Raw genomic sequence first — 72,089 nt, forward strand, 5'->3', positions numbered from 1 at the left:
ATTATGTTGCCAACGGTGAGAAACACATAAATATTTAATGCTATGCTGAGAAATGTATAATTAGAAAAATGAATTATTAACTCTTTACTAATAGTTAACGCGATTGGAAACGTAAATTTTAAGGAGAAACACATAAACGAATATTGTACGTAAGGAGGTTTGTTGTGCAAGAGAGTTTCGATGATAGATTGGTGGCATAGTTAACAGTGTCGAAGCTTAAGCTAAATTATAAGGGTGACTAAAGTGTTTAGGGGTGACCAGACTTAACACCTATAAAAATTTTTCGGGCACCAACAAAGCTTCGCACTTGATAGTTAATGCGGTTGGAAGAGTAGGTTATGCTTTATTCATGTAAATTGAGTTAAATAATAACACAACATTGATGATGAATAATTAATGATAGTAACAGTTGTATAATAACAAAACTAACCTAACAATAAGTAAAAGCGTCATTGAATACATAATCAAATAGTTATAACTTTATTATTATTAACTGAACATACTTGGAAAGAAAGAAATTATATTCTTAATCTTAGTAATGACATAAGGAGTTATATCAGCAAAAACAATTCATAATTTAAAATTCCTTTCTCTATAAATATTATATATCTTATCATACCAAATTCTCATCTCACACCTTTCAGTCACAGAAAAAAAGAAAAAAAAAACAAACGATTTCCTAGGATTTTTTTTCATCAACATGCAACAACAAAAGATACTCGAAGATCATGGATTCGCTCCGAGCTTCAGTATTTACTGTCTGACAGTATAACATCTAGAGCGATCGCCAAAGTCATCCATGAAGAAGACATGGCTAACCATACTAGGGACGTTAACCAAGAAGAGTTCGAGTTCACGTTAGTGTTAACCAACGAAGACAAATTAGTGAAACATTCATCATCAAGTAAAAGCAAGAAGAGTCGTTCTACTGGATCTGGATCCAAAAGGTGGATATTTTGGTATTTGCTTTGGAGGAGCAAAGGCGAAGCTAAGGAGCCGAAGAAGGTGGATAGTCCAAAAGATAAACGAATCGTTGCTAAGTTTGGTGGCCAGTGGAAGGCGCAAACTCCAGTTCATGAGCAATTTTACGTGCAAAGAAGAGCGGAAAATGAAGTTGGAAAGAAGAGATCATATCTGCCTTATAGGACAGATCTTGTGTTTTGAATGTAAATATATAACATGTTATAGAACAAAGCTTATGAACATGTTTCTATTTTTTAAAGTTGCTATGTTCAGTTTTTTATATCAATACTTTATCACCTGATCACTTTCAAAATGCAATAAAAAAAATGTATTGGTTTTTATTAATCTTAACTATTGTCTTTTGGTCACTGTCGGTCTCAACTAATGAATTGATTACTGACGGTCCCGACTAATGAGTTGGCTACTGATGGTCTACGACTAACAGAATCCCAACGCCGTTAGTTTCAGGTCGTCGGAAAAACGTTTTTGGCCGGAAAAGTCAAATTTGTTGGCGGAAAACACCACCTGAACACCGCAACCACCACCAATTGACTCACCGCCAACCAACTACCACAACTTGAGCACCATCAACCGATTCCAACGATGGTTCTAGGGTTTCCGGCGACCTCAATAATTGGGGCTTTTACTAAAAAAATAATTCCTAAAGGTCCGATACGAAGTTAACAAGATGTTTGGGACGAAAATGTTGAATTTGGGGGAAAAAATTGAGTTTTCCGGTCAAAAACATTTTCCAGCGACCTGAAACTAACGATGTTAGGATTCTGTTAATTGCGAACCGTTAGGTACAAATACGTAAAAAGTTGGGACCATCAGCAGCCAATTCATTAGTTAGAACTAGTAGTGACCAAAAGACGATAGTTATGATTAATAAAAACCAATATACCAATAAGAAAACACTATATGGCATTTATATATATTTTACTATGGTGATCATGTTTAATCTCAATAACAATTTGACTATTTGAGTAAGCTTCTTGTCATGTTAATTTGGGTGGGTTAATAATGTTTATACTTCGAATTTAATAAACTTTAGTCAAGTCGTTGCTCTAGTAATTCAACAAAATGTTTGACTCGATCGTTTGTAGACTTATAAATGTTATTCTCTACAAATACTAAAGCAGGGCTTGACTGTTGTCCGTGAATTGTGTTTGTGGATTGACTGGTCAAACCGGAAGACGAAAATGGTTTCACCAAGCCCCAACACGGCACAACTTTACGGAGCCTAGCAAAAACATAGGCACCATCCATTTAACATGAAAAGAAAATTTATTAACTTTTATTAAATATTATTCTAATTCTACGTGTTATATGTTTTTTGTTAGATGATTATGTCGAAACATGAATTTAAATTTTAAGTTTTAAAATTCAACATAAAAAATAGCCACATAGTTGAACTAGTTATTACATAAAGCACATTTCAACATTAAAATAAATAACAAAATGGATTAATTATTTAATTTAAACACTCAGAAGGTCACTAACATGACCCGTTTTATCTAAATTAACTCGTGTTTAAAGTCCTACCCACAAATTTCATGTTAGATATGTATCATATCAAAAATTCACACCTCTTATCTACCAACCTAATATCTTACCGAAAACAATCGGTCATTTTCCTACAACATTAAAATAAAAACAAATCTAGAAACGTTTATCCGGTCACATAGTTTTCAATGTGGCTTTTCATACTAAAATATCAATTAGTATCCGGACAAAAGAAACAAACTTAATGCAGTAATAGTTTTGTTTGGCCAGTATCACTTCATAGTTTGGTTTATGTATATATCATATCCAACTGTTTTCATTTTTTGTGTATTCGCCGATAATAATCATATATTTAAGAATCACTGTCAATGATCCAACCTTACGACTATTTTTCTCTCAATGGACCTCCGTTAAAAAACAGTTAACGCCGGTAAGTTTTTATCCAAGTTTCAAACTGATGTTTTAGGGCTTTTGATCGAAAAAGGATACGAGTCGACTGATGTAAAACTTATCTCGAAACGGTGATCCAAACGTCAAAACAATATTTCAATTCGGGTGTTTGAATTTCCAATTAACAAAAATCAAGTCGTTTGAATCACCGTTTCGATTTAAGTTTTCCATCAGTCGACTTGCATTCTCCTTCCTATCAAAAGCCCTTAAATATTGGTTTGAAATTCGAAAAAAAAAACAAAATAACCATGTTAATTGTTTTTTTAGCGGAGGTCCATTGAGAGAAAAATAGTCGACAGGTTGGGCCGTTAGCAGTGATTTTTAAAGGTGAGATTATTATCCGCCAATACACTAAAAATGAGATTATTTATTTCCGATTTGGCTTAATAAAAATATTAGGTTGTATTGATAAGAAAACAACACACATAATGTGTAAAATGTGTTTTCAACTTTTTATAACATAAGAGACATCGGGTGGTGGTAGATATTAATATAGTACTGTAGATTATAACGAAATTAAATGATGCACAACGCTTCACAGATCACAATCCGCGTCTATGGATGCATATATGGTTATGTTTTTGTACACGTAATGATGGCATTAGATGGCCCGGTCCATGCCTTCTTACGTTGTCGATATATTATAAGACTTGTGTTACGTTTTTAGTATATAAATTATCAACGACTTTAAAAATGGAAAACAAAAATGCCATGTGTTTATTTCTTATGCTTTCAAATTGAGAAGAGAGTCTTTAGTATATCTCACTTTGGGCTTAAGAAGTCTTGGATTTAAATCTCACAAAAAGACGAGAATTAAAAGAAATTCATCACTCAAGAATACAAAAAAAAAAAAAAAAAAAAAAAGTTTTCCATGGATGACAATCATTAGTTGAAAGATACACTTGCCAATGGTGTTGGTGATCAATTTGAAAGACAAAGCCTTTAATATGAGAGGTGATGCTTTGGCCTCAAATTCCATAGACAACAAGGTTTAAAAAAAATTTAGTTATTAAAAAAAAAGTTTAAAGATACTGTAAATTTATTTCTTGTTGTATGTGTAGTTCTTCAGTACCAGTACCATCTCATCCAGATAAGTGAATTCTTCATTTTTTTTGTTGAAGAAATTGCACAAAAAAAGGGGGATATCCTAGGAAATTCAAGAGTCGTGATAACATTTTCATATCAAAACTAGTTGTGGTTCTCAAATGTTTTGATCATATAAAACTCATACTTAATTAAGCAAGAATCAGGTATGGAATTTTGAGAGAGTTTTTGAAACAGAAGAAATAATCGTATGATCAAGAGATAGTTATTAGGGTCATCTATAATTGGAAATCAGTTATCATACTTTGAATTTCAAATTATACAAAACACCAACCAGGTGCACCCCTTGGACCCGCTACCAGAGGTGCTGCCCAAAGACCCCGCTTGAAACCCCTATTGCCTAGTACTAATAGGATTATTAAACTATAATAAGATCAAATAAATATACACCCCGTATTCGGCTTATTTCGATTCATATCACAATGAACTCGATCATCAAGTTAACCTCCAATTACATAAAAATAGCCAACATTGATAATTTCTTAACCTTTCAATTCTAATTGAACTCCGTCACCAACTTCATGCTCTCTAAAACAGACCTGATGCATGTAATTATAGTACACATAGTATACTAAGTAAGCTAAATTAACAAAAAGTAAGTTTTGTCCAATTATTTAAATAAAGCGTGCGTCATTATCTTTTAGTATATTTGATAAGTTTGGCGTCATAGTTTGGTTTTCTGCGGATTTTGTATTTAAGATTTGTTTTTGGAGCTTATGGACAAGAGTGTTGTGTGGTTAGTTGGCTGGTTTGTTTCAGTTAAGGTTCTAGATCTGTTATTTCCTATTGGTGGGCTTAGCAGTTATCTGATTACAAATCTGATTACAAACTGTTTTATATATAAGAGATATCTTCCACATCTCTTAGTTCATAACTAGATAATAAAATCTGATTACAAACTGTTTTGTTGAACAGATAATTTCGGTGTAGTTTTTAAGTCGTTTTTTCTAATTCATCTTAGACTTTAGTTTCAAATGAACCCGTATTCTCAAATTTTTATAAATACCAGAATTGCCCTGCGCATAATCTAAACACACACATATGGGGTTGTAAACGAGCTCGGCTCATTGGCTTATGAGAGCTCAACTCGTTATATACATAATAAATATCATGTCTCCATAATTAATATCATGTCTCCACCCTTAACAAACATATTTGGCAAGAGAAAAATGTTGCTTTGTGTTAGTTATGATGACATAATGGATTATATCATCAAAAATTAATTCAAGATTTAAAAATGAAAAACAAGACTCACATTCTTGTCACTATAATAGTTAAATACCCCCTCATGCCAATTCACTTCTCACCCCTCACCTCTCTTTCAATCATAAAAAAACCAAAAAATTCCTAATTATTTCATGGAACTCGAAGATCATGATCATGGATTCGCTCCCAGCTTCAGTATTTACTCTTCTGACAGTGTAACATCTAGAGCGGTTGCAAGAGTTGTCCATGAAGAAGAGGCGACTCGATTTCACAAAAGCGAAGATTTTGAGTTCACGTTAGGGCTAACCAATGAATTGGAATGTCCACGTCCGTTATCCAAAAGGTGGATCAACGACGAAGGTAAGGAGGCGAAGAAGGTGGATAATCCGAAACAAAAACAAAAGGCATATGAGCGGTTTTACATGCAAAAAAGAGCAGAAAGTGAGGTGTTAAAGAGGAAGACTTATCTACCTTATAGACAGGATCTTGTAGGGTTGTTTGCAAATGTCAAAGGAATGGTGAAAATGATTCGGTTCTAAAATAATTATCTAACAAATATTTCCTGATTAGAAATAATGTTAAGGCACCTTACTTATGGTAGTCAAAAAAGGTTTGTGACATTGTATATTGAATGCTAGTAAATAGCATGTAATAGAACAAAGCTTATGAATATGTATGTTTCTATTTTTAGAAGTAACTATAATCAGTTTTTATGAGTATTTGGAAAGTTTTAATTGCCCACGGTTTTATTTGAGTGATATTTGGCTATCTCCAACACTATCCGTCGGAGGAGATTGTCATGGCCGACGTGACACCAGACGACAAAATACGCTAAAGATGGAGTTTGACTGTTTGAGAAACGTGAAGCCCGTATCTAAGGATAGTAGGGTGCTTACTATCAGGGAATCTTTGTGTTTTGTAATCGCTTATATATATTTTTATTATATAAAAGAAAGTTTGAATATGAAATAAAGATATAAAAAATAGTGATCATGTAGAAATGTGTGTTTTTGAAGAATGAACGGATTTGATGAGAAAATATGTGTTTTTGAAGAATGAGCAGAATTTGATGTGACAGTTGATTATGCGAGTATATGAGTGTTTTTTTAGCCCTTGATTCCAAAGATAGTTAATTTTGAAGATAGTTTTGGAGAACGGGTTATACTTTGTGAAAGAAGACGGAGTGACTCACGTAGGCTCACACTTAGTAGAACACAATGTCGGGTGAGTGGTGACCAATAAGACAACTCCCTATATGTGTGCTTACGGACATGAAATGTTCTTTTTTCTCCAAAATTATTTCTTTAATTGAACTTTATAAGTATTTAATAAGAAAAGGTTATTAATAATAATTATTAATTGTTTAAAGAAAACCACATCATTTTTCACTCATTAGGTATAACATATGGTGGTTTTGCCTACCAGAAAATAAACTTTTATTTTCCTACAAGAAAAAAAGGAAAACTAACCTTAACCGTTTTTCTAGTTACATAGTTTATATCATAATAGATTTGTTTATGTCTTTTGTTGAATCATTTTTACGACTCAATAGATAATTTAATAATTCAATGATTTCTTTTTCCGTGTTTTAGAATATAGGAAACCAACATGTAACTTAGTTGCATTACTTGTATCATGCGCTCATTTTCACACGAGTTCGCTCCCAAAAATATATTCATCCCTGCCTCCTCACATCAATCCCACAAGCCTCTTATTCATCCTCATTAAATCACTGCGGAGTAGCAAATCAAATGTAAAACTCACATTAGGTTTAGGGATAATTAGGGTCAAACTAGTGACTTCCACCGCACGCTACTGGGTATTAGTGGTTTTGTTGCAAAAGTGATTAGTCTTTTTATGAATAACTAGCAGTCATAAGATATCATTTAATGCCCAAAATTGAAAATTGTCATCACTCTTGTAATAGTAAAGAAAGATATATTTATTAGTTATGTCACGTAGAGATACAAGTTATTTAATACTCCCCCACCTCTTATTTAATACTTAATGCTAAAAACGTTTCTCACGATAAATATGAACATGAGAAAACAACATAAATAATTTGTAAAACATGTTTCTTTAATAACCACGTATTGGAAGCAATCGATAGGTGTGAATTAGATGATTCACAATCAAATGTGACACCCCACGCAATGGCCATCACTCCGTACATGGCCCGATATATCATAAGCAACTGTTACATTTTAATATATAAACGTATCAAGTTAATTAAAAATAATAGAAAAGGGAATGTTATTTTGTTTATTTATATGTGTTGAAATATGATTTAGTTTCTATTATTTAGTATTAGTTGAAAGACACTTTTAATATTGTATATGAACATCAATTTGATTTCATGAGTCATGGTAGTTTTGTTTATATCTTTTCAAACCAACTGCAGAAAACTTACATAGACAGACCCAACGAATATGAAGGCTTAAATCGAAACAAGATTTTGTGTCATTTTCATTACAATTGTTAAAAAAAATTGCTTATTACAAGTTTTGAACTCATAACCTATACTTTAGTAACAAACAAGCCTACCACCACGCCAATACATTAATTTAAGTTTATTTTACCCATTATAATATATGAAATTCATTTAAAAAGTTTTTCTGGACTTGGAGGCATTAATTAAGCGTGGGTCTAAAACCTTAACTTATTTTCGTTGTCCCACAAGCAAATCCTGACAACTTATATACCATTTAATTACTCTACTGATCAAGTTACATTTTCATTATTTATTTTTTTTTGGTTGATGACGAAACATAAACTCTCATCCCATAGAAATGACTTAGCTAACACATTGGTGTTGCTAGACCAAAGACCACTAACTGTAAAATCAATGATATGTTATTACATAATAATATAGGCTTTCACATTATTTATGTAAAATTATTATTATTATTTTATATGAAACTGTATTTTCTCTTAAGCCGATATATTTACACAGTTGTATTTTCCATCCCCCCATTTTCCTTTTCTTTCATCCTCTAAATGAAACTCGGAAACCAAAGTTAAAACTCAAACACCCTAACACCGCCAATTCCTACCAAGTCTTGACTGGTCTTGGCCCATGTCATATCTATGATGGTCTTGGCCCAGGCCCATGTCATATCTATGATCAATATTTGCCAAATATTACGTTATAGAATTACGTTCACCTTAGTTATTGTTTTTCTCACCATTTTATGATATTGATATGAACCTAGTACTAGTATGATTAGTACTCTATGTCTTGCTTTTACTTTATATTTTTATTACTTTTATCTACATTATATCTACACTACTATATTTTATTATTTTAATTAAACTTTTAGAGTCGATGGTCTCAATCGAGAGTGGCCTTTCTATCCCATTAGATAGAAGAAAGGCTCGCGCTCGAACTAAGTCTAAATTTCTGCACATTTCCTACCCTTTTCAGCAATCCTCCGAAGTTTGGATGATGATTTGCGCTGGCCATTTCGAAGTACAGTTTTGTATATTTTCCCTAATTTTTTAACATATTAGTCTATTACTTCAAGCATCGAAAGACATATACCTATTTGTAATATTTAGGACTTCTTATGAAGACAACTTAATTAGAATTATTGTCACATGCATAACAACTTAATCAGAATTATTCATCAAATCACATTCCTTTATTTTGAAAAACATTTTGTGAGAACACTTAACTTATAAAACTAAGGGATCCAAAATATATATAAAATGAATTGAATTATTGTAACCAGTGGATGACCTACACCTTCACCAAAGGTGTAGATGTGAGTGACTGCTGTAAATTTTTTTTAAAAGGTATATATATGTTAAAATCCCGATTGAACCCTATGAAATTTTAACAACGACCCTCATGAAATTTTTTCCACGGTCGGCCCTTATTTTAACCACCCTTAATTTGTCCATAGGATCCGTAACTGTTTTTTGGCCCACAAACATGTATATAATGATATATACAATAAAGATTTTGTATATGCATGTATCAAAGGATGTCAACATACATGTCGAAATAGCATCTAACAAGTTAAATATATTTGTTTGGATTATTTCATATTCGGGATAAAATGATGCCATAGTGTATACATCTATAGTTTCATGGTCCTTGTATAAATCTATCATCTACTCTAAACCATTATGTTACTTTGGGTTTGAGATTTTGCACCCAGTGTTTCTGCAGAACTTGTGCCATTACAAGGCGCCACGATGACGACTCATGCAAATAAGTTTGTATACAGTAGAAGCCTACAATGCATAAGGAACAAATATAATATAAACGGAGTGACATATAGCATATTTGAACACGTATAGTTTCAAAACTTTCTTATGCAAGATAACTGTATCAGGTATTACTATTACTGGTGTGTAATATATATTTAATTTTGCAGTATTCAAGCTCTCTAACTAAATTCTTGTTGATTAATTCAAGACTCAAGATAGGCATGGATCTATATGTCTACTCCGAACAACATTTCGACACCTGAGTGGATCGAAGACGACTAGACGAGCATATATTTCAGTTTAGTTCATTCTTTGATTCTTTTTTAGTATCATTTTTCTGGTTTACTTTTGGTTAGAAGTATGTGAATGAGATGATGTAGATACCTTGTACCACATATTCTAAGGCATCTAGGTAGGATAAGGACATAATAAAGGTAATGGTAAAGAGACCATCAACATACCATCCAATGTAGATAATGAGAGCAACTCATACCACCACCATCTTATCCCTCTATCATCATCCGTTGCCTTTCATCCATTGCATGGCAAAATCCTTAACTAAAACTAAATGGGAACTAATATCATTTCATCAAAATCCTATATTCGGATAAAGTGCAAGCCGATATGGAAACTGAACGATAAGCATGCGCATTATCGATACTTGGCCATGCGATTTGTGTCCTCGTGTGGTTCGTTATTTTAACAAGTAGGGTAAATATGTTGATGAAATAAGAAAAATGTTATACCTCAAATAAAAAGTTATAAAGAATAGTATATTTTTATATATATATTTAATGTTGGTCTCATGGTTTAATATTCAAAATTCAAAAATAATATGCTTCTAGACACTTCGTCCCCAAGGGTCATTTTCTGTTCTTGGCAACCACATATTGACATTCATGGTAAGGTAACATGATTACTCTCACACCTAAGATGTATACATCCTCCATTCATGACCATTCATCCATGATCATGACATAATACCTGCCTAGATTTAGTGAGGTGTATGAACTTGCATTTTGGTTATTTGATTTTGTGTATTAATACCATATTTGAAGAAATTAATAGATTAAAAAATGGAAATTAGTTAGAAACTTAAGAAACATCTTATTATGAAACAAGAATGTAGTCTCAGATTATGTTAAAATAAAAATTTTAATATGTAAAATTATGTTTCATATTTGAGTTGGTGTAACCAATAAAAATTAAAATATGTAAACTTATTATCAGGATATAATTTTCAAAAGCTTATATAATCGTCAGGATATAATTTTGGTTATTTGATTTTTTTTTAACTAGCTAGAAAAGCCTCTATTGTTAACCTTTTCAATTCTTTTAAACCAAATAACTTTTATATTTCAGTATATATTTAAAATTATTATGTAACGTCAAGAACTTTGAGCATTTCTTATTATTTCATTTGCAAACATGACTAATTATTTATATAAGTTGCGGAATTATGACGCATAAATTACGTAATTGTTCATATACGACGCTACATAGTCATATGAACATGTATTGTACTATAAATGCGTGTGCAACATCCCTTGTGACCTTGTATGCGTAGCACATACCGTAAAACCAATTCATACATGAACCAAATTGGCTATGTCTAGTATCTCAGAACACGAATATATATACAAATATGTGATTGATTTCATGATTTTAAAATAACTTAAAATTAACTTTCACTTGTTCATATATAGTTTATTATTTAGATCTATAAAAGTATAAAACTCCATCTTCATATCACTTGATCATGACTAATTAAGGATATATATAATATAATATATAATACAGGGGAACATTCATATACAAAATAATCTTAATATGAGAACGTAGAAAACAACACCGATTTATTAAAAATGAGAACATAAAACAATACCAATTATAATACCAATCTACATAAGCAATGCTTTATAATAACAAAGAAAAAACCTTAATAATAACAAAAAAAGAATCAAAATTAGCAACAAAATAATAACAATAAATACTTATAACAGCATAAGAAAAAAAACATAATAATAACAACAAAATATAAATTAACTAATACTTATAACGTCTCATAATCGAAAATCAGCAAATATGAACAAAATATAACAGCAAACAGTTATCAAAGCAAACATAATAATAACAACAAATTAGTTCTCAACGTTTTCATACTAAGAATGATTTGTATTTGATCCTGAAACGTATAATATATGCTTACGTATACGTATAGCACCATGCAAGATATCCGTTGCGGCCAGTAACGGCATGGGCCCTAAGCTTTTTAATTGAATCAACTTTAGTTTTTGCCTAAAAAACAAATATCAAACCAAAAAACTGAAACCAACAATAAGAATTAAACTTCTGTATACATGAAGACGAAATCTTGTGAGTGTTTTGGAACGCTCATACCTCATCGGTTTATCTAAACATTAGTATAAATTCCCAAACCGATAACCGATCAATGTCAGGCCAGACCAGGTTGCGAATACTAAGTTTGCGAACAATGTCAACCGCCACTGCTTTCGCTATTAATGCTCCATCTTTCCTCAATGCTTCATCTCTGAAGAAGTCTTCAGTTAAATCCGGTTCATTTTCTGCAAGGTTTACATGCAACTCATCCTCCTCCTCCTTGTCGTCTGCAACTCCTCCCAGTCTCATTCGTAACGAGCCTGTGTTCGCGGCACCTGCTCCGATCATCACACCTAATTGGGTACGTCTTGGATATGTTAAACAGAGATATATGTAACCCTCTAAGGCTCTAAATATTATGTTTAGTTATAGTAAATGTAATATTCAAAGGATAGTGTTTAATTACATAGAAATGAAATAGAAGCAAGTAATAAGTTGCGCTGCTAGTGTAATATGTAATATAGTACACTCGAAAAATTATTAAAGACATTATAACAAAGAGGATTCAAGGTATTCATTTTTTCAAATTATAGTTTTTTTTAGGTTCATCATATTTAGCTCGAGTTAATTTGATTCGAGCTAGCCAACTCGAATATATTAGATAATAATACAATATAATATAGCGTAGGGTTTTTTTATGCATACAAATTTTCAAGCGCCCTCTTGATTTCTTTAATTTCTCTTTTCCTTATATATTGGTAACATTAATTTGAATCTATGTTATTTGAGAATTAAGTGAAAAAGGTTTAAATTCGAGTTGTATATCAAGGTCGGACCGAACATGTTGACTCGAGTCAACTCGGTTCGTATTTTATTGGTTAGAGTACAAGTTGTTGACTCGAGTTTTCTTGTTGAACAGCCTGTAAAAGACTATAAAATAAATATAGAGAGTAAGAATTATTAACATGTGTGATTAAGTTTAAACCAGCATTAATTTTTCTTTTAAAAGAATGTCCTACCAAATAAGTGTATGCAACTAGAAATGGAGCACAAAATTATTGCAATGTATGTTTTGCTCATGATGAGTCTTAACGAAAAGCTACTTTAGTAACTTTTTATATACTTGAAAATTTTACAAAATTGACGCGATTATAGACTCGAGCTTGAACTCGAGCTACTTCAGTAGACTTTCGAGTGGCTCAAATATTAAAATGAAAAGTTATTAAGGTTGAAATCGAATATTCATGTATTTGATTAATAAACATGTTTGCAGACAGAAAATGAATCATATGAAGAAGCCATCGCCGACCTCAAGAGACTTCTCATGTAAGTCCCAACCAAATGAATTCACCAAAATTTAACTTTCAAACTAGTTTTTGTTAATTCCCATATATATAATATGTATTTTACATTTTTACACCAACATTTTCACTTTTAACACACAAATTTAATATATTGAATGTATTTTTTTATTATTAAACAGCGAAAGGGGCGAGTTAGAACCAACGGCTGCCGCAAGAATCGACAACATCACAGCTCAAGCCGCAGCACCCGCCACCAAGGCTCCATTTGACCCTGTTGAGAGGATCAAATCCGGCTTCATAACGTTCAAGAGAGAGAAATACGAGTAAAAATTTACTTAAACATATTTTTAACGGCTTTTTTTATAACACAATATGTATAATGTAACATTATTTGGTACACATGTATGCAGAACAAACCCAGCCTTGTACAATGAGCTTTCCCAAGGCCAAAGCCCAAAGGTCTAGTCATGTTCTAGTTCTACTCCTGAACACAACCATATATTTATTCGTGTCAGAATCATCAATCCTAATTAGCACACACTTGAACATGACCATTTTCAATCCTTACGATAATCATTAATGAAACCCCAAAAAAATGCGTGAGTTTAAAAACTAACACCGGCTATATGTAACAGTTCATGGTGTTTGCATGCTCAGACTCGCGAGTCTGCCCATCACACGTGCTTGATTTCCAGCCTGGTGAGGCGTTTGTGGTTCGTAATGTTGCCAACATGGTCCCACCTTTCGACAAGAATAAATATGCTGGAGTAGGAGCTGCTGTTGAGTATGCGGTTTTGCATCTAAAGGTAAACTTATTTTCTATGTATTGAATAACCGAAAATCGTATCTCTTAATATATATAGAGAACTTACAATAAAAATATGATTAAACTAAACTAATTATAATGATAAAATGTCAATAACTATTAGAGCTATCAAAGTACATATAACCTTAACAATATATGATGATATGATCATAAAACAAAATATAATAACTATGATGTATAATAAACTTTACTAACAATATGAACAAATTGAGATGATTGATAACGATGGGTTCGTGTAGGTAAGTGAAATTATTGTAATTGGGCATAGCCGTTGTGGAGGGATCAAGGGTCTCATGACTTTCCCAGATGAAGGACCTCACACAACGTAAGTTTCCTTTTTTCTGATTATATCACGATTCTTACAGTTCTCCACTTAAAATTTAAGAAACTTTGTGTATGATATGTTGGCAGTGATTTCATTGAGTCTTGGGTGAAAGTATGTCTTCCCGCCAAGTCGAAAGTGGTATCAGAACACAACAGTAAAGGCCTTGATGATCAATGTGTGCAATGTGAAAAGGTAAATAAAATCTTGAGCTAAGTGTGTACAAATATATATATGTGACCATGTGTCCATGTTGATGATGTGTCTCGGGCGTGCAGGAAGCTGTGAATGTATCACTCGGAAATCTGTTGACGTACCCGTTTGTAAGGGAAGGATTAGTGAAGAAAACACTAACACTCAAGGGCGGTCACTACGACTTTGTTAACGGGACGTTTGAGCTATGGTCACTTGACTTTGGGCTTTCGACTCCTACCTCTGTATGACCGCGAGTAAAAACTCTATTTTAAAGCCACCCCTTCGTTCCCGTTTTGTATTTTGAATAAGTAGAAGGGAATATATTGTTGTTATGATATCATATGAGTCATATGATATGATATGTTATAATATAATTAAAGCGGTTATGGTTATTTTTCTTTTATTTCCCTTTGGTAGGTAAAAGATGTTGCCACTATACTGCATTGGAAGCTCTTCTAAGAGGTGATGTTTCTTTGAGTCAAAGATGAAGCTTAAGGGATGGCTATGTACAAGTCAAGTTTTCTATAAACAATTCTTAACCATGTAGACCCATCACAATTCTAAATAACAAGTTTCTCGGATCCATCCATAAGATAAAATGTTATGTTTTTGTGGGCACAATTACTAGATTTAGCATCCAAAACAGGATGAATTTTGAAGTCCATACTCAATGGTAAGAAAAAGATAACAATAAAACTCTTCCGGGAACGATCACTTAATCGATCATCTGCAGCGGCGAAGCTTGGGCTTCGGCACAGGGGTGACCGAAGCCAAGGATCAAAAAAATTTCGGGTTGACGATTCGCTTTGGGTCAGCGATTCGGTTCGGGACAGGTCGGATCAAACAATGTGACATATATATATATATTTTCTTCATTCATTCAAACGACTGATGATACGATTAAAACAACTAAATGATTTTTAACCAACAAAGACCTGTAATATTCATGATAATGCGAGAGGAAGGATGAGTACCTAGAAGAAGAATTAGAAAGCAGCCCGACGACCTTTAAGATCTTTGAATTCATCAATTATGGAGTCTAAATCAAATGTTCAGCAATTTCTTTTTCTATGTAAAGCACCAAGCTATTCGTGAAATATTCATCTGAAATCTTATTGCGAAGGCGATTCTTGAATATTTTCATTGCTGAAAACGTTGTTGCGGTAGAAACTGAAAGTGTCAAAATTAGCCAAACCACTCTATCAACCAAATAGTACATCTCACGTTTCTGAGTTTCAACTAAACTTTTGCATAAATCAGAAATACTTGATACACCACTTAGATTGGTTTTCTTTGTCATTTCAAAATTAAAATTCCCCAACTGATATTGTAAAAGAATAGTTTCCTGCTCCGTAAAATCTTCAGGATAAGATTTCTCAACAAGAAGACAAATCTCTTTTGAAACTAAGCTAGAACTAAAAGTTAACAACACCATCGCGTTCTCATTAAATCTACTATTCAACTCCTCTAGTTGTTTGTCCAATGTGGATGTAAAGAGATCTACTCGGTAAGAATGTTCAAATGTAACATGAAGATCTGTTTTACGAGGCCGATATCAGGTAGAAATAGCTCCCTTCAATTTTGAGTTTTATAAAAAAAAACTTTTACTATCTGACTACTATTTTGTTTATAAAAAATGCAAAGTTTTATAAAAAATAAATCAAACGGTATTATAAAAAAATCAGTGGTGACCGTTTAACTTTTGAATAAATACATTGAGGTAACCGTGCTTAATACCTACAAAAACTTTCGAGAAAAATCGTGAAATTTACACTATTAACCGAAAAAACGGCAATGATCGGGATCACCCCCGTCCCCAAGAAGTTGCGCTCTGACAGGTTTGGCCAAAAATAGATGTCGCAAACTCTTTTGGCTCAATTGTTGTTTGACCCAAGTGTACGGCCCAACCCAAGAATTAAAAGGGTTTTATTATATTTGGTAATGTCTTGGCTAGTAGGTTAAGTTAGTCTATATAGACCGACCTATGGTTAGATATTATAGACAATGAAGTTGATGTAACCAAGTTATGATTCATCAAGAGTCAAACCGAGTTAGGTTTTGAGAGTTGTAACCAGTTTTTTGAGTAAGATTTTCTGATTAATATAAACAAGAGTTATTCGTTAGTTCGTGTTTGATTAGATATTATAGACAATGAAGTTGAATAGATTATTGTACATTAACTTTGTGCACAAATAATTATACTTTTATATAACTAAGTATTCATGGGTTATGTTCTCTTTAATGATATTGTCCTAATAAGCTAGAGTGTGTAAAAAATAGAGCTAATATGAATTATATATAAATGCTCATAAGTGGGTGACAAAACTTGGAGTTGTATATAACTAGGAACCTTTCTTGTTTATTTTTCCTTTAGCAACCAAGAATAAATGGGAGTCTAAACTCTAAACAGTGCGAAGCATCCTGACACGCGCGCGTGCACAAATAACGCGGAAGATTTGTTTAATGTGATGTTTTTACACATTATACACTTAGCAATGCCTGAAGCCATCATGATATTTCCATAGCATGTCTCAGTTTTGAATACATTAACATAAATTTACCTGTTTGAAGCTGGAACGTGTATGGGCGTCTCGGTTCTCATAATAACTAACAAATCAAAGGTGCTCAGGTTGAGTTTTCGGGGAAAAAATGTGATTTTTCCGGTGACCTGCGAGTAACGACGTTAGGATGTTGTTAGTCGCGGACCGTTAGGAACAAATACGTTAAAAGATGGGACCGTCATCAGTCAACTCGTTAGTTGAGACTGTTATTTGCCAGTAGTCAATATTAGGATTTTTTAAAACTAATATTCCTAAAAAGTAGTATTAATTAATTAGCTATTGTTTTGCTTTCTTTCATATCTGCTGTAGATTGTAATTGTGAAATTGATATTTGATAATATTTGGTTGTTTTGTTGTTTTTATGTAAATTTATAAAAGGGCCGGCCCGATGACTGCTAAATGCGAATCGCTAAATGTTTGGTTGGAGCCTCGGGACTATATTATTTATGCATGATATTAAAATTACCAATATCTCACTACAAAAACCGATATCTCAAATATCAATCCGTGACCGATATCTGATATTTGTCCACATTCTAGCCAGACCGTTCATATTTCGTGCTATTGTATTGAGTCAAGCTAAAAAGAACCCAAACAGAGTTCCCTCAATTTCTCATGGATCTTTACGTAGCAAAGAATATGGGATAATCGATTGATTCGTTGTCAAAACGCATGTTTAGTTCGGTTGCCTCTTTATATTAAGACCTTACATTTTTCTAATGTGTTTTAATGTAATGTAAGTATAAATCGAGCAGAAGATGAATTTATTATGAGTTTATAATATTATATATTATGTGTACAATACAATCTTATTATCTTAGCATGAAAAAAAGTTATCATATATAAGCAATACAATAGTTATAAAAACATAAATATTAAGTATTATACATTACAACAATTTCCTCATAAACCATACCTCATAAATAATGAAAATTGACAAATTAGCTGGCGATCTTGTAGCTTGGATTAACAAGATTATCCAACCCTGCAACTACTTGGATCGACTCGATTACATCTCCAACCTTCAAATCAGCCAAAAAGTCCTCATTTTGGGTCACGTATCCAAACACTGCGTACCGACCATCCAAAATGTTTGCGTTACTAGGAGTTAACTCGCTCTCTTTTAAAAGCCAAAACACCTGACTTGAAGCTGAGTTGTTCTCAAATTCCTGTAAATGTATAAATATATATAACTGCAAATTTATTTTTGTTAAAGAAAAAAAAAAATCTTTGATTATAAAAGTTTGTGATTTATAAGTCCTACCTCTCTTGCCATAGCCATGGTTCCAAATGCATTGAAAGGTAGCTTAGTTTGAGCCTTGTAGAGACCGATGTCCTGCGTACACATATGTAACATATTAGTTATTTCGAACAAAAGCGTTGACTAGTCAACCCAAATATTAACTTACTTCCAAGGTTGCTCCATATACGGGTGTCTTTTCACCTTCTACCATAATCTCCAAAGGTATAGTACGCGTTTTCTCTGTACTGGGGTCGATAAAACCCTCTGCGGGGCCCTCAGGGTCTCCGGTTTGAACAACAAAGCCATCGGCTAAAAAATGTAAAAACAAAATTATTTTGTTAAAAACACGGTGTAAAATTTATTTTATTTATTTATTTATTTATTTTACCTCTCTGGATTTCCATGCCATCATAGAAATGTCTTTCAACCAAATCTACAAAGTTTCCAGCGGTGACGGGAGCATTATAACCATCAAGCACGATTCGAAACACGCATTCCTCAAGGTTCGGGTTGTCTTTGACTTTGACCTTCATGTCCACCGCCGCCCGCCCTTTCAAAAGAGGCACGTTTTGATATTCTTCTGGAACCTCGTACGGGAAGCCGTCAACCATATCCTCTTCAACACTGCAGAAACGCAATGCCCCACGAAGATCTCAGCTGCAGTCAATCACAAGGGTATAAATGAGAAAATACTATTTTTTGTGAGACAGGTCTTTCCTATTTACCTCAAAATCGGCCTAGTGGGGTCCACCTCATCTCCAATGGGTCAAACGAGTACAAATTTTATAAACTTAAGCTAAAAATGATATAGACGAACGCCTAAACATTTTAGTACTATACCTTCTATAATCATATTTAACACGTTAACTATTTAGAATCGCCTGTACACTATCTTAGTATCTTCATGCAACCTTCGTCAAAACAAAACTAAGGTATCATATTAAATTTGACGAAACAAAAGAGCATAATGTATTGATACGCACCCTCCAACGTATTGCAGAAGCTCCTTTTGTTTAGGTGCAACAGCGTCTCGTTTTCTATCCTCTGCGATTTTTTGAAGCTCTTCCATTCCGACTTCTAGTTTTCCAAGCAATTCGATCGCATGGTCTTTCTTTGACTCGGCTAACCCTGCTATGATCATGCTCTTCCCCTGCTTAAGAGCTCTAGAAGCTTGCTTCAAATTCTACAATGCACAGCAACACCAATCTTACAAGTAGTTTCCCTAATGTTTTAGCTAGGGGTGCACATTCGTTGGTTTGGGTCGGTTTTGAGCTCAAACGAAAATTCAGTTTTTGGGATTTTTAAAACCTTCTTCTTTTGGTTTTCTTGGTTTTTTGGTTTTTGGATTTTACAATACGTTTGGCTCGGTTTTACCATTTGGGCTTGAAAATTTTAGGAAATAGTCCAAAAATGATGAAGCTGGGACTAAATGTTTTTGTTAATTAATAATTAATTGATTATTACAAATTTAGACCAAAATTTTTTGGGCAGACACCACTTACTAGTTTCTTATAAAATTGGTTTTTTTTCGGTTTTTGGTTGTTAGCAAAACCAAAACTGGACCAAAAATCGGTTTAAAAAAACATGAAACCAAATTGTCGCTTTTTAATTGGGTTCGGTTATTTCTGTTAGGTTACGTCAGTTAATCTAGTTACGGTTCGGTTACTTCGGTTTTGTTCACACCCCTACTTTTAGCTAACCATTTGGGGTGTGTAAGAAACCAAAAAAACCGATCCGAAACCGAAAAATCCAAACCGAAAAAACCGAATCGAAACAAAACCCGACAGTTTGGTTTTATGTTTTTGTAAAAACGAACTAAAGGTTCGGTTTTGATTTTGCACGTAAGAAAAATCGAAAAACCGAACCGAATTTCTAGATTTTATTTTATTTATTTTTTATTTTAAGTAATTTATAAGATTTTAATAAATATATAACTCAAAACAATTTTGGTCAAATGTATAATAGTCTATTATTTACCAATTAACAAAATTAATAATACCAAAATTCATTATTTTCGGCCAACTTTCTTTTCGGCCTAAAATTTTCAAGCTCACATGTCAAAACCCGAAAAAACCGAAACCGAACCGAAACCAAACCAAAACATAAAAGAAAAGAATGTGATTCTTACCCTTTCAACCGAATCAAGCGCCTTTACTCCCGAGACCTTGAGACTCTCGGTAATATCCTCTAGAGGCTTCTGCACCTCCCGGATAGCCTTATTATCAATCGGCAACGCATACCTCAATAACGCTTCCGGATCCTTAATCGGTGGCCCCGATATCAACACCGCTAGATCCGAAATTGCTGGAGTAACCGCATTGGCAATACTAGGAAAGCCCACTGTCTGCACACCACTTATCAATCCGACCGCCAAAGCTACAGACAACACACATTCTTTAATCCCAGTAAACCTATCTTTCTGCACAAAACCAACCACAAAACTTCAGTTCCCCTCATAACTAAAACATTACGCATCAATTCTGCATTTAACAACATTAAGGCTGACATCATCATCAATATTCAGCTTGATGGAAAGTGAGCAATAACCGAACCGTTAACTGAAGCGAACCGAAAACCGAAGCAAAACTAACCGATAACCGAACAAACCAAAAATCAGCTATCGGCTATATTTTGCACCCTCGATTAACCGAAATTAACTGAACCAAATCTAACGATAACCGAATTCACCGGAAATCAGTTCTCGGTTATTTTTTGTACCCGAGATTAACCGAAATTAAATGAACGGAACCATTCATATTTTCCTATATTTCTAGCTTTTATACCTCCATTTCATGCATTTCATGTATTTATATCACCATTTCATGTATTAATGCATAAATCTCATGTATTTCCAAGTAAAAAATTCACCCAAAATTTGATATTGGTTATTAACCGAAATCAACCGAACTGAACCAAAAACCAAAAAAACTAACCGAACTGATTAACCGAAAACCGATTGGTTAATGTGGTTGAGGCTAATAACCGCACCGAACTGAACCGTGCATACCCCTATTTCATGTATTTATATCTCCATTTCATGTATTTATGCATAAATCTCATGCATTTCCAAGTAAAAAAATTCACCCAAAATTTAATCTTGGTTATTAACCGAAATTAACCGAACCAAACCAAAAACCAAAACAACGATTAACCGAAAACCGATTGGTTACTGTGGTTGAGGCTAATAACCGCACCGAACCGAACTGTTCACACCCCTATTTCATGTATTTATATCATCATTTCATGTACTTATACCTTCATTTCATGTATTTATGCATAAATCTCATGTATTTCCAAGTAAAAAAATTCACCCAAAATTTGATCTTGGTTATTAACCGAAACTAACCGAACTGAACCAAAAACCAAAAAAACCAACCGAACTGATTAACCGAAAACCGATTGGTTAATGTGGTTGAGGCTAATAACCGCACTGCACCGAACCGAACCGTGCATACCCCTATTTCATGTATATATATAGACCTCCATTTCATATATTTATGCATGAATCTATATAAAGTAAAAGACTTTAGCCAAAATTTGAGTTTGGTTATTAACCAAACTGAACCAAAAACCGAACCAATTAACCAAAAGCCGATTGGTTAATGTGGTTGAGGCTAATAACCGCACCGAACCGAACAGTCCATACCCTTATTTCATGTATTTATATCTCCATTTCATGTATTTATGCATAAATCTATTATAAAGTAAAAAATATTACCCATAATCTGATTCTAGTTATTAACCAAACTGAACCAAAAACCAAACCAATTAACCGAAACCCGATTGGTTAATGTGGTTGAGTCTAATAACCAAACCGAACCGAACAATGCACACCCCTATTTCATGTATTTATACCTCCAATTCATGAATTTACGCATAAATCTATTATAAAGTAAAAAACTTTAGCCATAATTTGATTTTGGTTATTAACCAAACTGAACCAAAAACTGAACCAATTAACCGAAAACCAATCAGTTAATGTGGTTGAGGCTAATAATCGCACCGAACCGAACTGTGCATACCCCTATTTCATGTATTTATACCTCCATTTCATGTATTTATGCATAAATCTCATGTATTTCCAAGTAAAAAAATTCACCCAAAATTTGATCTTGGTTATTAACCGAAATTAACCAAAAAAACTAACCGAACTGATTAACCAAAAACCGATTGGTTAATGTGGTTGAGGCTAACAACCGCACCGAACCGAACCGTGCACACCCCTATTTCATGTATTTATACCTCAATTTCATGTATTTATACCTCAATTTCATGTATTTATATCTCCATTTCATGAATTTATGCATAAATCTATATAAAGCAAAAAACTTTAGCCAAAATCTGATTTTGGTTATTAACCAAACTGAACCAAAAACCGAACCAATTAACCGAAAACCAATCGGTTAATGCAGTTGAGTCTAATAACCGAACCGAACAATGCACACCCCTACTCACAACTAACAAAACACACAAACCAATTTTGCAATTAAACAGCTAATTAGCTAACATTACTTATGCAATCAAGAATCAAGATTATTATACTGACCTGTTTGTGGGTGAATTGATCAGGGTTTTGGGAAGCACAAATGGGTCTGAACCTGCGAATGTAGTTAGTGGGTTGATTAGTGTAATTATTGTTGAATAGTTGTGATTTGGAGGTTGTGTAGAGTGAAGAACAAGAGAATATGGCTGCCATTTTGGTGGGTAAGTGGCAGATTGGAAGTGTGTTTTGTTTAGAGATGGAAAGATAAGGTTTTGATTGGGTTATGGAGATGATGAATGGACTCAAGTGGTTTCTAAGATGTGGATGGATAAGATAACTTTATATGGATTTGATAAGAGTTAGGTTTATTATCAGTTTTGTTTCGGGTTGAAACTGGTTTTTTTACCATGTTTTGGATTGGGTTTTGGTTGGTTTTGGTTTGGTTAACTGATTTTGGGTGAGAAAATTACAAACTGGTTTCGACTTACGGATTCAATCGGCTCCAAGCCGGTTTCTACATAATCGGTTTAAACCAGTCAGTTAACCGGTTTAGTTGCCCACCTCTATCTCAGGCTGTTCACGAGAGTGGGTGCTTATAACTAAACGAGGCAGCTCGAGCGCGAGCCTATGATTGAGCCAATGAATCGAACCACAGCTTGAGCTGGGCTTAGGTTGAGCTCGGCCAAGTTACAAAAATGAGTCAGCTCGGCTGAGGTCATTTCAAATCAAGTTTGTTTAGCTATTTTATTCGAACTTTTATCAAGCGAGTCACGAGCCCGAGCTTCAAGTCGCGAACTTTTTAAACAGCTTTGGACTTTCATCAATAAAACGTGTGCTTATAAATGTAATATTTTGTTTTTTTTAATGTAAATTAGATTTAAATAATTCTAACTATTGACTATTGGTATTAACCATCACTCGTGGCCTAGTGGTAGAGACTTGGGATGTCCAGTAAAGACTCAAGTTCGATCTTGACTAGTGGCACTTTGGGCGGATATTGGCAATGAAATATTTGAGCTATGTCTTGCGAGGTTGTTAGTTCAAAATTCGAGCCCACCCGGTTTTTGTCCCACCGTGTGTTACGAAAGAGAATTTTGCTCTTGTGGTGGCACAACGACTGTCAAGTGGCATCCGGCGGTACGGTTTCCAGGGAGAACACCCAAACCAAACTTTGAAGCCAGCATAGGTCCAATTAAGATGACATAGTCTAGTCGGAATGGAGCAACAAGGCTCTCCAAATTAGGGAGTACGGTGGCCTTACACAATAAATTTGTCGTTCCAAAAAAAAACTATTGACTATTGACAAATAATACTCTAATTAACGATATGTATTTTGATGGTCTCATCTTTTAACATATTTTCTCACAGCAATCTACGACTAACAAGTGGTGGTCGGTGGTGGTGGCGTTCAAGTCGAGTTTTTTGGCGTTAGGATTCTGTTAGTCATGGATCAATTAGAGCAAACATGTTAAAAGATGGGACCGTCAGCAGTCATTTCCTTAGTTGAAACTGTTATTTGCAAATATTCAATAATTGTGATTATTAAAATCTATTTTTTCTTTCTTAATAATATATATACCCTACTCCCGGAAATGGTCACAGAAGTTGTAGCCTTGCATCTTCATCTTGAATAATTTGATTATGGTGTGGAAGGATGAAAGCATGGATGATTGTGGTATTTGTTAGGTGTTAGGATGGTGGAAATGGCTTCCTAATACCCCAAAACGGCTGGGAGATTTCTCTTTTTCGTAACCCTAAAGTTATATTTATATATGTCGGCAAAAACCTAAAATCAGTGTCTTTTTACGAACTAGGCTGTAATTTGCGGCCTCCTTATCCAAAATTGCCTGATCAGCGCCTTGCTTGCGGCCTTTCTTATCAGACAGGATCACAAATTGCGCCCCTAACAGCACAATTTGCGGCCTGTCTGGTCTTCTTAATTTTTCCTCCATATCTTGACTATCAGCCTCGTTCATCTTCGTATTAACTCTCGAGTATCATCCCAATAGCTCCCATTAAGCTCCGTTTAGCTTCATTAAGCACCGAACACCTGCAATCATAAAAGATCTCAAAGTAATCGTGTTTGATATATATAAGTAGCTAAGATACACTATATTAGACATTAAAAATACATTCTTTTACCCACTCATCACAAGACCAACAATTTTTACTACCATCACCTATCGGTCGTCGTTGAATCAACACCACCCACAACCTATGTTTACTACCATCACCTATCGGTCGTGGTTGACACCACCACCACCACCACCATTAACATGGTCGCCTCAAATTCGCTTGCCACTAGCCTGACGTAAAAACAAATGGAGCAAAACAATCCATTTGGATACATATTTTATTTCTTAAATGAACCAGTCCAATCCAAACTCATTTTAGTCAGAAGCCGTTGTGACTTGAACTCGGTGAACCACCCCGCTTTGTCTCGTTGGCCGAATGCTATGTGAATGTTATACAAGATATGCTTCATTGGATATCTCAAAATGGAATCCTAGATCATGAAACCTTATGTGCTGAATCTTTTAACTAGTTGGCATGAACTGCCTCTAGGCACAACTATCACAACTCAAGGTACAACCATTGACCCTTGTATTATAAACTTATCAAGTACTTTGGATATCCCTTCATAACATATTCCGCCGCTAACAATATATGTCATTCCAATGACTACAAAAATGTCCGGACAACAATAATAATATTTGTATTATTAATGTATTATAAAGTTTGGTGATTTGGCGTTGTGCCCAATAGTTACAAATCAAACAACATTCTTCACTCTAACCATTTTCCCTATAAACAAACTCCATATTTTTTTTTAGCAAAACATATCAATGTTGATGGATTCTCAATTAAAGATCATTCATACATCCTTCATCTTCTTGTTCTTGTGGTTTAATAATTCAATGTCTCAATGTCCACTCGAGTTTAAGAACATTACAAGCGCGTTAAACTCTACATGTGAAGAAGGGACATGGAATGATTTTTTACAAGATGAATGTTGTAAAGAACCGTTTAACATCTACCTCGACGCACTAGCTTTGCGTGCAAATCAGACCGGGAAAATCTACTTGAATGCAACCGAACAAACAAGTTGCTTGAACAAGATTAAGGATACCATAACCGATGTATCTACTTGTGGATTCGATAAGTTAACCATGACCAATGGTGTAAAAGGCTGCTCGGGTTTAATGGTTCAAGATGTGGTTAATAAGCTTGGTGATGACGTTATAGGTTTATCGACGAGTTGTAGTTTATTTGATCATGGTTCTAGTGGTGGTTACTGGAAGCGGGCGTGTGGGAAATGTGTAAAGAGTTGGAAGGAGATCCAAGGGACGGAAGGTGGAGATAGAGATGCTGATTTATGCCGGTTTGCAGTGTTGACCTCATTGACAAGTAGTAGGATCGATGATTTGATTTGGGTGCGGAACGTCCATAGATGTCTCGGCGATGTTATCAATGGTAATGTTATGTGGAAAGCATACAAACATATGGCATATAACATTTACATTGTGTTGGTTGTACATAAGTTATAAGAAAAACCGCAAGTTGCGAAAAAAGTTGTTACAATATGTTGTTTTCAAGTTATGATTTATGTTTTGGAGATACTCACTATGCCTCTTATCATTCTTTGTAGATTTGAGAGCATATGCTGAAACCAGTGCACAAGAAAAAAAGAAGGATACCCATGGTATATGCTCTTCTCTATATTTCATTTTATTTGTAACCGCGTAAAATAAAAATGTTACAAGGGATACTTGAACAGATTTTTATTTTATGAAACGGGTGTTCTCAATCTGGTTCAACCAGTTTTAAAAAAAAAGTTCTGGATTGAAACACTAACTACAGTTCCCAAACCGGCAAACCAAACTGCCACATCAGGTGAATCGGGCCGGACATGCCGAAATTAGCAGTTTGCCGGTTTGAACTGTTTTTTTTTTTTTTAAATCGTCGTTTTTTTCTAAAAATTTTTAGAAAACAAAGCCCGATGAATCTCAACCCACCCAAGTAGGCCGAGCTAGCTTCATACTAAAAAGACCTAATATGAATCATGCTAAAAGGCTAATTTCTTTGTTGCTCAAACAGCGATAATTGGATTGCTATCAGGGATTTTAGCATTCGTGGTAGTCTGCGTATATATCATCGTAAGACGATGTCAGAAAGCGCGTGCAAAAGCAAAAGATGGTACCTCTGCTGTCTTAGCTATAACACACTAGATATCAAATACAAACATGTGTAAATTTATATGTTTTGTTTAACAGCCACGAAGCGGGATCTACCAAAGAAGTCTGAATATCTTAAAGTTCCGCTTAAGGAGATCCATTATGCGACTAACAACTTGGACCAATCAAACTACATTGGTGAAGGAACGGCAGGTAACCATTAGGCGTAACATATTTATAAATGTGAATAACTTGACAACTTTTAACCCAACACAGTAGCGAATCTTGAACAAATAATTTGGGTGGGCTGGAGGACTTAATTCTCATAATTTTTTTTATTTTATAGAAAAAATTGCACTCTAAGCAAAAAAACTGGGTCGGCCAGGGCCCGATCCGGCCCAAGCCAAGAACAGCCAATGGCCAAACACTAATTTGTTGTTAGCATAATAACAGGCAAGGTGTATAGAGGCAGACTCTCGAATAAAAGACGCGTTGCAATCAAGCATATCATCAACGAGGAGTTTGTAGAAACTTTTCTAAGGGAAGTTAAGAATCTCGCACTCGTTAAACATCCGAATCTTGTTACATTATTAGGGTGTTGTGACAATGGAGATGAATGCTTTCTCATTTATGAACTATGTGTCAATGGAAATCTCTCAGAGTGGCTTTTTGGTAACATTTTAAACCATTTTTCAACATATATACTTAACTTATCATATATCTGATGACTTTATTCATAATCAGGAAAGAATAAAAAGTTGTCTTGGATTCAAAGGGTTGAGATTGCAATAGACTCCGCTCGAGGACTTTGGTTCCTCCACACGTATTCAGAAGGCTGCATTGTTCATCGAGATATTAAGGTTCGAATGATCGATTGAACCTACCTTCATAATCTTAAATATTTATGTTTCTTGTTGGTTAATGAAAAATAGTTAAAACATTGTATAAAACTGCAGCCAACAAACATACTCCTAGGGCCAAACTTTGAGGCCAAGCTTTCGGACTTTGGATTGTCTAAGGTTATTGACATTGGAGAAACATATGCAAGCTCAGAGGTTAGAGGAACATTCGGTTATGTTGACCCGGAGTACCAAAGTGACCGTCAAGTCAACTCAGCAGGTGATGTTTATAGTTTTGGAATCGTGCTTTTACAAATTCTCTCGGGAAAGAAAGTTATTAACATGAATGCAAGCAAGCCTATGTCATTAGTGAGAATGGTAGGTATTCACTTGTTAGTGATTCTGGTTTTGTATAAAGGTATATTTGTTTTAAATAATCTCAACTATCACAGTTTTGTTGCTGCCAGTCCCAGCTAATGAAATGGCTGGTGACAGTCCCACCTTTTAACATGCTTGCTTCCAACGATTCATGACTAAGGAAAGCGTAACTTAGTTAGTCTCCAGCCACCAGAAAAACATTTTTTTTTTGCCGGAAAACTCCTTTTTTCCGGAAAACTCAATATGAGCACCACCGCTACCACCACCTAAACACCACCGTCGTCGACCGACAACCACCACCGCCACTTGAATACCACCATTGACCACCACTACCCGAACACCACCACCGCTAACCACCACTATGTGAACACCACCGACGGTTTCCACCTGAAAAAGGCGTTTTCCTGCAACCACCACCTAGGGTTCCGGGCTTCCGGCAGACTCAACAGTTGAGGTTTTTACTAAAGAAGGTTCCTAAATGTTCGATCCAAGGCTTCAAAGAAGTTTGGGACGAAAATGTTGAGTTTTCCGGCGAAAAAAGAAGTTTTCCATTCGAAATCGTTTCTCCGACAACCAGAGACTAACAGAGTTATGCTTCCGTTAGTCGTGGATCGTTAGAAGCAAACATGTTAAAAGGTGGGACTATCACCAGCTATTTCGTTAGTAGGACCAGCAGTGACAAAAAAGTAATAGTTAGAATTATTTAAAACCAATATACCTTGTATTAATAAAGCAAACAATATTATATTTAAATTAATAACTCAGGCGAAGTCACTAACGAGAGGCGGAAGCATAGTGGGATTTGCTGATCCGAAACTTGAAGGTGAATACTCAACAGAAGCATTCGAAATCATGTTTAAGTTAGCAATGTCATGCACGGGATTCAAGCAAGAGCGACCGACAATGGGTCAAGTGGTCGAGACATTGGAGAAAGCACACAAAATATCGGTTAGAGTCATGGCTGCAAGAACTACTTAACATACAATGTGAATTAATGCTAGTACTTGTGTCATACAATGGGCCAACAATCAGTTTTGGTAACACCAATTTCTGCTTAACTGAACATTTGAAAATACTTGGATAATGGGTAATATAATAGCTCTTATATTATTTAGCCACACATTTAAGCCCTAACCTAATGAGCTAACTCATCAACACAAGCATCTTCACTTGGTATACATATTTCATATCACTTAGTTTTCTAATAAAAAGTTTGTTAAAAAAAACAAGAAGAAAAACCAGCATATCAACGGAACATTAAAAGGCTATGCGTTATAGGTCACTTTTCATCATTTGGGATCATTCATCACATCAGAGTAACATCGGTTTTCCCTTCATCTTCAACATTTCAACTCCACCACTCAACCCATGTTATTCATTCTTCATCATTCCATTTATTTATATTATTTAGATACAAAAAAGAATAAAGCAAAAAAAAAATGATTGCTTACACTGATGAGCATGAGGGTGATCACGCGGATCATATCATTAGTGACCTAGGGTTGGGGGCGCGGTGTTTCAATGACCTCATCCGAGCTATATCAACAATATCACTAGTGAGCCAGGGTGACCCATACTCTTCAGCCTAAGGGTGCTCAAACCATCCGATTTATGAGATTAAAAAATTTCCGATCACAACGAAAGCGATTCTGCTAAATCAGTCGTTTATAGGAAATCCAATAGCCTTTACTTTATTTATAGCTAAATTTATTTTCAATTTCAGGACTCAAACCCTAGAACTTTGTCTATACTACTAGGTCACCAGCCCCATGATTCAATGACCTATACTTGAGTTATATAAAATAAAATTTCTATTTTAAGTATAACTTTTTTTAGAATAGATATGCAATAAAAAGTTGTTTAATCTTTTAATAATTCATAGAACTAGGTTGCTATGCAAGAAATTTTATGTATGTGGGGGTTAGTGCCTAGTTGTCTAATTATGGCTATAGTTGTTTACTAATATTTCTAACAATTTCCATAAAAGTTTTCATCTTTTGTTTGTCTAAGTATGAACGGAGTGGTGCAGGATGGGCTTTAGGAATTGATCGATACCTGCGGCTAAACCATCCGACATCATAGTATCAATCCCGTTTTAATTAATCTTTAACGGCTTCCATAGCCCGAGCTCCCTAAACCTCCATTTTCGTCTTTCATTTTAATTTAGTATTTTGTTTTTTTATATAAATTAAATAAAAAATGATTTGGGATGATAGAAAAAGAAGACGCATTACGCCCTTTAATGATGGTTAGGGATAAAATGTGGATAAGCTGATATGATGCTGGCGACAAGAGAGAATTCGATAAGGAGGGATTAATCTACTCATCCTCCCCCCCCCCCCCCCCCCACACACCCCCCCCAAAAGGATACACATCAATATTCCTTATCTAATCATAGTTACTTCAAATTGCATACAATTAGTCACGATAACAAGATCGATATCAATTACCATACTAAAATACTATATCGAATCATCAAACCATTGCTTTAACATTTGATATAATATGCCTTAAAACAATAAGTAAAAATACGGATTTACAAATGTAACCACACACGTGGTCGTTAATTTTCTATGTGATTTAACTATACCTTATGCAAATCTTGCATATCGTTAACTAAATTGCACCAATTCTCTCTATCCATGCCAGTCATTTTGATTCTACTCGTCACCTATAAGAAATACGTCGCATTTATATCACTAACCAATTAACTTAGCGAGTGAGACATGTTTATTGTTGAAAGTCATATTATTTCTCGACTTCCATAAAACCAACATGTAACCACTATGATAGCGTGGATCAATCTACTCTTCTTTGTTAAGCTAGATTTTATTCGAAGTTCTAATATGTATTGTAATCGGGGCGTTTTTCTTTTTCTTCTATAAATCACATAAACTCGAACGGAATAAAACAAGCTTTATGAAAGGAAATTGACATGGTCACACGATACATCATGACGTGACGTCGTATGATTTGAAACCTCAAACATCCCCCTCGACCTGTAATGAAAATCGAAAATATAATCACCTTGAACTATGGTTTTGTTCCTTGTTGTCGACGGAATCTTTAAAAGGCAGAAGTGTTTTGAAGAAGATCGAAAGAAACATTAGGATGTTGTGGTGGTGAATTGAAGCATGCTTGTTTGGACCATTTTCTAAACCAATCAACATTAAGTCATATCATGCGTATTTGGTTTTATGAAGATAGAAACCAACCACGTCTTATTAGCTTACAAGATAATATCGTCACGTATTAATTCTTTTTATTTATATATATATTATTATTAAAACAATAATGATTTTGTTTGTATATATTGTCACGTCAAGTGATTGTAATTTAATTGATTTTAAATCTTAATAGTGTATAACGTTTATTGAATTTTACTGTGTACGTTTTATTTGATGAACTCTAACTCAGTTGCATCTCGCACGTTCTATAATGTCTAACCATGACTTGATTTATATAGACTAACTTAACTTGATAGCCAAGACATTACCAATTATAATTATAATTACAATTACAATACAATTAGGAAACATGACGTAATTAGGAAATATAGCCAACTATGACCGACTTATGACTTAGAGTTCGAAGTTACTTCCAACATAATCTACAACATATTTGAGCTCCGCAACGGGTTTATATAAAGGGATTAAGGTGGGAAATGCAGGGGTGTCTATTTCACATTTGTTGTATGCTGATGATGCCATTTTTTCAGGGGAATGGCCGTTAGATAATATCCGTTCTTTGCTTTAGATGCTTAGTTGCTTTTATTTAGCAAGTTGGCTAAAACTGAATTTCCATAAGTCAAATCGCTTTAGATCATAGTAGATCAAGAAAATGTTGCATCTCAAGCTCATTTAACCGGGTGTAAGCCAGAAAAGTTACCTTTCGTCTATCTAGGGCTTTCGGTGGGAGGCAATACGAATAATGTGCAAAGCTGGCTGAAAATAGTGGATAAATTCACATTCAAATTATTGAATTTGATATTGGTAGTCTAAAAGCTTTTAATCTGGCCCTTCTTAAAAAATGGAGGTGGCGACTAGTTAATCGACCTAATGATCTATGGGCTAAAATTATTAAGGGTTTTCATGAGAATTAGGGTGGAGTTGTCGACGGAACTGATATAGGGTCGGGTACAGGAGTTTGGCATCGAATTGTCAAATTTAGTAAAAATATTCTTCACGATAAAAAAAAATTAGTTGGAATACTCTTAAAAGAAAGTTGTGGAACGGGGAAGATACTGGATTCTGGGAGGAAGTGTGGTGGTTAGGGGGTGCCAAGCTTCAGGATAAGTTCTCGAGATTATTTTGGTTAGATACGGACCAAAGATGTTTCATTGCGAACTAGTTTGATCTTTTATTAGAGGAATAGGTTGATTCCTATTAATATTAAGGTAAATATTTGGGGATGGTGAATTTCTCATAATCGACTCCCTTTTCGAACAAGTTTTGCAAATAAGGGCATTGATGTTCCCTTGATTCTATGTCCTTTTTCTTCGGAATCGGAGAAGAATTTGGATCATCTATTTGAAGAAAGTGGGATAGCGAGTAAAGTTTGGAAAGCAATCTGCAGTTGGCTTGACTTACCACTTTTGTAAGTTTTTTCTGTTTCAGGTATTTTGATCTGGATGGATATGTTTTGGGTTATGACTACGAGCAACAAAATGATATTTATTCATGGCGCTATTCTTTCTGCATAGTGGGTTATTTGGTGAACTTGGAATGAAGTGTTTTTTCGGACGAAGAAAGTAAGAAATATCTCATTTCAATTCTATTCTTATTTATTCATATTCGATAATAAAATACAAAGATAGAAAGTGTAATATTAGTTGGACCGAGTGGATAAAAAATCCGCTTGTTATCATATAACTATACTTTTGTTTAGCTATTGCTAGTTCGTTATATATAAAATTCGTTAAAGAAAAAAAGAATTGATATATTTATCCCCCTTTTTGCACCATGTGATGAAAGCATGGAGATCTTAGTGTAATGTTCTTTTAGAATATATCTTGAAACTTTTATATTTTTATTCCCTAGTCTTATCAATTGAACGAAATATATGAAAATTATTTTATAATCAAATTGTGTAATTTCAAAGATCTCTAATCTCTTATCTTGTTGTGGATAATCAATTGTATTTAGAAAACTTCACACCTATATACTAACTTATGTCCATAAAATTGAATGTGTCTCATTATCATAGACCATTCTACATATTTCACCTAACACGAATATTTCACTAAAGATTTATGCAAATAAAATACAATGAATTTGATAGAAAATATTAGGTAGGTAGATATTTTGATGCCTTAAGGGGTGTGGACCATTATTGACTGGGTCTCTTAATGAGTGAGTTGCGATCCTACTCAGCCATGCTTTTAATATGTGCCACACGTTTGTGTTGTTTCCTAATGTGATTGTAAGTTTAGATTAAACTACAAAGCAAAATTTGATATTAGTCTTGTGAAAATGTTAGATAACTCTAATTGTACCTATACACAAGTATAAAATAGTTTAGATTGTATATGCCTGAAGGTTTATTGGATATGCTTATAAGAGCATTCATATTCAATCTTCAATCTATTAAAAATACTAAATAGAGTTTTTATAATGTAGAGAGTGGTTTAAGATGTTATGAGTGGAGTAAAAAGAAATGAAGTGATTTTTCTGTATATTCAAAAAGTTATTGTTCATGTTCTATACTTTTTTAAAATATTTTGAGAGTAATTGTATGTCAAGAAAGAGAAATGATGATAAATGTATAAAAAATATTATTTAATTGAAAAAGAGAGGGAAAACATAATGATTTTTAGTGTAATTTTGAATTTAAAAATAGGGGAAGGAATGAGAATGCTCTAATGCCCATACCAGTACCATGCTAACTGAGATAACAATTGCCACGAAGCCAGAATTCCAGTTCTTATTACTTTAAACACAGTTTTTTATATCTAACAAGAATAAATTTACACGACGAAAATATAAAATATGAAGTAAAAGATGAACACCAAACCTAAAAAAGAAGATTCAGACAATAAGAAGATGTCATAGAGGACATAATCAAAGAGACTAGAAAAATAAAGAAGACAAGAAGGAGAAGAGCATTTAGATGATATCGTCTTCTCTTCCTTTATCAGTCTTTACCAAGTCCCTCGGCTCTTTAACTAGTTACAAGCAGTTTCTTATCTTTTCCAATATTGCACATTAGTTTCCAGAAACATAATCACATACTCTAGACCAAAACTCTGGAAGAGACCTCGTTACATTTAACCAGTTACTAGAACATTAAGCTATAAGATTATCACAAATGAATTGAATATATAGCCATACTTTTTTATATTAAAAGTAATATTCAGACATGACAAATTGTAAATGGTTATATCAACAACCTACATCTAGTCATTAAAAATTATTAAGAATTTGACGGTTAAAGATATAAATATTTCCAAGACAACAATAAGTTGATAAATATAAGTGATTAAGAATTTATTAATATCAATTATAAAAGTGATGTAATTATTTGTATTACTTAACCAATTACGCATTAGAAAATACAAGTTGCACAAACTCTATCTATATAATACTTGTATAAGCATCTACGATACATGCTTGTGAAGTGTTTAAAACTCATGTCGAGAAGCAGTGGTTGATCCAAGACTTTTCATCAGTGGGGGCAAAATACAAACCGCTCGAAAAGGGTAAATAATGGACCAGTCAAAAGGGTTAAATGGACCGGTAAAAACGAGCCAAAATAATGATACTTTATTAAATTAAATATGTTTAAATTAACGGAAACCTAAAACAATAAAATCAATGCATCTAAAATATGCATATATCATACACGTGTGTAGAACAAATAACCTAAAGCAGTACAAGTAATACTTAAATTAGGAAAAAAAACTGGTAGTAAATATCATCCGTAAATTATACAACTCAAAGTATATTTTAGGAAAATCAATATAGGTAATCAATGAATGGAAGAAAATATCAAGTTTTTATTTTTATTTTATTTTTTTTAAGATTATCATTATGCTTCTGATCATTCATATATAAATAACGAATTAAAGTTTCTGTTTTGTGGATTTCTAATAAGGCTTTTGTTTGAGTGTTCCACTAAACCATAACTTCTAAGGGGACACGTGTGACTTTTCAATGAGGATATTTATGAATTAATCAACATATTTAAACTTGTTGGAGTTGGTTAAGTGGGGGCCTACAGCCCTCTTCAAGTATACTTTGTTAATCTCATTTTATTTTAGTCTTTTGTATTCTAACTATATGTTTTGGGTTTTAGTTGTTAGTTATAAATGTAAAAGGTCCAAAGGAAATAATATTGTAAAGACCATTGGGCACTTGATGTGACATATTTCTCATGCATGCTTCCCTATAAATAGGAAGCATGCCATGAGAGTGAAGTAAATTGTTGATCAATAGAAAACTTTTTGCAAACTCATTCTCTTTCGGCTTTCTCTCTCTGTTTCTCTCTACCCGAAAATAACATCTCAAGATCCGAGACCGCTTAGGTGGCTTAGTGTGATTTCCACTAGCACTAAACTCGGTTGATCCAAGATTATTGTTAGATCCAACCGCGTTGGGACCTACAATTGGTATCAGAGCTTCGGCTCACTAGTTGAGGGTTTCACAACCTTGGGTTTTGATCTTGAGAAGAAGAAAACAAGTGTTCTAGACAAAAAAGTTCACAAAAACCACAAAATTACAAAAAGAATCGGGCAAAATTTTCACAAAATGTCTTAGAAAGTGTTCTTGGTGAAAATAACAAGTGTTCAAGTTCTAGATCTGAAAAGTTTTAGACTAAAAAGGTGATAAATTTGTTGTTACGGGTTGTTGAATGGTGTTAAAATTGTCAAGTTAAGAATTTCGCTTCTCATGGCATCAAAATCAGTGTACCAACCTTTGACCTTGTACTGACAAGTTAGGTGGAACAGATCCCGAGAAAGATTGCTTCTAGAAGCTTAAATTTTTTTCGCTTCGCTTGAACCTTTTTCGCTTCGCATTGAACCTTTTTCGCTTCGCTTGGAACTTTTTCGCTTCGCATCACTGTTCACACTTTTTCGCTTCGCATTACTGTTAACTTTTTTGCTTCGCTTGCTTAACCTTTTCGCTTCGCTTGAACCCTTTTTTCGCTTCGCTTGAAAAAGTGTTTCGCGCCAAAAAGTTAACTGTTTTCAAAATTTAAACTGTTTAAGGGCTGTTAAGAGTTTGAGACTACCAAAACCATGACGAGCACTGATTCTGAGTTGTTAAAGGGATATTTGTTGTTGGAAAACCAAGTGGGAACTCCTCAGAAGCCTCCTAAGTTTATGACCTTAGAAGACAACTTTGCCGACTTCAAATGGAGGTTCATGAACTACATCTCATTAACTGAAACTGACCTAATGAGATGTTTTGAACAAGGTCCTCATATTCCTGTGACTCGCACTGATGCTGGGGAACAACTTAAGACTATTGAAAACTATGATCAAGCAGACAGAGACTTATTAGCACAAGACAAGAAAGCCTATCTCATTTTAACTGTCTGTCTTTCAAATGAGATCACTAAGACTCTTCGTAAACACACAACTGCCAAGGGTTTGTGGGAAGCACTTGTTGAGAAGATTGAGGGCAATGCTGAAATTAGGGAAAACAAGAAGGCCCTATTGAAGGAAGAGTTCAATATGTTCAACCATCGACAAGGTGAAGCTGTGTTGGATTTGGTAAAGAGATTTGAGAAGCTGATGGTTAGAGTCAGAGTTGCTAGTGTCAACATAACCAACTCTGAAGTCAATCACAAGTTGATGAATTTGTTGCCCTACAGTTGGAGTACAAACACAATCACGATCAAAAGAACAACCAATCTGAATGCCATGACAAATAGTGATTTGATTTCTACTATCAAGTCATTTGAAATGGATGAGCAGATGAGAATGAACAATCATCTAAGTTCTCTGAATCAAGCTGGAGTGAGTACTGCTTCCTCAATGCCAACTGCTTTTATTAGCAAGACTCAACAGAATGTGTATCCTGTGACCACTCCTAAGTACTCCCCAAGTGTGCCTTCACAACCAACTGCTTTTATCTCAACCAGCAATTAATCAGATTCTTCCAGTACAAGTTCATTTCAAAAGGCAGTCGACAGTGCGGTTGCCCAAGCATTAAAAGCTCAAGGGATTTCCTTATCTTCAAAACCTCAACCAAGCAAACCTTCAAGTTACTGTAAAGCTCTTCCATTGTTGAATGATTCAAATGTCTCAATAGTTCATGCATTTCTGTCATGTCATGAAGAATTATTGCAGGGAAATCTATTGCCACCACAGTTTGAGGCTGGGGATTTGAGAGATATCAATCAAAAGGATCTGGAAAAGCTGGATATCAAGTACCAAATAGCAATGGCTGTGCAAAGAGCCACAAACTTCATGAAGACATATGGGAAGGATAGTTTCAATGACTCTGACAGGAAAAGGATTGGGTTTGACAAGACGAAGCTACGATGCTACAATTGTGGTGAGATGGGTCACTTTTCACAAGAATGCACGAATCCCTCAAAGCTAGCAAATGATATTCGTGTGACCGAGGTGACCGAGGAAGAAAACAGCAAAGTTGCTGGAAAGAGGCATGAAGTGCAGAAGCCAAGCAGCTCAGCTCAAAGAGTTGGGAATCATCCACACAAGGGCAATACAAGTACAAACTCAAAGGCCCTTGTCTCTCAATCGGAGGTCCAAACTGGTATGGATTGGGATGATCAATTCCAAGAGCTACAGAATCCTCTCAACATGGCTGGCATGGCATTCACGACAAATGATGAAGTATCCTCATCCACTGCTGCTAGTTCTGATGCATCACCCTCTGATGAGGTAAATAAAAATCTTTGCTCTCAAGCTTGCATGAATAAAGTTACACATTATAGATATCTTCAGGACGAAGTTTTGAAAGAAAATGCAAAACTTCGTCAACTAAATGCTGAATATGTAAAGGCTGACAAGATCTATGTTGAAAAGATTAAAACTCATCACGATGATGTTGCAAATCTTGAACTTAAAATCTTTCAAGAAGAGCACAATGTCATCTATTATAAGAACATAATTAATAATTTAAAAGATGAGATTGAAAAGTTGAAACTTGATATTTCTGATAAACGAGAAAAGGAAAAACAAGTTGAAAGATTTGAAGCATCATCTGAACAATTAGATGATCTTATTAGATCTCAGAGAAGTACTAAAGTTAAATCGGGGCTAGGTTATGATTATTCAGTGGTGCCTCTACCAATGAACGATAATTACACTTGCCTACCCCATTTCAGCTATAATACTTCTCCTGATAAAGAGATGGCTTATGGTATTGGTAAAATACCAAAACCAGTGAAATTTGTTCTTACTGCCTCGTCATCAAAATCTCAAATTCCATCATCTGATAAGTCTAACGTCAACGTGTCTTGTGTAGCAGGTGATGTAAGTGGTGATTGTGGGAAGGTTAACCAGGGTTGTAAACCAAAAGGAGAATTAGAACCCCGTTTTGAATCTTGTGTGGGTCTAAAAAAACGATTAACAATCCTGTCTGTAATAAAGTGTGTGAATCAATGTTAGGAAGCTTGATGTCAGGATCAAAAGCTGGGTTTTGTGAAACAGCTGGTGATGACTGTTGTACAAATATGTATAATGAAAGTGAATGTTCTTCTTCTGATTCAGAATGTGAAACTGTTTTTGATGAATACATTGAAGTCAAGGTTAATAAACAGACTAGTCAGAGTTGCTCATCAACTGATCATAATTTTGAGAACTTAGTAAAAGAAAAATCCAAATTTAAAAATGAAAAACCAAGCACTTTCTGTAAATACGTGCCACCAAAGAAAACCTCATTTTCTCAATATACAAATTTAAACAATAGTGTTCAATATATGATCAGATTGATAGTGACTATTATTATTCTCAACAGAAACCCAGACATTCAAACTATTTTGCTTCAAAATTTTCAAATGTTCATCATTTTAAAGCAAATACAAGTTATAGAAATGTTAACCCAACTACATCACCCTATCACACATATCTCAGTGACCAAGATATCTATAAATGCAACCAAAGAAAATGCTGTTTTGTTTGTGGGAATCCGTCTCATCTAGCAAGACATTGCAAAAACTGGCATAAGCAACAAAGAGATCTAAACAGTAAGTTTGGTCAGACATTTTCTAGGTTTCATGCTCAAAATAAGAAAATTCCTAACCAAACTTACACTTTAGCCAGTGAGACAAATTTAAGACCCAAAAGAACCGAAAAACCCAAGAAACCTTTCTGGCTAACCTAAAGAGAAAGGAAGAGGTTAGCTAAGGGATCTGAAGCTGAAAAGCCCAAGAACCCTTCAAAGGTTTTCTCAAAGGCTAATCAAGAAGATTTTGTGGTTAAGCCTAAACCAAAATTAAGGCAATCAAGAAAATCATTTCAAAACCGAGGAAATCATATTTCAAGTTCCTCGAGGGATTGCTCTTCAGATTCTGACTCACCAAAAGATTACATTTTCAGAAATCATAAAATTAAACTTGGTGATTTTGTGTTTAATTTTCCCGAGACAAGTACGTCTCGGGAAACCCTCCACTAACTGGTTGTTCGTGTGTGTAGGGTCAGCCAGGATGGCCTGTCAACAGTATTTGGTACTTGGACAGTGGCTGCACCCGGCACATGACAGGAGACGAGTCCCTGTTGTTCGACATCAAATCATTCGATGGTGGACATGTTTCTTTTGCCGACGACATTGGAGGAGAAATAACCAAACAAGGGAAGGTCTCGAATGGTACCTTGACATTCGATGAGGTCAATCTGGTGGAACAGCTCAATCACAACCTGCTCAGCGTTTCTCAAATCTGTGATAAGAAATTCTCAACCCTTTTTACAGAAAATGAATGTCTTATATTGAAACCAGGTTTTAAAGTTTCGGAAGAATGGATCATGTTGCGTACTCCGGGGCACAATGATGCCTACATCCTGGACATGAGAAGCAATTATTCCATGCGTTCCGCTTCTTGTTTGATGTCCAAGGCCTCGGAGAACGATTCATCCTTATGGCATCGATGTTTGGGTCACGTCAACTTTAAGAACTTGAATAAGTTGGTTAAAGGTGACCATGTGAGGGGTTTACCAGTAAAATATTTCCATTGTGCTGAAAAATGTTTATCTTACTCTAAATGCAAATAGCACAAACTCCCTCACAGACCCAAGACTGTCAACTCCATAACCTCCACTCTTCAAATGTTGCACATGGATCTCTTCGGTCACATTCAACCACTGGCAATAGGTCGAAAAGCCTATTGTCTGGTTATTACTCATGACTTTTCTCGTTTTAGTTGGACATTTCTGTTAGGGTACAAGGACGAGACATCACAGTTCCTGCTCAGGTTTATTGTGTTGGCTGAGAATCAAACTGACAAGAAGGTGAAGTGTATCAGAAGTGACAATGGCATAGAGTTCTGCAACAAAGTGGTGAATGAATTCTGTCACAACAAGGGAATCGTTCATCAACTCAGCACCTTACACTCCCGAACAAAATGGGGTGGTTGAAAGAAGGAACCGTACGTTGATTGAAGCCGCTAGAACAATGCTCTCATATTCCAAACTACCATTGATTTTCTGGGGTGAAGCCATTAACGCTGCTTGCTTTACCAAGAATCATGTGCTTCTGAACAAAAGACTGAAAAAGACTCCGTATGAAGTCTTCTATGGAACGAAACCAAGGGTAAATTTCTTCAGAACGTTTGGATGTCCCTATACCATACTCCAAACAAATGTTGTAACAACCTCCAAGTTCGCTGAAAAGGCGGATGAGTGCTACTTTGTTGGTTATGCTGCCGACAAATGTGCCTATCGGGTCTACAACAAGAAAACTAGAGTGATCTTGGAGTCTTTCAACATTGATTGGCAAGAATTAAACCCTACTGATGCACACAATGGTCCTGACTGGATGTTTGATTATGAAAGTTTGTTCAAGAAATTTCGTGGAATGTACATGACTCCCGCTGTACAAATGGTTTCCCCGGTTGTCTCTCCGCTGGTTCAACCTGCTGATGATCAGTCTATTCTGATGCATGCTGTATTGAGAGATCTTGGACATGTTGACATAGCTGCTGCTGCACCCATACTTAATATACAACCCATGGCAAATCAACCTGCCCCGGTTAATAATGTGCAGCCCTCTGCCGACACCACTGAAATGCCAGTTGTTGAAGACATAACTGATTCAGATTCTGATTCATATGTGTCAGCCGACAACAATCAAAATGTTCAGGTCGATTAAGCAGAGCCACCTCCTGCAGAACCAAGTGTGGTGGAATCTGTCCCCACACCTCCCTCAGAAGAAGACAATCAAGGACCTGCAATGGAGGTCAATGCATCAAATGTGCATGTTGAACCAAGTCCGAATGATGCTTTTGATAACACCAACACAACATCTGTTCCAGCAGTAGTTGTCCCTTTCTACGACAACCTATGGGAGGTTCCCATTGCTCTGGAACACATGGTTGATCAAGAGGAAGATGCAAGTAATTCTCAACCAAATGCTGCTATCAATGTGACCACTGCTTTTCATCCCATTGAGAGCTTGACCGTCGAGCTTGAGGCCACACCAGTCGAGCATGCTGACCAAATTCCACAGCTATCAATTCATCGTCGACATTCGACTGAGAACATCATTGGAGATCCGTCCGCTGGCATCCAAACACGCAGTACTTCCGGTAACATTAACATATGTCTTTTTGCTTGTTTTATTTCACAGGTGGAACCCAAGGACTACAATGTAGCACTGAAAGAGAACTCTTGGGTAGAAGCCATGCAAGAAGAGCTGTTGCAGTTCAAGAAGCTGAATGTTTGGAAGCTAGTGAAGAAGCCAGAAAATAAGAAACCGATTGGAACGAAATGGGTGTTCCGAAATAAGAAAGATGACAAGGGCCCGATCATTAGAAATAAAGCCCGGCTTGTTGTGCAAGGTTTTTGGCAACGTGAAGGTCTTGATTACGATGAAATCTATACACCGGTAGCCAGATTAGTTAGCAATTCGCATCTTTCTGGCATACGCCTCGTACATGAACTTCAAAGTGTATCAAATGTATGTGAAGACTGCTTTCTTGTATGGGAAAGTAAAGGAAGAGATCTACGGTAGTCAACTGCCAGGTTTCGAAGATCCAAGTCATCCTTATCATGTTTACCGTCTTGACAAAGCACTTTACGGTCTTCACCAACACCTCGTGCATGGTATGCCACCCTGGCTGATCATTTAGTGAAGAATGGATACAAGAGAGGAATCGTTGATCAAACTCTCTTTGTTAAGAAGGTCAAGGGTGATCTGATTATGGTATAAGTTTATGTTGATGACATTATCTTCGGGTCCACGAATGAGGATCTGTGCAAGGAGTTCTTTAAGGTCATGCAACAGCGATTTGAAATGAGTTCCTTAGGGGAGATGACTTTCTTCCTGGGCTTACAAGTTGAGCAAAAGAAGGACGGGACTTTAATACACCAAGAGAAGTACGTTCACGACATTGTTCAGAAATTTGGTTTCAAGGACTCAACATCTTTCATGACTCCAATCGCTACGCGACCTATTCTCGCTCCTGATCCATCGGGAAAACTAGTCGATCAACACCTTTACGGGTCAATGATTGGTTCCCTGATGTATCTCATTGCAAGCAGACCGGACATCATGTTCCCTGTTTGTCAGTGTGCCAGATATCAGTCTAACCCGAGAGAATCCCACTTGACGGCTGTCAAGCGTATTTTCAGATACTTGAAGGGTAGACCACGTTTGGGTCTTTGGTATCCAAAGGAGTCACCCTTGGAACTTCATGCTTACACCGACAGTGATCATGGGGGATGCAACTTGGACAGAAAGTCAACATCTGGTGGATGTCAATTCCTGGGTGATCGGTTGATCTAGTGGCAGTGTAAGAAACAAGTCACCGTGTCCACCTCCAAAGCAAAAGCCGAGAACATCGCCGCATCCAGCTGCTGCTCTCAAGTGATATGGATCCAGCATCAGCTGCTGGATTACGGTTCGAATTTCTATGGATCCACGATCAAATGTGATAATGAGGCGGCCGTTGCAATTGTTAAAAACCCGGTCCAGCACTCAAAGACTAAGCACATTGACATCCGAATACACTTTATTCGTGATTGTTATGATCGTAAGCTTGTCGACATGAAAAGGGTCCATACTGACTATAACTTTGCAGATCTCTTTACTAAAGCTTTTAGTCGTGCCTGATTTTTGTTTCTCGTGGAGTCAGTGGGCATGATCTCTTTTGAGTAAATTTTTAATTTTTAGGTTTTAAAATAGTAAATATTTTTCAAATATGTCACAATTTTAGAGGGAGAAAAATGAGTTAACTTTAACTCATCAAAAAGATTTTAAATTTACTTTTAGCAAAACAAAAATCAAGTCATTTGACTTAACAAAAAGATTTTAATCTTTATATATAATACTAATTTCATCTTTACTCCTATTTAAGAAAATCTTAAGAAAACTCCAAAAAGTGTTGTCCCGCTTAGAGGGAGCTCCTTTGTAAAGGGAGTCGGCTAAATTAAAATTTTCAATTAAGAACTTGATCCGACCATGTGGAAAGTGATAGTACATTGGTATGTATAGATCCTAGCAAGTCAAAAGAATAGAACAAAAGGCTACAAAGTCATTCATTGATGTGTATATAGGCTTGACAAACAAGTAAGTGTTGGGTGATATAAACTTAAACTACTGTCGTTGCTAGTGGCTACACGTTTAAGAAGCGGTTGCATGATTCCGTAAAGTCATATTCATGAAGGCAGAAATGTAATTACACATATCATACCCAAGCCTCTCTTTAACTGATCACAGTGGTCTTATGAAAGTCAGTGTCAATTTTAATTTTCATTGAGTCAAGAAAAGAGTCAAGTTATACTTCAAGAAAAGCAAGAAAAAGAAAAACAAAAGAGTCAGAAAAACAAAAGAAAAAGAGTCAGTCATAGGAATTTTAACTTCTACTTTATTTCTTCATTTATTTCTGACTCAAGCCTTGGACTTGCCACGTTTGTAATCATACAAGATCTGATTGTTAAGGCCCTGAGTTTTCTGCTTTGTTTTATTTTCTTTGTTTTGTTCAAGCCTTGGACTTTCTCTGCGCGATAATATGGTATTATCCGACCTGATTGTTATGGCCTGAACTTCTGCTTTATTTTAATCTTTCTAGATCGAGTCAAGTGTGCAAAGCACAAAGTGTCATGTGTACAATGTGCAATAAGTTAAGTATGTTAATAAGAGTACTGTGATCAACTAAGAAAGGTTTAAATCAAGTTGAGGTGATATGTTAACACAAAGTAAACCCGAGATATGATGGAATCAGTTACATGTCTGATTAAGTGGGGACCACATAAGCACCGTGCCTAATTAAACTTCAAATGTATCACTTTGACATCAAAACACTTGTTAAGTTAAAAAGGTGGACAATATCTACAGTCAATGATGAATTTGTGTCACAATAACTTCAAAATGGAGACGCGATCTAGGGCTTTGCAAATCAATATGATTCTATGTCGCGATCGTTCTTTGTAAATTAACAAAAGAAAAGATCTATGTAAATTAATTCAATATTACTTTTTAACCCTAAAAGGTTTTAAATTTTCTTTTATTTTAGTTTATTTTGTTTTTTAAAATTTTTAAGTACTTGTACATTTAAATATTTTAAGTTTTAATTTTAATTTTATTTTTATCTTATTTTTCTTTTTATTTTTATTTTTTCTTATTTTTATTTCATTTTTATGCTTATGTTTAAGAGATCGTTAGTGCATAGTTTAACAGTAACGGACCGACAAAAGAAAATTATAAAAATTAAACAAGTGCGTGGATTCGGTGAGTAAATGTTTTTCGAGTTTGAAAATGCAAATATTTTAAAGACCGAGGACCGAGAGTGTATTTTTGATGAATACTCGCGATGTTTTGACCTTATCGCGAGATAGGCTGACCCTATATAAATGGGAAATCCAAAATATCTTTCACTATTCACCAAACACTTTCACTTTTCATTCTCCCTCTTCTCTCTTATCTTCAACTCTCAAACCCTAAATCTTCTTCAAATCTTCAACGATCCGGCCTACTTTTTATCAAATATGCCATTGAATCCTGATTATCTTCCCTCGGTATAACTTCATAAACACCTCGTTTCCTCCGATTCATCCTTGTGTCTGGGTTCTCATGGATCGAGATGGCGGTTATTATGAACCGTCAGCTAGATCTAAGGATAGATCTTCATAATTTGTGCTGCTATCATGCTTAGATTCTGATATTAGGACTTTAGATCGAGTTTATCATCATTAAATTGTTAGTTTTAGGATTGTTTGTTGAACAGTTTGTAGATCTAGGCTTGTTCATATGTTCAACGGTTCAATTGACCATGAAAATCTAAGGGGTTTGCCTTCAAACTTTTCAGAAACCTAATTCAGGTCTGGGCGACACCCAAGGAAAGGAAAAGGAATCAAAATTTAAGCCAAGGAACTTTTTCGCATGAGAAGTGTTTTCGCTTCGCTTGGCCATGCGAAGCGAAAGACTTTATGTTTCGCTTCGCCTGGTCATGCGAAGCGAAAGACTTTATGTTTCGCTTCGCTTGTTCATGCGAAGCGAATTGCACCCTCGTTTTGCTTCGCCTGGTCATGCGAAGCGAAACAAACCCTCGTTTCGCTCCACCTGGTCATGCAATGCGAAATACCTGTTCGTTTCGCTTCGCATCCCATCGTTTCGCTTCGCATGACCAGGCGAAGCAAAACGAGCTTCATGCGAAAAACTTACACTTAGCAAATTTTTGATAATTTGAGACTGTTGACTACTGGACTGTTGGACTGTTTGAAATTTTGGACTGATTTGGACTTAATCTTTGTACTTTTTGTACTTAGTAACTTATCATTTGATAAATATAACTTATTAACTTATTAAAACTATAATGTACATAATATTTATTAACTATAATTAATTAATTAAATTATATATTATGTAAATACTTAAGGCATATGTCTATAATTTATTTTGTTCTGTTATAATGATGATTCTCATGATCTTATGGTTTAATTTCAGGGTCATAATAACTTTTGTGCTCTTGGGTTGCCAAAGGCAAAGGACGACAAAGTTTTCATGTCTATGGTCAAAGGGCTCAGGCAATCACCCCTAGCACATGCTATCACAGCCAACCCAGCTGTTTATTACAAGTGGGTTCTGGATTTCTGGGCTTTTGCAAAGGTTGCTGATGATTCCCTATCATTCACAACAAAGGTTGCAAGACAGGAGTTAACGATTACTGAAGCAGATATTAGACATGTGTTGAAGATTGCTGACCAGCCACATTATATATATGAGAAGGGAGACAGGAAGAAGCTGGTTGATTTTGTTTCACAGATGGGATACGACACTGAGTGGAAGAGCCTCGAGAAGAAACATCTTCCACCATACTGGAGGTTTTTATTCCACATAGTCACTCATTGCTTTGCTGATATTCGTGGAGGAGTTGATAGCATGAATGCTGACTGGGTCCGCATTATGTTTGCATTGACGACTCGAGAGAAGTTCAATTACTCTCGAAGAATATTCCTATGCATGTTGGGAAATATTAAGAGTGGGGGGACATGGCTTATGTACCCAAGATTTATACAGATGCTTCTTGATGATATAATTCCAGATGTCCCTAGGCCAGGATCAAAGAAAGCTAAGGACAAGAAGTCATTTCCCGAGCCCTATCATGTGAATGAGATCAAGATGTCAATCTTTGGTGTGTTGTTGATCACCAAGACCAAGGGAGATCAGTATGAGGGACCACGTCCAGGTCCTAAATTTGGGTTGTTTGAGGAGACCGAGTCTGCGGGGGACCAAGATGTTGAAAGTGGAGAAATTGGGGATTCTGATACTGAGATTGAAGCCATTTCTAGTGATGAACCTGCTGAGGGCAGAACAAAGGCTCGGCATGACTCGAAGAGGAAGGCTGCTGACAAGCCTTATGTTAGTAGTGCTTCTGGCAAGGAAAAGGTGGTTGTTGAAGAAGAGGAAGTAGAAGAAGAAGACCAGCCGCCCTTGAAGCGTCTGAGGAAACTTGGAGACTCCCAGAAGTCATCCAAGTTTCTTGTCAAGATTCCCTCACAAGGCAAACCATCTGACCAACCCAAAATCACCAAAGAAGCTGTCACACCCCGACCAAAGGCGGCGGAACATGCCGAGGTGTAACGATTGTCCATAAGCACATGACACTAATTAAAGTGACAGTATTTAATAAACTCATTTCATTTCACAACATCGAAAATGTCACATAACAATTATCCATAAAATAACTATAAACAAGATATCACAAAATATGGCAAATTGATATTGTTCATTTTTTTACTAATATCCTAAGGTCTTTGATGTCGTTTTCTTCACAATCATAAATCAACCAAGATGCAAACCTGCAACATTTCATAAAATAAAGTTTGTCAACACAAAGGTCGGTGAACAATTCATAAGTTTAATCATATTAGTATGTAATAAAGATAGCCACAAAACTTGCATACGAAACGATAAATAAAAGTGGTAATTTGGATAAATAGATATAGCTAAACACATTAGCGACACCTAGCTATAAGGGGATGTCAAATAGTCTAGGATTTTATAGTTATCGTTAATTGCATTACGTTAACGACACCTTGCTATAAGGGGATGCCAAATAGTCTAGGATTTTATAGTTCCACCAACCAAAAGCGATAAACACGTAGGCATATAAGCATAGAACACCAAATCGAGAAATTATTTAGGTAAAGTATACAACTACGTTTGTGGTTTAAGATTCAAATATAAAGCATTTTGTTGAATAAGTATGAAATGTCACCCCCAAAATAAAAGATGGAAAATGGGGTATGAAGTACTCACCTTCAAGTGGTAAACTTGAAAGATGATAATTTGGAGATTTGTCGAAACGACGAGTTTAATGCACAATGCCTAAAAAGAAAAGAAGTCTTGAATTTAGAAAGGTTGTCTTGAAGGTCTTTAAACAAAATAAATGTTGAGAAATGTAAATAATTAAAGTTCAAGGTTTAAAATGTGACTATTTAAGAATTTATAATAATAACCCTTTAAAAATGTAAGTTTGCTCGAAACCGGGTTAAAGTATCTAACCTTAATATTTACTCAACCTATGTTAAGTAATAAGGTGGGTAAAATGCAAGAATGCAAATCCCTTTGGAATAAAGATACTAAAACGGGTTTTTTTATCGAGTGTTCGGGTTGTCGGTTCGGGTCTTGATAATTGGTCAAACCCAAAGTCAACTTTCCAAAATATTGAATGTTATGAGATAACTTAATAAAATTTAATAAGACTTAACCAAGTATGTAGTTCCATTGTTTTAGAACTAACAACGCACGTTAAGCGAGTGTTCGGTTTTGTCGGTCCAAACTTTGTTATGAGATCAAGTTGGATCCAATATTTCCAAGTACTTAAGAAAATATTTAAAAATCAATTTGTAACTATTTTTAAAGAAATATACAAGTCTTGATGGCTAAAAAGAAACACACTTGTGTGTCTTAAGCGAACAAGAATCGGTTTGGTTCGGTTTCCATCTCACAACAAGTTCATAGATGGTTTCCACATGTCCAAACATTAAAGAACTTGTATAATAATGTACAAATAAAAAAATACCAAAAGTTAACAATAAAGTCTTTAAACAAAAGTTCGGTTTTCGGTTCGAATCGTGTTTCGGGTTAAGACCGAGGTAAGATTCTACAAACCCATAACCATAGAATTTGTAAAAATGATTTTAGAAACTTAGATCTAACACTAAGTATGTTTAAACAAACAAAACTAGTAACAAAGTTCGGTTTACGGTTTAGAGCTATTTACGGTTAATCCGAAGCATAGACTTTTAAAAACCCATAACCATGGAACTTGTAAACATGACCAACAAACTAAAATAAGCAAGATTAATATGTATGAACAAGTTATATAGATGTATATATATCAAGGACACGAAGTCCTCCATGAAGCCTTGCCTTATGGGGTCCGAAACCTCACCGACCGGAATCGGAGAAGTAACTACCAAAGGTAAACAAGGGGTGTATATTATAAATATGTTGCACAACCATACACAAGTATTAATAAGGCTACATAAACTAATTTAAGATGAAAGACCAAAATCCTTCAAGAACACTTAAGAAGATAACCTTGAATCTTTGATGTTTGAGAGAGTTTTTTTTTGGAGTTGTAGCAAGGGAAAATGAAGAGGAAAGGTGATGTATATATAGGGTAATGTTGGTGGTCAAATATGGGTGTGAGACACAAGAGTTTTCATGAAAAATGGATCAAGACAAAAACACAAAACAACAAAAAAATAAATAAATAAATAAATAAATAATAAATAAATAAATAAATAAAAATAAAAATAGGATGTTTTCAAGACTCAACAAGTGTGAAACAATATTGTAACATAAATCCATCATTTTGATTATAACATAAGCTTCTGTTTACAAATCGGGTCGGTTTACATAATAAACAAATACAAAAACGAATACAAACAAGACCCGAAATTGACGAATGTCACAGAAGCCCTAGCCCAAGCCCTCAAAGCATTAGATGTAACAAAAATCCAAATCCCTACCTACAAGAAGCCAAAGACAAAAAAGAAATCCAAATCCAAGAAAACCAAAGCATTGCTCCACGACTCACCTGAATCCTCACCCGAATCCACTCCAACAGATCAACCAATTTCTACCTTCCTACCCTAAATACCACCCTCACCACCCCAAGACCAACCTACAACTCCAATCAAACAACCAACCCAAACCGAACCCGAACCTTCTCAAGTCACAACACCACCTACCCAACCAACTACCTCAATTTTCACATCATCCATCTTCAGCCACCGATCCAAACAACCAGCTTATGGAGCCAAACCATTTTAACTTCCCTAACCCAAACCGTAACACCACCTATGACACAACCAACACCACCCACCACTACAACTTCACCAATCCTTACCCAACCCATCACCCTACCTTTGCAAACTACCTCACCACCCATATTGTCCTTCACATCACCATCCACTATAATTTCACCCAATCCCATTGCTCAAGGGAAATCGTCGACACCTCCAGTTTACGTCGATCCTATCCTCGATAGGATCGTCGCACTGGAGGAATCCAATGCAAAAAGGGCGGAATGAGAGATAGGGCTTCTTCGTTTTATCAAGGATTTGAAAGTAAATGAGGTTGCAGATGAGAAGGAGAATGAGGAGTTGAAGGAGAGGGTTCAGGTTCTAGAGGATGTGAAAGCAGTGAATGAGGCTCAATTGGAAAACCAAAGATTGTTGATTAACACGCTTCACACCAGAGTCCGGAATCAACAACTGCTACCGAACAATGAAGCATCTCAAAATGCCAATCTACGAGCAGATCATTCCAGGCTAGCTGATAGACTGGCTACTCTTGAGAGAAACCTGCCATCTGCAAGCGCTCTCAGAACAAGTCTTAACAAGAAGATCGAGGATGCCACTTGGAAGTGGGATGTTGAGAGTGAGGCCACAAATTCAAGAGTTACAATATTAGAGAATCAGCTTGCTTCATCCGCTTCCCTCGATTCACTCTGAGCCGAGATGGAGAAAATTCAAGAAAAGGTGATGGAACATGATAGTCTTAATGAGCTCCAACTAAAGACAAACGAAGAGTTGGTGAGCAAATATCAAGCGGCCTCAGACCTTATGGGTATTCATGAAGATGACTTTCACGGTCTGGAGGATCGACTTGATACAATTTTCAGAAGTTGGAGAACATCTGGTGAGACTTCTCAGGCTGGTGGTTCGCAGCCTACCGTAGGTCCGAGTGTGGCCTTGCGAGGAGTTAGGGTTGAGGCATATGAAGGAGATGCGACTGTTGGTCGGTTAGTACAACAGGGCGGCCAGTCTAGTGGTATTGGTGGTGAAGAGGAAGGTGAAAAGCAAGATGTTGATGTTGAAAGTGATGATAGTGATGACGAAGATGATGATGATGGTGAAGACGATGACGATGATGTGCATGATAGTTTTGATGAAGATGATGATAGAGATGGCAATGAAGGCGGAGACGGTGGAAACGGAGGAGCCGGGGCAGCAGGAGGTGGAGGTGGAGATAACACTCAATCACCTCCACACACTCAATATGAAGTTCAAGACCCAGCTGCTCACGACTCTGCTGGCAAAGTCAGGGAGCGTGATACATAGATTACTGACATGTATAAATATTTATTTCCTGATGACTTTGCAAGTGTTATGGATGACTTTATTGAAGCGGGAAAGAACTTGGAGCATCTTATTGAACAGAATACAGAGGAAGGGGTTGAATATGACTACATAAACTACTCACCTAATCCAGACACTCCTCCTGCTCAAGTTCAAGCTTCAGAGACTCCTGCTGCTGATCCCGTCTCCAATCAAATTGCCGACTTGACGCAGGAACCACCAAAGAAGAAGAGAAAGAATCATATTGTGTCAAGTCGTGTATGCGCCCGCGATCTCCTCTACCCTTACCACGATGATTCGCTGATTGTATACGCAAAATATAATAAGGAGAACTCGTGTTGGGCAATCAGAAGATATAGTGGTGATCTGATCTATCTCAACCACCACGAGTTGAAGTCATTACCAGAGTTGGACATTAATTATATTCGAAAAGCTCTAGGCCATGGTGCGGTTGGGAGTTCATTGGAAAGTTGGATTCCGGATTGTCTTCATCGTCAGTTGAAGGTCGACTACAAAGATTTTGAGCCGAATAAGGGAAGTACAAGAACCCAAGGGATATAGACCCAGTCACCGGAGAGCCACGAACAATGTGGAGATACAGGGCACCAAAAAATTGTCATACCATCTACCATGGTGAGCCATTTATTCCTAACATCCTCCGAGACTTTATTGGCTGGGAATTTGACAACACGACAGGGGAGGCCGTCATACGCTGCAAAGGTCTGCCTGAGATTCGCGTATTTGACGAGCACGAGCTAATGGGGCTGCATATAGAAGATATCAAGAAGCTCTACAACTCTCCCCTGGGAACCGTCGAGGATATCGGTCGTCAGAACACAGACCGGATAGTTGAAGCCTTCAACAAGTTTGTTAAAAAAGTTGTTGAACTTCCACTACCCGAGGACGGTTGGCTGGATTACGACACCGACGGGTCCAATACTAAAGACTAGAGGGAGATTGTTAGTCTCATTTTGTTTTAGTTTTTTGTATTGTAAGTATATGTTTTGGGCTTTAGTTGTTAGTTATGAATGTAAAAGGCCCAAGGGAAATAATATTGTAAAGCGCATTGGGCATTTGATGTGTCATACTTCTCATGCATGCTTCCCTATAAATAGGAAGCATGCCATGAGAGTGAAGTAAATTGTTGATCAATAGAAAACCTTTTGCAAACTCATTCTCTTTCGGCTTTCTCTCTCTGTTTCTCTTTACCCGAAAATAACATCTTAAGATTCGAGACCGCTTAGGTGGCTTAGTGTGATTTCCGCTAGCACTAAGCTCGGTTGATCCAAGATTATTGTTAGATCCACCCGCGTTAGGACCTACATACTTACATTCGACAATGTCGAGGTCAGATGAGTCATGAGAGAGAGAGAATATAAGATGGTGAAGATGTGTGAATGCTTGGAAATAAAAACACTTCTACCATCCATTATGAATGCTCGTGAATCAGTGGCGGAGCCACGTATTAGACACTGGGTTCGGCCGAACCCGGTGTTTTTTTGTTTTTATATATAGCCTACAATATCGAATTAATGAGTGAATTCATTCTTATTCGACGAGCGAACCTAGTATTATTAAAAAAAACATTCGAACCCATTAATTATGAAAAAATAGTTAAAAACTTTTTTAGTAATGAATATTTTGTTAAAAAATATAGAAAGCTTAAAAAAACTAGAAATATTACTAACAAACATTATAAAGGGCCAGCAATATATATATTTTAAAGAAGAGCCCAAAATTATTGTAGAATTGGTGAATAAGTCCAACCCAATTAACATTCTTAATAAAACATAATACCTAAATAAAGATTTAATAATAATAAAAAAATAAACGACCGATCAATTTCTGTTTCTATCAACCAAAGTCCAAACGTCGTCTACTTGTCTTCAACTCTACGCCAGTTTGCCTCGATGCATCAACCATCGCCTCACCTTCGGATTTCAACCAGACAAACGACAGCGACTGACCAACTATTTCTTTAACAAATGATACTTGCATTCATTATATTGAAAATGCGTTATTTTTTAAAGTCACGATTGAAGATGTTATGAAGCATTTCAAAACATGAAAATGCATTGGGAACAATAATAATACATAATATCTTTTTTATTAATTAATATGACTATATATTTTATTTAATGTTGACGTATTTTCGCTATAATAGTGATATTATATTTTATTTATCTGGCCGAATTACTGACCCGACCCTTCTAGGCCCGAAAACTTTGACGTCGAAAAAAAATGAGGCATCAAGAAATCCCGAACCCATAGGAAAAATATCCTGGCTTCGCCACTGTCGTGAATCTCATAAATCCTTATTAAAGTTTCACTTTTTTATTTCTAAGTAGGTTATATTATATCTTTTCGTATATCCTAACTAAAATAATTTTAAACTAGATTTGAAAGAATCGCGTGATATAAAATAAACAATCTTTGACCGTTAACCTAATAAGTAAAGTGACATTTATAAAGTCAAATCAAATTTTGTTTTGTGAAACATATATCAATAGTTAATACTATTAAAAATTTGCAATTATTGTTCGACATGAATCAAAGCTTAATTAAAATAGAAAGTCACTATATAAAGGATAATAAACAAAAACCAAAACGTTATTATGAAAAAGAGAAGAAGAAGTATAACAAAACGTTTTTGAACACATAACATATTATTTACAAAAGCTTAATTAAAATAGAAAGTCCCCCTAATTAGAATGTAACATTGTGCTCTATATTAGCACACCCATTGTTACCCTAATAACATCACTACAATCTAATACAATATTTCTTGAATCAATTTAACCCATCTCAATCTCTAATTATTGCATGTACAATTACAATAGATTCTAACTAATATACTTTTATTTAATAAAATATGGTAAAAAGTGTTTTAGTAATCGACACAAATAATAACAAAAAAATTAGAGTTATATAACACTACAATAATTGACATGAGACGGATATTGGTAATCCAAGTCCATATATACCTTAGTTTATAACCAATGATATTTTTTTTTTCAAATTTACTCATTGTGATCACCAGCACTTCTTGAATTTTAAATATGTATAAACGAAATCTTTAAAAAACTCTCTGGTTGCTTCTTATATCATCTCAAGCTACCAGATTATTTTATTTGTAAGTATAGGTTTCTCATTCATTTGACCCGAATTCACGGGTATGGGTCTCACCAAACCTAGATAACCTTAAATTAGTTATAACATCTCATTATTTTAAAAATTATCAAACCATATAATTGATATAAAAATCCTATAAAATAGGAAATTAATGTCCAATTTTTTTTTCAAAAAAAACTATTATTTATAATTAAGAAATGATGTTATAGTAAAACCATAAGCAGGTCACGGGTCTCACCAAACCTAGATAACTTTTAAACGGGTTATATCATCTCATTTATTTATAAAACTCTTTTATCATCAAACCCTAAGTATATTATTAACTTTCTTACAATAAACAAAATTAAAATCCAAAAAAATCTAACTATACTATTAAAGCAAAGCATATTGTCCACATGGCACCATACTAGCTTATCCATATATGATGTCACACAATCTGTTACTATTTATAATATTTTCACCTAATTCTTTATTAATTAAATTCAATAATCATTTAATTGACTTTTATTATTCAATTTCCTAAATAATATTTCTTTTTACAATTTTAAACTCTTTTGTTACTAGAATTCAAAGTTAAAATATGTAACTGACATTCTTAATTATGATAATCAACTAACGTTTTATTTTAGAAAAACAATTAAAAAAATATTTCAAATATATAACATTAAAATTATTACAAAAATTTCCGAAGTCAATCTTTACAGTATAACAAGATTTCGATAGTATATGGTTATTATTAAAATAGATTTTTACATATTTCCCCTTCTTTAGATATAACATTCCACGGTTTTAGATGGTTCCTTATTTTATTTTTTGTATATATTATTCATGATCTGCTAACTTGTTTTTTAAATCAACTATTAAGTTTTTTTGTATTTCAAATAAAGTTTGTCACTAGTTAATTTTTAAGTTTTGTTAAATACAGGGGTATCGAATTCAAGCTAACATTTTTAAGTTGTGGATTTTCTGAAAGGTTTCTTTAGTTTTTAAGTTTTGCAAAAGTTGTATGATGTTTTAAGTAATATAGATATATGGAGATGGAATTTTATTACAAAAAAAAAGTTGTTAACTTGAATGGTTTTTAATAAACATGCACATCTAAATGGTATTTTCAATATTATTTTATGGATTAAAGTAATTAATAGTAGATTTTTAGTGTTAATGACAAATAATAAAATAAATCTTTCATGAATATTTATTCTGTAATACTTATTAATTTATAAAATTCATTACTTATAAATTGTTAGGTTTTAACTTATATTATGTTTTTCAAGGTTAACCTTATAATTATAAGTTTAAAAATTATTAATTTCAAGGTTACAAATAATAAGTTTAAATACTAAATTTACCTAACAAATTTATTATTTTCCGCCAGTGTATTACATGGGCCACTATCCTAGTATATAAATATTAGAAACAAAAAATAAAAACAACCTCGTAATGTGAGGGATAAAACCTAGTAGTTTATATAATATATTAACTAATGAAACTTGAAACATAAATCCTAAAAAGTGTGTGTTAATAGATTACTATCTAAAGAAAAGATAAAAGATAAAATTAAAAATTAAACGTTTATATCCAAACACACGTGTCAAATAAAAATTTAATATTTAAACTTGCAACCCTAAGGGGGTGTTTGGTAGAGAGATTTGAGGGTGGAGAATTAGGTTTCTCTTGTTTGGGAGAATTAGGCGGAGAATTGGGCGGAGAATTGGTTTTCTCTGAGAATTGGGTGTAGGCAAAAAGTAGAGAAATCCAATTCTCTCCATTTGGAAGAGAAATAGAATTCTCTCTGCTTCTAAATCGCGTCTCTGCTCTACTCCGTTCGCGTATGATGATGATGATGCTCCGACCGGCGATGGTGATGATGATGCCGACGTCCGGCACGGCGGCCGACGCCGCAGCCACGTCCGTTCACGTCTCTGAGCCAAAACGAAACCCTAAATCGCGAGGCGGTGTTGCGAGGCGGAACCCTAAATCGCGGTGTTGATGTTGCGCGGCGATGATGATGACGCTCTACTCCGTTCGCGGTGTTGCGACGCGTCTCTGAGCCACCATTTCTCCACCATGATGATGCCGAGGCGGAACCCTAATCACGTCTCTGCTCCCGTTTCTCCACCCATTTCTCTATTGTACCAAACAAAGGAAATGATTGTCAATTCTCCACCCATTTCTATTTCTCTCCAATTCCATTTCTCTCCCATTTCTATTTCCATTTCTTCCCATTCTTTTTCTCTGTACCAAACACCCCCTAAATGTTACTCAAAACAAATATGTGAGTGACAATGAGAGAGAGAGAGAGAGAGAGAGAGTTCCACTTACCAGTGCCACCTGCCAGTTGCCACTTGGTGCTTGTTCATTGCGTCAAGATTGGAGGGGTATAATAATAATATAATATAATACAAATACAAAACAAATGTTTTGTGTAGTCTAATGTCTCTGGGCGGTGGGTGCTCTCTGCTAAAAAAAGAACCAGACAAACACATAAACACACACTTTCACCAGCACCTAATTCTCACTAGTCACCACCCACAACTCCATTTCCATTAAAGCTTCAATCTTTTCATCTTTTTTCCTCATTCTTTATACAATCTTCAACTTAGCATATTGTTTACTCAAACAAATGAGTCTTTTGAGATTCTAAGTGATGGATATTGAAGCTAGAAACCATAATTCTCATCCTATCAAGGTACACAAAGTTTTTTTTTTTATAAACTTATATATATATATATATCAATATGTTTAACAGTTTAAAGGTTATTTTGATTGTTTGTGTTCATGTTATTACAGAAAGAATCATGGAGGACTGTGATGACTCTAGCTTATCAAAGTTTAGGAGTTGTGTATGGTGATTTAAGTACTTCACCTTTGTATGTTTACAAAAGCGCTTTTGCGGAAGACATTCATCATTCAGAGTCTAATGAAGAGATATTTGGAGTGTTATCTTTTGTCTTTTGGACATTAACTTTAATCCCACTTTTGAAATATGTGTTCATAGTTCTTAGAGCTGATGATAATGGCGAAGGGGGTACTTTTGCTTTGTACACATTGTTGTGTCGTCATGCTCGAGTCAGCACGCTGCCGAATGGTCAGCTTGCTGATAAAGAGCTTTATGAGTATAGGAACAATGAAATTGGTTACTGTAGTGGTTCTAGAGATATTGGGTTGAGATTGAAGTCAACTTTGGAGAAGCATAAAGTCTTGCAAAAGGGTTTGTTGGTTTTGGCTTTGCTCGGTACTTGTATGGTGATCGGTGATGGCGTTTTGACACCCGCGATATCCGGTATGCATAATAATAATAATAATAATAATAATAATAATAATAATAATAATAATAATAATAATAATAATAATGGAATTTTGGGTTGTTTTATTTTGATATTTTTGGTTTGTGGTTCTTGTAGTTTTCTCCGCGGTTTCTGGGCTCGAGCTTTCTATGTCAAAAGAACACCATCAATGTAAGTTCTTGTTTGTTTTAGCAAATGAGTTTGTGGTTGCAGCCCGCCAACCACTTATTTGACTCGTTTGGATAAATGGGTTAAACAGGTTGTGTTCCAATCACATGACTTTAAGTGTGTCTGGACTGGTGTTGATGTTTTTGAGAGAAAAAAATATATGGGATCATGTTCAGGTTCAACAGTTCGACCTGCCAACCTGGTTGACCTGTTTGGATAAATGGGTTAAACCAGTCGTGTTTTGGTTGCACGATTTTAAGTGTCTTGGTTAGGGTTGGTGTCCTTGAGTGAATAAATATGTGGGTCATGCTCGTGTTCAATAATTCGATCCGGAAACCCGTTTGACTTTGTGTTCGGGTTATCTGCTTTAAGTGTGACCGGGTTAGGGTTGATTTCCTTTCAGGGGAATAAATATATGGGTCATGTTCAGGTTACATGATCTTAAGTGTGTCTGGGTTATATATAGTTGACCTTTTTGAATGAGTATATACAAAGAATTTGACTTGTCAACCTAACACGATCAACACCTATGGTTTTTATTAAAAATGGTACAAAATAGAACCCATAAATGCCCTTAGACTATTTTGAAAAGCTGTCTACTTTAGTTGGTAAACTAACAACGGAATACAAAACCAGAAGCCATTAAACTGTTGGGAATTTTAGTTTGTTTTGAACCCGAACAATCTAGGTCGCAATGTGGATTTTTCGTGGTTGATATTTGTCATATCAATTCGACCCGAATCATAAAGAGATGCTGACAAGATCACGATTAGTATACAAATTCTTGGTTTTATTCTATGATCATTCAGATGTTTGGCTTCACTTACATATACAAACAATATTCTTTCCAAACATGCTGTTGGTGGACAAAGAAATGATACCAAATTGATTGTAAAATAACACTATTTGTGGGACCTTTTGTGATAAAGTTTTTATCTTTTTCAAAAATCTGATCACCATTAAATAATAAACTAATAGTTTTGTTATAAAGTTATAAAGAACCGGTTATAACTGCGAGAAACATATAATTCACTTGTACGTTGTGGTGGATTATTTTTACCACAAGACTAGTTCAAGTTTAATCTATGATTATAATTGATGTGCATAGTAAAGTGCATGTAACGCTTTTTTCTTTTAGATGGATTATAAACTGTTACAATTGATAAGGCTATTATAAAATATATGAATTTAAAAAGAAAGAATCAGTGACTTTACCTATATAAGTTAGGTCAGATTATTATTTTGCATACATGATCAACTTGCTTTTATTGTTGTCGTTGTCATGGTTTCTTTAACTTTTCCACTAACTTATGATCAATGTGATTTATCACTTTATTTAGACTTGTTTTCGTGTGATAAGTTATCTTGTTTGGACTGTAAAACATGAAAGTGACTACACTGTCGGTTTAATGTTTTATTTTAGATGCGGGTAACAGTCAATAATTAATTTTTTTAAACATGATATACGAACTATGTTTTATTCATATTATCTGACCTGCTTGATCCGTTCAACCTGTTCCAGATAAACTAACCTTTTAAATTTCAGATGTAGAAGTCCCGTTTGCTTGCATCATACTCGTGCTCTTGTTTTGCCTCCAACACTATGGGACCCACCGTGTCGGGTTCTTGTTTGCGCCCATCGTGATAACGTGGCTCCTGTGCATAAGCACCATCGGGATTTACAACATTTTTCATTGGAACCCGCAAGTGTTTCAAGCTTTGTCGCCTTATTACATGTACAAGTTTCTAAAGAAAACACGAAGAGGAGGGTGGATGTCGTTGGGTGGGATCTTGTTGTGTATAACCGGTAGGTTGACTGTTCTCTTACTAGATTGACTTCTGTTGACTTTTAGTTTGACTTTTTATATAACTCGTGTGTATTCGGTTTCCAGGCTCGGAAGCTATGTATGCAGATCTTGGTCATTTTTCTCAGTTGTCCATTAAGGTATTCACTCAATTTACTAGTGGCGAAAAGGGAAGTGATTGGGCCTAACCTTAACGGGCCTTATCTTATTGGGCCAATCTCTAGTGATCCTGACTTTATTGGGCTAATCACTAGTGGTCCTGACTTTATTGGGCTAATCACTAGTGGGCCTGACCTTAATGGGCCACTCACTAATGGGCCCAACCTTAATGGGCCAAAAACTAATGGGCCTGTTTGATGTAGTTCTTGATCTGATCTTAACTGCAGATGGCTTTTACCTTTGTGGTTTACCCTTCCTTGATCCTCGCTTATATGGGCCAAGCCGCGTATCTCTCAAAGCATCACATTCAGGAAACCGACTACAGGATCGGTTTCTATGTGTCCGTTCCTGGTAGACAACATTCTCCCTCTTTTTATTTTTTATTCTTTTTATTTTGAATTTAAAACAAAACTTATTTTTATTGTTTAATATTGTGACAGAAAAAATAAGATGGCCCGTTCTTGGAATCGCGATACTTGCAGCAGTTGTTGGAAGCCAAGCGATCATCACCGGGACGTTTTCTATTATCAAACAGTGTTCGGCGTTGGGTTGTTTCCCTAGGGTCAAAATAATTCACACGTCGCCTACTAATAAGCACGGTCAAATCTACATCCCCGAGATTAACTGGACTTTGATGCTCCTGTGCTTAGCTGTCACGATCGGCTTTCGTGATACTAAACATATAAGCAATGCAGCAGGTATGTATATACTGTCATGAGAAAATGTGCATCCCGTTTTGACCCCTTGATTAAGGGGAAAACGACAAAAATGTCCATTTTTGACCATCGTAATCTCCAAAATATCTATACATATCCCACCGGTTCCATTATGTCTGGCTCAAAACCAACCGGACCGCTAGTGATTGAGCGACACTTGTCAAGAATGTTTCCCGTTGGCTCCTCGTTTTCTGACTCGCCCGACAAAAATCTAGGCGCTTTGTTTTTTTTCAAATCTAGGTGCCGGGTGGATTTTTCTAGGCGCTGCGTAGTTTTGTTTTTTTTTTTTAAATTGAATTTTTTTTATTGAGGTAACTTTTAATAAGATCCTTTAAGAAACTGAGTTGTTATACGGGTTTAAAACGACTACCTAGCGGTACAAACAGCGACTTCAAATACTTTGATAAATTTCGGGCCCTCTTATGCCCAGTCGCCTCTGGACAAGTCTATACATTTAACATTTAAAGATCAAAATTTTAAAATATAATAAAAAAAATTCAAAATTTAAAAATCCACCCGGCGCCTAAAAAAATCCACTTGCCGCCTAGAAAAATCAACCCAACGCCTAGATTTAAAAAAACCAGGCGCCGCCTGAAACACTTTTGTCGGGCGGGCCAGAAATGAGGCACCACGGGAAACATTCTTTACAAGTGTCGCTCGATCATTGGGCGCTCGATCATTGGGCTAGAAAGGAAAAAGGCGGCCCGATTGGTTTTGGGCCGGACATAATGGAACCGGTGGGATTTTGGTTAAAATAGACATTTATCATTTTCCCTTGATTAATTACCATAAATGTCCAAATAATGATGTTTGATTTGTAAAATTGTACAGGTTTGGCGGTTATTACAGTTATGTTGGTGACAACTTGCCTAATGTCACTTGTAATGGTTATATGTTGGCGAAAAAGTGTGTTCCTAGCTCTCGGGTTTATGTTCTTTTTTGGGTCGATAGAAATACTCTATTTCTCGGCATCCTTGATAAAGTTTCGCGAAGGTGCGTGGGTCCCGGTCGCCCTCTCGTGCATTTTTCTAGTCATCATGTTCGTGTGGCACTACGGAACGATAAAAAAGTACGAGTTCGATGTCCAAAACAAAGTCTCAATTAATTGGCTCCTCAGTCTGGGCCCCACTCTTGGTATAATGCGGGTCCGTGGAATCGGGCTCATTTATACTGAGCTCGTTTCTGGGATCCCTGCCATTTTCTCGCACTTTGTGACGAACCTCCCGGCATTTCACCAAGTTGTGGTGTTCCTATGTGTGAAATCGGTCCCCGTGCCTCATGTGAGGCCTGAGGAGCGGTTTCTTGTTGGGCGGATTGGCCCAAAGGAATATAGATTGTATCGGTGCATAGCACGGTACGGGTACCGTGATGTCAACATGGATGACGTGGAATTCGAGAAAGATCTCATTTGTTGCATAGCCGAGTTTATTCGTACGGAACAAGCCGATGTTACGGACGGTAACGGTGTTAATGATGTGAGAGAAGACTCGGACAATGATGGGAAAATGGCGGTTGTGGGGACCGCGTCCGCGAACTTAGAAGGGAGTATAAGAATGTGTGAGGACGAAAACGGGTTTTCAACCGAATTTAATGAGATCGCGGTTGCGGTGCCATCACCGCGCCCGAGAAAGCGGGTTAGGTTCGTTGTACCCGAGAGTCCACAAATTAATACGGGTGTGAGAGACGAGTTGAGGGAGTTAATGGAGGCTCGGGAAGCGGGGTTGGCGTTTATTCGGGGTCATTGTTATGTGAAGGCAAAACGAGGGTCGAGTTTAATGAAAAGATTTGTGATTAATTTCGGGTACGATTTTTTAAGGAGGAATTCCCGAGGCACGACGAATGCTTTGAGTTTTCCTCGAGCGTCTACGCTCGAGGTCGGGATGGTGTACCAGGTGTAGTTGTGATTGTATATTCGGGTTTTAGATGTATGTAACGATGAACATATAAAGAAGACTACTTGCATCAAATATTAGTCATCTTGAGATGTTGGACATATGAGATGTATAAATCATTAAATCCATGTAATGAAGTGTGATTTTTGTTCTATGTTATAATTTATTAAGGTTATTGAGTTGGGCTTTGGACCAATGGTTCTTATTGTTGATAATAGCCCATAAAGGCCCAACCTAAGTAGCTAACAAAAGGGTCAAAGTGGTGATGCATGAGGTGAAAAGACTAACGAACCTGAAACCGGACCCGAAAAAAACCCGGAATAAGGTTTTTTTATACCCAGATTTTTACTATCCAATCCTATCCGTAGGGTATGCACACGGCATGCATTTAAGTATCAAAACCCATACCCAAAACATGACCCGATTTATATCAGGCAATACCCGAAAACCGAAACCGGTTCCCTACACGAAACCAGATTTTTCCATACCCGAAATAATGTTTTTCAAATACCCGAAATTATAGGAAAAATACCTTAAAAAAGTGTAGTCCTTAAAAAAAACTCAATCTATACCCGAACCCTGCACCCCCAATATATATATATATATATATATATATATATATATATAGGGTACTTTCAATACTCTGAAATAGGATATTTTAATACCCGGTTTTAGATACCCGGTTCTATACCCGACCCAACCCGGTGCATAAGGTATGCCTTTTAGAGATACCCAAACCCGACCCAGATACGACTAACACCCGATTTGTCATACCTAGGGTTGTTCACGAGTCGAGCTAGGGTGGTTTCGAGCTGGAGCTCGAAATTAAACGAGGCAGGTCAGCTTGGCTTGAGCTAAATTTTGAAGTTAAACGAGCCTAAGATCGAGCCATCAAGCCGAGCCATGGTCGATTGTGTCTCGGTTACAAAAATGAGCCAACTCAAGTCAAGTTATTTCAAATTAAGTTTTTTAGCTAGTTTTATTCGAGCTTTTATTGAGCAAGCCACGAACCCAAGCTTCGAGCCGCGAGCTTTTTGACTCATACCCAAACCCGATTACATATCCGAACCCGATTTGTGCAGCTCTAATACATGGTATATGATGGGTTGTGATTATTTAACAAGTTGCCCTCATACTATTTTAACACATACATTTGATATTTTTCATTTTGTCTTACTAGCTGGAAGGTTGCTTACGATTTGTACATTTTCTTCAATTCCATATCAGAAGATGACTCTCACAAATTAACAAAAACCGTTTATTTTATTAGCCATATGTCACTTTATCTTAACGGACATCCAAATCCATTACTTTAATTGCCTTTAAATATAGAAATCTTTATTGCAAAAATTACTATAAAAAGTATAACTTTATAGCAAAAGCATTCTTAGGAGACTCCTTGATGTAAACAAATTACTAAAATATATAGTACAATTTATTGTTCTAAACTTTGTTAATTTAACTTTCCAAAATGATTACATCAATTAAAATACGAAATATCTATTAAGATTATACATTATATATAAACTATAGCGCGTTTTGAGCCAACCATCAAACATGTTGATACGTTATTGATTGTGAGTTTCGTCTCTAATCCGTGCAAAAGTGACTAACTCTTACGTAAAAAATGTTCCCGTATCTAGTTTTGATAAATTTTTAATAAAAACATTCCGTTGAAGGTGAAATGATTTTTATATGATATATTATCTATTTTAATAAGGTTACACTGACTGTACATATCATATCCCTTTCAAAATTATTGCATATCGAAAGCAGTTCACACGTAATGCTAACACTTTTGACTAAACTCCATCTTTGAAGTTTAGTTGGACAAATTGATACATTACATTTTAAGTAAACTCCATCTTTTAAGCGGTTGAGTTAGTGACTTAAAAAACACTTTTGATAAGAGAATTTAAACACTAGCAGGCATTAGTTTGAAGAGTACTTTGAAAAACAAGACCATGAGAAGAACTGGTACATGGTCATGGATGGATGATGTGGTTCCATTTGTTGCGATGCTGATGATAACATCTTTGGATATGGCGGTGTTGACCGTAGTCAAATCAGAGATGAATGACGGTATGAACAGTATCGTCTATATTATTTACCGTGATGCTCTTGGAACATTGATTCTTCTACCATTTTTCATCCTTCATATCCTCAGGTTTGTCAATTATGTTTCTTACTTATGCTACCAAGAAGATACATGTTATATTTACATAAAATATTTTCTTGTACAGAAACGTTGATCGTTCTCCACTTACTATCCGTATTTTGTTCAGATTCTTCATCCTTGGCCTTCTCGGGTAAGCGATTAGAACATAGTTCGATTATATGTGTTTTAGTCAGGTATGGTTAGCAGTTTGTTACTTAGGTAAGTATTTGTGTAGTTACCTTCCTATATAAAGTTGAGTCATTGCATTGTATTTTGCTCCAAACTTTCATTGGATTAGAGCTTGAGCTTTGGGCCTCTTCATTGGGTTCTGGTTCAGGCCCAACTTCAGTTAGCCCAAATCTGTTTGACGCTCCTCCACAGCCCACTTTGTTTGATGGGCCTGCTACACGCGGTTTAAATTAAGTCTTTCATGTAAATAGGACATTTTACCTACAGTTTTTAACATAATATAGATCTAAACTATTAACTATTTTGATTCAAAGACCCAAATATATTCACAGTCTTCTTAAGAAACTATGTATTCTTACAATAACCATACCTTGTAATAATACATAGTTTTCTATGAAGGCAAGAAGTAGATTTGGACATAGGATAAAAATATTTAATGGTTTAGATCTATAGTCCTATTTACATGGAACACTTTATTTGAAGCGATTTCATATCTATTTTTAATATATATATATATATATATATGATTAGGTTCATTTCAGAAGTATTGTTATGGCGAGAAGTGCGAAAAGTCAGTTAGACCAATCATAAACTTTCTTTTTTATTTTTGGATTATTTAAATACATGGGTATTTTAGTAAAATGCTAGTTATTATTTTTTGGTAACTAATCACAATTAATAGTAAGTTACAATTCATTATTTTTTATTATTTAATCTTTAATTATATAAACTTAAGTAATTAACCCAAACCAACACAAGTTGATATGGTCTCCTCCACCTAAATTAATATCAAGCTTTAATTTCAAATAACTCAAGACCAGATACATTTTCAAATTCTGTTTGATATGGGTTTCAAATTAAGAATCAGGACGCTAGTTCAATCATTTGCAATATTAATTTTGATCATGTCATTAATATTATCAGAATGAATTTGTTTTATATTGTTATAGATTCCTTTTGATTTTTCAGATGTTGTCATTATACCATCAATTCTATTTATATGAACCGTAGGTTTGTAATTATTTTTGTTTGATAAATCGCGATAAAGAACTTGTGTTGTCATTGATCTTACACAAATGAACCTAGATAGTACATAAATGAACCTACACCTACATACGTATGTAGGTGTAGGTATGAACGTATATATACGATCGACAAAGTATATATACGAATGTACGCAGTACATAAATGAACCTACATACGATAAAAAAAATTACACATACACAGTACATATATAAACCTACATGGTACATAAATGAACCTACAGATGATAAAAATTTATACATACACAATTTGAAATACCATATACATAGTACACATACGAATCTACACAGTACATATACGAACTTACACAGTACATAGTACATAAATGAACCTACACGCGATAAAAATTAGACATACACAATTAAAATACCACTTGCACAGTACATATATGAAACTACATACTACAAAATAAACTTTTTTTTATTACATTAAACAACAATATATGGGTCCTACATAAATTTTTATATCACAAACACTGTACGTGTATGTATCATACACACACTATATATATATGGATCCTACACAAATTTTCATATCACAAACACTATACGTATATGCAATATGCAAGCTAGTATGAAAAAAAAACACTAAAAAAACAAGTAAAAAGACTATCATAATAATAGATGAAATAAAAGAAAATTAAATAAATCACAAATGAATTGAATTCAATTAATTATCAATCAATGAAAATTAAATGTTGAAGCTTTTAACAAGGAACATTAGGAGTTACACTTTTATTTGTCGGCGCGGGTCCCAACTTTCATTTTGGCTAGCAACTGTCCCAACTTTAACATTCGTTTCTTCCACCAGTCAGCAACTAACGGAGTACTAACTCCGTTATGTTTTTGCTGATGTGTCCATCTGAGTTGTCAAAAAAATGTTACGTGGCAGCCACCTCCCCACACCACCGTCCCCCCGCCACTCCCCACACAACGCCGTATTGGCATCGCCGTCGACTCTCTAACGAGTCCGCCTTCGCCGTCAAATGAGCCGCCAACCAGTACCTCCGTCCCGGTGACGCCGTTCGCCTTCGCCGTCAAATGGGCCGTCAACCAGTACCTCCGTCCTGGCGACGCCGTCATCTTAACCCACGTCAGGCCCACCTCCTACGACGTTGACTTATCAATTGCAGACATTGACACCGACAATGAAGAGTCAACCTTAAATTTGACAGTTCTAATGTCAAATTCCTAATGGAAGCTACAAATAATGCAATTAATTGCTAATTCGAGAAAAAACCCAACAGAACAAATTGATTTACGAACACATCTAACTTTCTTGAAGAACTTTGGGGCCTTGGAAATGTGTGGATGAATTAGGCAATGAATTACCTCTGATTGATCGTAAGTCGGTGTTGCATAGCTCTGATTCGATTGAGGGAATGGTTGTTGAAGCTCCGGAGAGTTTGGTTTTAATTTGGTGGATGTGTTGGGATGATATAAGAACGTAATAAGTTAAGTACAAACACATTCTCATGTTCGAACTCGTCGGCGGACTCGTCGGAGAGGTCGACTGCCCATTTGACGGCGAAGGCGGACTCGTCGGAGAGGTCGACGGCGATGCTGATGCGGCGTTGGGCGGTGGTGGTAGGGGTGGCGTTGGACGGGGTGTGGGGAGGTGGCTGCCACGTAACATTTTTTTGACAACTCAGATGGACACATTAGCAAAAACATAACGGAGTTAGTACTCCGTTAGTCGCAGACTGGTGGAAGAAACGATTGTTAAAGTTGGGACCGTTGCTAGCCAAAATGAAAGTTGGGACCAGCTCCGACAAAAATGAAATAGTTGGGACCAATAAAAACCAATTTTCCTAATTAAAATAATCCTTATAATAAATTCTTATTAATTGCAAAAATGTCACTTTCGTTAAGGACCATTGATTAGTAACATCAACGGTTGAAATCGACTTCTCGCTATAATATCACTTCTCGCAAGATCCATCCCCTATAGATAGATAGATAGATAGATAGAGACTAAGTATAAAATGAAAACCCACTTGAGTTGTGAAAACTCTAGAAACCCATTCTCAACCATATGTTTTTAATTAATGTTTAAATCTTGTGGTCCACAATTAAAGTGAATAAAAAATGTAAATATAAATATAACTTTTTCTTTCTCCTGAAAACATATATAAAAATTAGTAAAAAAATGTTAAAAAATAGCAAAACATTTTTTTTTGATGTTTCGATGTTTTGTATTAAATGTTACAACATATATTACATGTAACAGAAAAAAAAACGATGTTACATAGGGTTTTCGCGGGTTTTCACAACTCAAATGGGTTTTCATTTTAACCTTACCCGATAGATGGATAGATAAAGGATCCGATACATTAATCTCTTATCGTACAATAGGTACGCAACTTCATTTACTCTTGATTTTAAGAAACCCTGAATCACCTCCTTTACCCAACGATCTCCTATGTGTGATCGGTCACCGGAAAAACGATCTTCGCTCAATCCATCTCCATCTCCACCGCTAGCCGGCGCAATCAACACTCTTCGTCACCATCATCGCCGTCGACAACGAACTCATCGGAAAAACGCATCACAGGTTTGTTTAGTTGAATTGAAATTGAAATTGAAGCCAATTGATTGGTTAATGTTTGAAATCGATTCAATTAATCATCAATTTGAAGCTTCAATCGATCAATTTTGAGTTTTAAATGATGGGTTTTGACATTGAACGTTTAAGATTTGGTTTGAACGTATAAAGTTTTTTTGTCTGAACGTTTAAGATTTGGCTTGAACTTATAAAGTTTTTTTGCCTGAACGTTTAAGATTTTGGCTTGAAAGTTTTAGCGTTTTTAACCTTGAATCTATGTTGCGTACGTAATGTACATTAAGCGATTATTGTACGTTAACTCACCCATATATAATATATATATATATATATAAAATCCTTAACATACAAAAACGTACGCGAATCACGATCAAGCTTAAACACAAAACGCTCAGCCAAAAAACAAAAAGTTCAAAGCCAAAAACAAAATGCTCAAAGCAAAAACACAAAAAACGCTTAACTGAATTCCAAACCTTAATACGCTCAAGGAAAACCCAGTTACGTTCCGGTCAAAAATTGATTCAATTAAAGATTCGGATGTGTTAGTTTGGATGAATTGATGATAAATTTGATCACCTTCGAACTTTAATTGATCAATTGATACAACAACTGCTTAAAAAACAAACCCGAGAACAAAAAATAAAGAGTTGTTGACGCCGGTGATGGTGACGGGGGAGTGTTTGATGCTGACGACTGGTTGACCTATGGCGGTGGAGATGCTTGACGGAATGGTGGATCGTGGCAGTGGAGGTGGAGATCGTTGTGGAGTATTTGTGATTTAAGGTTTTCTTTAGATCAGAGGTTATGGAAGTCGCGTACGTTAATGTACGTTAAGAATTTTTGTATTACACACACACACACATGCATATACATACATTCCATGTGGTTCTCAACATGCTATTAGTTATGAAATTTTATGATAAGCCTCGTGTACATATCACGTACTGATCTCGTTCTAATTACCTTATACATGGATTGTATGCAGGATTTGCCTTTTTGAGTTGCTTTCCAGTTTAGGTGTTTCCTACAGTTCTCCAACCATGGCAAGTGCTATCTCAAACTTGGCTCCGGGGGTTACATTCTTGATTGCAGTATTTTTTAGGTACAAACAAGATTTAACTGATAACTAATTACAAAAATAGTTGAAATAGTGTAAACTACTGCTAAACTATATAAGTTGTAAGATAAAATTAAAATATAATTCGATAGTATATATATATATGTGTGTGGGTGTGTGAAGTTAACGTACAAGTGAAATTAACGTGCTAATTATGATAATCAAGTAGAGTAATCATATATACAAGCAGAGTAATTATGTAATTACATCATAGAGTAATTACATAATTACTCAATGAGGTAATTATATAATTACTCTACTTGCATATATAATTAGGTTCTGTTTGTTTTTGCTTAAAAGGTCTGCAAGGGGCTTACGTCTACAGGCGCGCAGACATAAGTTTCTGAAGACAGTTTGTTTTTTTTTAGAAAAAATGATCTGAAAACTACTTTTATGGTCTTAAAAAAGAAGCTATTGTTCAACTTCTTCATACTGCTTCACATTTCTTAACATCCTACCAACACCCAATGTCCAACACTACTACCACCCACCATGAGCCATAACCACCACCCACCGCCCGCCGCCACCACCACCCACCACCCGCCGTCCGCCACCACCACCGTCCACCGCCTACCTTCCATCACCACCACCACCGTCCGCCGCCGCCACCACCACCACGGTCCGCCACCACCACCACTACCTTCCATCACCACCACCACCCACCGTCTGTTGTCGCCACCACCGTCCGCCACCACCACCACCCACCGTCCGCCACCACCATGGTCCACCACCACCACTACCGTTGGCCACAACCACCGTCCACTACCACCACCACCATTCGTCACCACCTACCGTCCGCCACCACCACTGTCCATCACCACCACTACCCACCGTCGCCCATAACCATCATCCACTGCCACCACCATCCACCCCACCACCACCACCACCCCACCGTTGGCCACAACCACACTCCCTTACCACCACCCACCACCACCGTCCGCTACCCGCCCTGTCACCACCCACCGTCCGCCGCCACCACCATCCATCACCACCATCACCGCCCACCGTCCGCCACAACCATCATCCACTACCACCACCGTCCACCACCACCACCCACCGTCGGCCACCACCACCGTCCACACCCACCACAACCGTCCATCACCACCACCCAATCGTCCACCACCATCGTTCAGCCTATACAGACGATATCCGGTTTATAGGTAACTAATTTTCAGCTTATGTAGACGATACCCAGTTTATAAAACAAACAGTATTATATTTTCAAATTGCAGACCTTCAGACCACATCTTTAGTTGCAGACAAGAAATCAGATGAAATAAGATTGCAGACAGTTTTTGTCTTAAAAAACAAACAGCACCTTACTCTACTTGATTCTCACAATTAGCACGTTAATTTCATCTGTATTTGATCCAAACCCTATATATATATAGGATCAGGATCATGTGAGAACTTTTTGAGAATTGAGAACTATGAGAACCATTTTGGACCACAAAAAAACCCAAAAATAAAAAAATCATAAAACAAAAAAAGTAAAAAAACCAAAGTTCTTATTTATCATCCCAGTTTCTAAAAAAAAACCGTAAAAAAAAATTCTCGGTTTAGCTAAATTATACATATACATATATGTATAATATGTACATATATGTACACACATGTTTTTTCCTATACACATATGTATAATTTAAGGTAAATGATAATGTACATATGTGTACATTACATAACTAGAGATTAAAGAAAAGTATACATATGTGTATAGGTATAATACGAATTAAAAAGAAAAAAAATTGGTTTTTTTTATTATACATATATGTATAATATGTACACACATGTTTTTTCCTATACACATATGTATAATTTAAGGTAAATGATAATGTACATATGTGTATATTACGTAACTAGAGATTAAATGAAAGTATACATATGTGTATAGGTATAATACGAATTAAAAAGAAAAAAAATTATTTTTTTTTATTATACATATATGTATAATATGTACACACATGTTTTTTCCTACACACATATGTATAATTTAAGGTAAATGATAATGTACATATGTGTATATTACGTAACTAGAGATTAAATGAAAGTATACATATGTGTATAGGTATAATACGAATTAAAAAGAAAAAAAAATTCGGTTTTTTTTAATGAAACCAGAATGAAATATAAGAATTTTGATTTTTTTACTTTTTTAAAATTTTCGGTTTTTTTTTGTTTTATAATTTTTTTAGATGGTTTTTTTTGTGGTCCAAAATGGTTCTCAAAGTTCTCAATTTGCCAATGGTTCTCTTAGGATCCTTACCCTATATATATATATATATATATATATATATATATATATATATATAAAAGAATACCACTTGATGCCACTTGTCACTCTAACAATGCTCCTTACCTTTTTTTCAACCCATTTTCATAATATGGGTCTTATTTCGGGTCCTGTATCTTTTCTGACCTTCTAGATTATTGTCGGACCTATATATTGTTATAACCCCTTTTGTTTACAGTCGCCAAGTCGTAAAACCTTGGTAATTCCAAACCCTAAGTTCGCCTCTTTTGTCCAAACCTCTC

General features: G+C 35.5%; 6 protein-coding genes across 7 annotated transcripts in view; 4 read left to right on the forward strand and 2 right to left on the reverse strand.

The window, feature by feature from the left end:
• The first annotated feature begins 11,770 nt into the window (after nt 1-11,770).
• Nucleotides 11,771-15,038, forward strand: LOC143592619 (carbonic anhydrase 1-like). Of its 2 annotated transcripts, none has more exons than XM_077072499.1 (9): nt 11,771-12,145; nt 13,058-13,110; nt 13,268-13,411; nt 13,499-13,547; nt 13,724-13,894; nt 14,154-14,239; nt 14,326-14,431; nt 14,515-14,673; nt 14,849-15,038. In XM_077072499.1, exons 1-9 carry the CDS (start codon nt 11,897-11,899, stop codon nt 14,888-14,890), a joined length of 1,059 nt encoding a protein of 352 aa, XP_076928614.1. In that variant the 5' UTR covers nt 11,771-11,896; the 3' UTR covers nt 14,891-15,038. The 2 variants fall into 2 exon arrangements, with proteins under 2 accessions (XP_076928614.1, XP_076928615.1); XM_077072500.1 differs by having other exon boundaries at nt 11,773-12,145; nt 14,515-14,685; nt 14,849-15,037.
• A 432-nt stretch (nt 15,039-15,470) lies between these two features.
• Nucleotides 15,471-15,866, reverse strand: LOC143592614 (uncharacterized). Its single transcript, XM_077072497.1, has one exon. The coding sequence runs from the start codon at nt 15,864-15,866 to the stop codon at nt 15,471-15,473; it is 396 nt and encodes a 131-aa protein (XP_076928612.1).
• Nucleotides 15,867-17,808: 1,942 nt separating this feature from the next.
• LOC143592620 (peptidyl-prolyl cis-trans isomerase CYP38, chloroplastic-like) lies at nt 17,809-22,931 on the reverse strand. Its single transcript, XM_077072501.1, has 7 exons — nt 22,782-22,931; nt 20,364-20,654; nt 19,219-19,418; nt 18,624-18,859; nt 18,402-18,544; nt 18,257-18,328; nt 17,809-18,161 (listed from the first exon to the last, which is right to left on the reverse strand). The coding sequence occupies exons 1-7, from the start codon at nt 22,929-22,931 to the stop codon at nt 17,934-17,936; spliced, it is 1,320 nt and encodes a 439-aa protein (XP_076928616.1). The 3' UTR covers nt 17,809-17,933.
• A 2,705-nt stretch (nt 22,932-25,636) lies between these two features.
• LOC143592615 (putative serine/threonine-protein kinase PBL28) lies at nt 25,637-29,097 on the forward strand. The gene is made up of 7 exons (XM_077072498.1): nt 25,637-26,126; nt 26,368-26,421; nt 26,993-27,106; nt 27,347-27,565; nt 27,638-27,753; nt 27,850-28,110; nt 28,876-29,097. Exons 1-7 carry the CDS (start codon nt 25,637-25,639, stop codon nt 29,086-29,088), a joined length of 1,467 nt encoding a protein of 488 aa, XP_076928613.1. The 3' UTR covers nt 29,089-29,097.
• Nucleotides 29,098-56,929: 27,832 nt separating this feature from the next.
• LOC143592610 (potassium transporter 8-like) lies at nt 56,930-62,615 on the forward strand. Its single transcript, XM_077072494.1, has 8 exons — nt 56,930-57,149; nt 57,251-57,743; nt 57,865-57,918; nt 59,462-59,722; nt 59,808-59,860; nt 60,107-60,230; nt 60,320-60,577; nt 61,427-62,615. Exons 1-8 carry the CDS (start codon nt 57,108-57,110, stop codon nt 62,491-62,493), a joined length of 2,352 nt encoding a protein of 783 aa, XP_076928609.1. The 5' UTR covers nt 56,930-57,107; the 3' UTR covers nt 62,494-62,615.
• Nucleotides 62,616-64,424: 1,809 nt separating this feature from the next.
• The window catches only part of LOC143592611 (WAT1-related protein At5g40240-like), a 9,672-nt gene continuing 2,007 nt past the window's right edge, over nt 64,425-72,089 (forward strand). The window contains exons 1-3 of the mRNA XM_077072495.1: nt 64,425-64,654; nt 64,731-64,796; nt 69,426-69,542. Coding sequence (XP_076928610.1) covers nt 64,452-64,654; nt 64,731-64,796; nt 69,426-69,542 — 386 coding nt within the window. The 5' untranslated portion in view covers nt 64,425-64,451. The remainder of the gene's footprint in view (nt 64,655-64,730; nt 64,797-69,425; nt 69,543-72,089) is intronic.

This window comes from Bidens hawaiensis, unplaced genomic scaffold, assembly GCF_021521415.1.
Source record: "Bidens hawaiensis isolate Kalapana, Puna unplaced genomic scaffold, B.hawaiensis_p1.1 tig00041099_1, whole genome shotgun sequence".
Taxonomy (NCBI): domain Eukaryota; kingdom Viridiplantae; phylum Streptophyta; class Magnoliopsida; order Asterales; family Asteraceae; genus Bidens; species Bidens hawaiensis.

What these genes read in the sequence shown, in the direction of transcription:
- LOC143592614 (XM_077072497.1), bottom strand. Translation starts at nt 15,866, where the DNA reads ATGGTGTTGTTAACTTTTAGTTCTAGCTTAGTTTCAAAAGAGATTTGT.
- LOC143592615 (XM_077072498.1), top strand. Translation starts at nt 25,637, where the DNA reads ATGTCTCAATGTCCACTCGAGTTTAAGAACATTACAAGCGCGTTAAAC. An exon ending in TCTCTCAGAGTGGCTTTTTG is followed by an intron (nt 27,566 to 27,637) that starts GTAACATTTTAA and finishes ATTCATAATCAG; the next exon opens with GAAAGAATAAAAAGTTGTCT. An exon ending in CTATGTCATTAGTGAGAATG is followed by an intron (nt 28,111 to 28,875) that starts GTAGGTATTCAC and finishes TTAATAACTCAG; the next exon opens with GCGAAGTCACTAACGAGAGG.
- LOC143592619 (XM_077072499.1), top strand. Translation starts at nt 11,897, where the DNA reads ATGTCAGGCCAGACCAGGTTGCGAATACTAAGTTTGCGAACAATGTCA. An exon ending in CCCAAGGCCAAAGCCCAAAG is followed by an intron (nt 13,548 to 13,723) that starts GTCTAGTCATGT and finishes TATATGTAACAG; the next exon opens with TTCATGGTGTTTGCATGCTC. An exon ending in GGCTTTCGACTCCTACCTCT is followed by an intron (nt 14,674 to 14,848) that starts GTATGACCGCGA and finishes TCCCTTTGGTAG; the next exon opens with GTAAAAGATGTTGCCACTAT.
- LOC143592610 (XM_077072494.1), top strand. Translation starts at nt 57,108, where the DNA reads ATGGATATTGAAGCTAGAAACCATAATTCTCATCCTATCAAG. An exon ending in TTTGACACCCGCGATATCCG is followed by an intron (nt 57,744 to 57,864) that starts GTATGCATAATA and finishes TGGTTCTTGTAG; the next exon opens with TTTTCTCCGCGGTTTCTGGG. An exon ending in ACATATAAGCAATGCAGCAG is followed by an intron (nt 60,578 to 61,426) that starts GTATGTATATAC and finishes AAAATTGTACAG; the next exon opens with GTTTGGCGGTTATTACAGTT.
- LOC143592620 (XM_077072501.1), bottom strand. Translation starts at nt 22,931, where the DNA reads ATGGCAGCCATATTCTCTTGTTCTTCACTCTACACAACCTCCAAATCA. An exon ending in CTTCTGCAATACGTTGGAGG is followed by an intron (nt 18,860 to 19,218) that starts GTGCGTATCAAT and finishes GCGTTTCTGCAG; the next exon opens with TGTTGAAGAGGATATGGTTG. An exon ending in TGGCATGGAAATCCAGAGAG is followed by an intron (nt 18,545 to 18,623) that starts GTAAAATAAATA and finishes TACATTTTTTAG; the next exon opens with CCGATGGCTTTGTTGTTCAA.